At 37.1% G+C, this 60,948-nt stretch overlaps 4 protein-coding genes across 4 annotated transcripts; all 4 read left to right on the top strand.

The window, feature by feature from the left end:
- Positions 1 to 5,523: 5,523 nt before the first annotated feature.
- Positions 5,524 to 16,496, top strand: LOC100704743 (cysteine-rich protein 2). Its single transcript, XM_003458336.5, has 8 exons — positions 5,524 to 5,719; positions 10,164 to 10,258; positions 11,956 to 12,013; positions 12,102 to 12,233; positions 13,039 to 13,107; positions 13,261 to 13,355; positions 14,627 to 14,684; positions 15,274 to 16,496. The coding sequence occupies exons 1-8, from the start codon at positions 5,677 to 5,679 to the stop codon at positions 15,336 to 15,338; spliced, it is 615 nt and encodes a 204-aa protein (XP_003458384.1). The 5' UTR covers positions 5,524 to 5,676; the 3' UTR covers positions 15,339 to 16,496.
- A 1,848-nt stretch (positions 16,497 to 18,344) lies between these two features.
- On the top strand, positions 18,345 to 23,879 carry pnrc1 (proline-rich nuclear receptor coactivator 1). The gene is made up of 2 exons (XM_005463311.4): positions 18,345 to 18,980; positions 21,075 to 23,879. Exons 1-2 carry the CDS (start codon positions 18,651 to 18,653, stop codon positions 21,543 to 21,545), a joined length of 801 nt encoding a protein of 266 aa, XP_005463368.1. The 5' UTR covers positions 18,345 to 18,650; the 3' UTR covers positions 21,546 to 23,879.
- Positions 23,880 to 37,946: 14,067 nt separating this feature from the next.
- Positions 37,947 to 43,879, top strand: LOC102077876 (uncharacterized). The gene is made up of 8 exons (XM_025899304.1): positions 37,947 to 38,093; positions 38,269 to 38,601; positions 38,735 to 38,992; positions 39,123 to 39,227; positions 39,372 to 39,473; positions 40,269 to 40,355; positions 40,441 to 40,466; positions 40,722 to 43,879. Exons 1-8 carry the CDS (start codon positions 38,033 to 38,035, stop codon positions 40,800 to 40,802), a joined length of 1,053 nt encoding a protein of 350 aa, XP_025755089.1. The 5' UTR covers positions 37,947 to 38,032; the 3' UTR covers positions 40,803 to 43,879.
- Positions 43,880 to 48,967: 5,088 nt separating this feature from the next.
- Positions 48,968 to 54,657, top strand: LOC109194833 (uncharacterized). The gene is made up of 8 exons (XM_019345729.2): positions 48,968 to 50,039; positions 50,261 to 50,569; positions 50,717 to 50,983; positions 51,160 to 51,207; positions 51,703 to 51,795; positions 52,722 to 52,805; positions 52,892 to 52,920; positions 53,660 to 54,657. The coding sequence occupies exons 1-8, from the start codon at positions 49,994 to 49,996 to the stop codon at positions 53,723 to 53,725; spliced, it is 942 nt and encodes a 313-aa protein (XP_019201274.1). The 5' UTR covers positions 48,968 to 49,993; the 3' UTR covers positions 53,726 to 54,657.
- Positions 54,658 to 60,948: the final 6,291 nt, after the last annotated feature.

The raw sequence follows: 60,948 nt of genomic DNA, 5'->3' as shown, positions 1-60,948 counted from the left end.
GAGAGATACAGCACACATTATTTTAAAATTTAAACCAAATATGAGACACAAACTGGTGAAAACTTAATTAGTTTGCTGAATATCTCTTTCGTTTTTCACAACAGCAGCATCTGGGAAACAGTCTTTTTTCACTGTTTAGAGATGGTGATGAAGACTCTTTGCAGTGTAAAAATGTGATGATTGCTCAGCATAACTGTGAGAGTATTATATGGATCTTCACTGAGTTTAGAAATAGTACCACTCTTTGGACATAGGCAGCCTGACAAAACTAAATCAGACAGACAGTGTGTTAAAGCAAACTGTGGCCTGGTTATAAAGAAGGTCACACATCAAGATGTTTGTCAGGACAACTACAGACAGTTCATGTCAGGAAGACAACAAGAAACAGACTCCCATGTCCATCTTTCTATTGTTTACATCTTAATGTTGTCACATCAAAATCTGGTATCTGACCAATCACAAACATGACAAGTCTACTTCAAATGTGCAGCTGATAAACTTTAAAATTTGAAAAAGAAAATTAAGAGCTTAAATATATAATACAATCTGAAAACAACACAGCTTCAGCAGAAAAATCAGCAGTGTCACTGTGCATAAGAAAATAAGTACTGTACAGTAGTTTACTCCTAAAAACACTGTATGGCTGCGTTGTCAGTAAAACTAGAAAATACCAGTGGCAAATGTAGCCGATGTGAAGCCAGGAAGGAAATCCATGAAAAATGCAGAGATTTTAAGTCAACAGAATTCTTGGTATTACAGCTCCATCATTAAGACAAGGGGGAATATGAGGAATTACAATTGTTATTGCATAAACTTAATGTTTAGATGTGCATAAGACAGTGTGGTGGTGTTTAAGAGTGTGAGAGTAAAGAATATTTACAATGTAGACTTTATGAAAATTTGATGAAAGGTAAGCACGCACAAATAGGTGTACAGTTTTAGAATGATATATTCATTGCTTGCTCCGTTTGTGTTTTCTTTTCCATGCTGCCTGTTTTTTTGTACATGAACACTGAATGTTCTTGAATAAAAATATCTATTTTGGACTTGTTCCCAGTTTTCTGTGCCCTGCGTCTGGGTCCTCACCCCGGTGAAACTGCTAAAAATACTTCAGAAAATGAAATGAGAGACTCAAAGCCTGCTTCAGAACCTTGTTTGGTTAATATTAAAACACAATTACAGTCAATGAGACTTGATTCGATCATTTAGTTTTACAACACTCCGCAGTTACAGACAGTTCAAGCATTCAAACTGTCATCTTTATAATCACAAAATCTAAATAAGAGCAGAACAACCCAGAGTTCAACCTCAGGGCAGCTCTAGAGGAACAGCTGGACTTCAGCGTCTTGCTCAGGGGAGCAGGGGTGAGAGTTATTTCAGCAGGGTAAAGCATCATTTATCCACATGTCCAAATGTCTCACTCAAATTAAAAGAAAGAGTTTTCCAAATTAAAATCTACTTTTCTTACTGTTAGATCACTGTAGTTACATCTGTTAAAGCAAGGAAGTCAAATATAATTCAATTATTGAGATATTCTCAAAATTAAGAAAGAATCTGATCACAGTTTTCCATCCATTTCCTGTCCTGTTAATGTTTGGGATTTTTTTGTTTGTTTGTTTATTTGTTTTCTAGTGTCATTTATGGTATTCTGGGGTATGTCACACAGGATAGCATCCACTTCTGGAGAGAATTGCTCTGTATATACTTACAAATGCAACATTCAGCACTTGAAATTAAAAATACTTGTGTCTCTCAGTTTATGTTTATAGAACAAACAATATACTGTCCATATACACTATAAAAATCCCAAGAAAATCACATCCAATTTACTTTTTTTTTTTTTTGAAAAATAATGTCTACCTGAATCCTTGGAATGATGGGAAATACAAGATTTTAAGGCAGTTTCACCACTGATCTCAAAGTTGTGGCGCGAGCAAATGACAAATTTCTATGTCAAGCTGACTCGACTTGCATGTCAAAAAGCTCTACTGTAACTGCAATTTGGCCTCGCTCTCTTCATGTCACAGTGTGTGTACTGTGTCAAAAGCTGTGGATGAAGGCGTGTTTCACATTTTGATCACTGATAAAAGGGTGTCACCGGTTTTCATTGGATGCACCTGCAGGTGAAGGAGGAAAGTAATAGGAAACTCCAGATTTTGATTTAACAGCTCCATCATCCTTTTTTTTGTTTGTTTTACAGATCTCGTCAAAGAAGCAGATCCCGTGTGAACTATATTTGTTTCCTCCAGAATATTATCCAGAGTATTTGGATGATCTAGCTTTAAAGTCATGTTGCTGTTGCAGAATGTGTTTTTCATTGTTTCATAGCAACACTTGCACCAGTGGTTACTGTGTGTTGTGTTTATGTTAACAGAGAGCTGCAAAAGTAAATTCAAATAGTGTCCCATGAGAAATAACACAAATGCTCATCTTAAATTTACTTTCCTCCATAAAAGTAACAAAGTGTCACGGACTGGTGATTTAACCCAGTATTCTTGTATAATGACTTTTAGTTTCTTCTTCTGGACCACCTTATATAACAAAAGTGTAGAGTAACACATTATAAAAATCTCTGTTTCCCCATCTTCTATCACTTATTTAAACAAATTGTAGTCCTTTTATTTGTAACGATGTAACAGCAATTAGCTACAAGCTAAATCTTTCTTGTTTTTTTTCTTTCTGTATTCTGCTGTATTATTCTCTTCTTGGTGTTATTTTTGCTAAATTAAATTACCTGAACTGGATTTTGATTTTAATATTTAAACGTTAAGCAAAATCATCATCCTTTAACAGCCAAATGAAGCCACGAGGGCTAAGAGTGGTGCAGAGCTGCCTATTTTTTTTGTTGGCAGGTAGTTGCAGACTATTAGTGTAGTTATATTAATAAAATACTGTTGTTGTTGAGAAATAGAAGTTTATTCTTTGCCCATATTGCACTTGGCAAGTTGAACAACTTGAGCAAGGGTTCAAACAGAGTCAGGAGTCCCACACTTATAAAATAAATTATATCTCCTAAAAACAACCAGGTTGTCCTTGTGTAGCTTTCATACACATGAAATGCAATATGAGAGAGTTTTAGGTTGATCAGAGAAAGAAGCCGCTTCGGAGCTGAGCCTCTGCTTCATCAATGACATATAGTCACTGTGGATATCTGTGCCAAAGATGTCAGACAGACGCAACCCGGAGGTGTTTATTTTAAGATTAGTGCATTCCCAGGCCCTGTATGGCTCAAGACCAAATGTACTAACCACAGACAAAAAAAAAAAAACTGCTACTGTTTCCATCTTTGCTAAGGTTTATGTGTGTTTACACTACTTGTCTGCCAAGGAGACTTAATAAAAAAAGTTTTACTGATACAGTTTTCTGGTTGAATATTCTCTGCTCACTGTCTCCTAACGCTTCATTCATTTTATGTAGGAATTAAAAAACTTTTTTTTTTAAAAGACCAAACAGAACCCTGACTTTCCTCAGCAGTATGCTGCAGTATGATGAAAATATTTATGTAAAGAATGACTTTCATCCAGGTGTAATTCTGGATAATTCTGAACAAAGTGTAAGAGTCGATCATTCTAAAGCTGATGGGAACAGAAAGGGAAGATTCAGGCTGGAAAGGAAGAGCACAAAATAGTGTTGATGATGTGGCAGGGAATTTATTGATGACTGAAATAACGGGTGAATAAGGAACAGGTGAGTGCTGTGTGAGCCAGGTGAGTGGGTTCAGGTGGTGAGTGGCTGGGACTGATGAAGTGTTCACAGGTACAGATGCAAAATAAACACAATGAACAAGTCACAGGCAGAAAGTATATTTGTTTCACAATTTCACCTGGTCTAACAAAACTACTAACATATAATAATATAACTGTAATATATAAATTATACATTTATATATATATAGTAAATATGTTTTTCTGTAAAAATAGTGTGTGTTTCTGTTCTTTGTCCTGTTCTGTTTGTATATGTGCTTTTATTCTGCTGCTGTTACAACCAAATTTCCCCTTATGGGACAATTAAAGGATTATTCTATTCTATTCTATTCTATTTCATTAACAATAAATCATGTAGCAGGACAGTGTATCCACTTGTTTTCAGTTTACAGCTTAATAGTACCATTCTCCAGACTATAATGAAAAAAAATGTAAACATAAACAGTTCAAGTATCAAAAAGCTGGCTCCCTGTTCCATAGTTTGCCTTTCTCTCGCTCTCTCTTCTCTGTTCTCTTTCCACTCACCCTAAACTGGTCCCATTGGGTGGCCGCCCCTCCCTGAGCCTGGTTCAGCTGGAGCTTTCTTCCTGTTAAAAGGGAGTTTTTCTTTCCCACTGTTCCCAAGTTCTTGCTTATACGGGGGTGTTAAGTGACAACTGTTGTGAATTGGCACTACGTAAATTAAAGTGATCTTTTTTGCTGCATTTATTTTAAACAGAATTGAAGGATAGCTATTTCACTTTTTCCTCTAACTGCAAATTATTATTAGCTAAGTTTGAACTCAAAGATGTAACATCAATGTGCAACACCTGGGTTAGTTGATCTTGAGCTAACTTAAATATTGAGACTATTGATAGCACTCTCAAGTGCAGATGGAAAATATTAAGCGCTTGTCAGCAGCTGGTCTGTTTAGTAGAACCAAGAGAAGGAAACAACTACACTGTCACTGACTTACCAAGCATTTAAAGAAATATCATCCTATTACATTTTTTCTGTATTTTTATTATTCCAAACTAACTGTTTACATTTCTGTTTTATTTTTGTTTCTGTTACATAGTGTGCCATATCTTCATAATAATATGTTGTGGCATTTTGAGACATTTAATATTCTAACTTTGCCACTTTGTGAAGACAATTTTCATATCCTGGTGATTTCTCTGAATTTTTTGCCCTTTTCTGCCTAAAATAGTCAAATAATTCAGTGTTAACATTTTATTCTTAAGCCCACCTAAAAGTCGTTTGTCTGTCAACTCCCTGGTATCTCTGGGCCAAGAATGCGGAGTAATATACTTGGGAGCTGCGGAGCATCACTTAACATTCCCTGTGCAGAGCTATGCTGTGTAACCTAACAACCACACAGGGGAAACAAACAGAACTAAAAGGCGACACTGATTAATGCAGAAGAGCTAACTTTGCTGGGATATCGGATTAACCAGATTTCCAAACCAGAGGCTAGCACAGCAATGTATATATGTGCATATGGGTTTTCTGTCTGTTTGATGATCAATACAATAATTCATGGAGTCGACAGTGTGCAATAAAAACTTCTTTTAACGATCTCTTGGTTTTTAAAAGTGTATCTAGACCCTTGGGCTGATGCTGGTACTATATTGAGAAATCTGAGTGGCAGCAGTGCATTCAGATGTTCTCTGAATGATCGATAATGTAAAAAGCAATGTGATAATTTGGCCAGATTAACTTTGGAAAGCCTTTTTGAAAAAGCTTTTACCAAACAGGATATGCAGAGACATAAATGTACATTTTTGTCTGGTGGGTTGCAAACTGCATGATGTCACCCCGAGGGCGGAGTTATACAATTGAAAGAGAAGAAGCAGAGGGTGGATGTGAGGCGCAGTCTCATCACAGTCACCGCCGCCGTCAGCATCATCTGAGGTGTGTCTGCGCCGCCGGAGCTGCAGACAGACAGCAAGGACCAACAGAAAAAGATCCCGTTCCACTCTTTACACCGACCATGGCGTCAAAATGTCCAAAATGCGAGAAAACGGTGTATTTCGGTGAGTGAGCAGCCGCTGCAGAGGCCGCCCAGCATCATGATTCTAACAGATGCGATGACCGCCGGGTGGGAGTGTTATAATCAACCGGGGGGTGGTTTTAATATGAAAGACTGCCAGTGCAGTATTCTTTAAATCGACTCTTACTTACAACCGATAACGTGTTTTCTCGGATACAACAGAATGAGAATGAGCGGATACATCACTGATTTTAGAGCTCTACAGACGATTTACACCCATTGATCAAAATGGGTATTGTTTTGTTATAAATAGGCTTATCGACTCTCCCACACACAGAGACATAACTATTTAAGACACTCATTCATCCTGTTGGATGATTTTATTATGTGTTAGGTGGAAACAATGATTAGAATCATGAATGGTGGATTTTTTAATTCATTTACACATATGAATTATTTATTGGTAGTACATTAAAAATGCATTCACACTAAATCACTCATTATTTTCTTTACCATTTGCACAGAACAAAGAGAATTTTATCTGGAATCCTTTGAGGTTTTTTGTGATGTTATCTTGTGGTCAAACTAACTAATAGAATCTGTCTTTATGTTCATCGATCACATTCTTGCGTCCTTTTTATTGGACCACACATTTACCGTGTTGTCTATCTTTATTGGGGTAATAACAGCTGATCAGTCAAGCCAGTATTAGTCAAACTTATTATATACAAATGTCACAACATAATCTCCACATCAGTGATATTTATATTTACAGTGTGAAAATTTTACTGTTGTGTCACTGAGTCAAAGTACTTTAAAATATACAGTATGGTTATTATTTGTCTTTATACAGTGACATCCTCTGACACTGTATGGGGCATAATTTCATCCACGTAAAGGCATGTAAATGTATTAATTTATCTATTTTAACCTGTCAAATTTGATTTAAAGCTTGAAAGTCTTTTACAGAATATATAAAAATAAGCATGTAACTACATTACAATACAAAACTCTGGGTCCTAAAAGCACTGCTATTGCAGTCCAACAGAATGTCAGAGAAATTCACAGCTGAGTACCACGGACATGTTGCCAGATTGGATGTGAAATCAAAGTGACAGTTTTTCTCTAAAACTGATCCAAAAATTCCCCAGATGGTGAATCTCAGACTCCAACAGACAACTGGTGCATATCGACACAACCCATATCAGGCAGTAATGGGTTCACTATCTTTGGATAAGAATACAGGGAGCCATTAACAGACCTGTAGTCATCAGCCTCAGCTGTGTTATCTGACAGCTTGTGAAAAATCATTTTTATATCTTTTAGAAGCAGGTAGGATGAGTTTAAGCTTGTTAATCCCTGGATACTGGATACTATATTCACTGGATAGTAGACAATACTGTCAAATAGGGTGGGGTATAATGATACTAAGGAGTTAATTTAACATCTATTTTTAGCTCCTTTTTTTCATTTTGGTGCAACGCCATATGGCATGGTAAATAATTGATTGATTTGCCAATTTGTTTTATGGATCAATATTCTTTTTGTTCTTTCCCCTTCCCCATTTCTCTGGAAAACAACAGCAAAACCACACCCTGCAGGCTCAGTCAAACTGCTGCTCTCTCTCTCTTTTGAAACTCTGCAGGAAATTAGAAGCTTTAAAAAAATGAGGTTCTGCAAAAATGTATTCCTCCTAGATGTGGATACTGTTGTTTTGCAGGGGATTTTGTTACAGTAGAGATAGTTTATCCTTTAGGATTTCTGGATGCAAAATTCTCGATAGCCATAAAGAAGATGATGCTCGAGACATGGAGTCTATAATGTGATTTTTATATAATGACCTGAGCTAATGTGATTTCTTCAGTAAATTCAGTTCCTTGAGTAAGAACCCAGAAGAAAACCAATGTTATGCTGTGCAGACTTGTGTCCTTCACCATCCAGGCATAGTTCTGTGCGTCGGTGTGACTTACTGTCAGATATCACACTGACAGGGAGGCCAGGCATTGAGTCTAAACAGGAAGTGTCATGTTGTATCAGTCTCAGGGTATCAGCTGAGATATTTTGGGAGGAGGACAAACAGATAAGCAACTGTCAGTGAATTTCTCGCGCCCTCTGTCCATCCTCCTGTCTTTTAGACAAAAAAGTCTCTGTGACTGAAACTGCGGGTCTTAAAAAGGGGGTTATGTTGTTTTTCATTTGACTGAACAGAGTAATATTTGTTTTTCCTCTTGACTCATACTGTATGTATTTTTCACTTGCAGTCACATAAATAAGTGGGTAGAAAAAAAACAGTTCAGTCATGACCGCTGTAGTCCACAGAAGACAGCTATTTCCATCTATGGTAATTTGGTGGTACAGTGTGGTACAGCTGTGTCCTCCCATAATGCGCATAAATGAAAAGTTGTTGGTGGGAAGAGAAACAGCAAGACCCCCTGTACAGAGCAGAGCAGGTATCAATGACAACAAATAATACCTTAATCAGGAACAGCATGAACAGGAAGAGCTTGGGGTGAAAGTGGGTTGCAAAGTGACTTGCACAGCAGAGTAATCTGAACACACTGTACTCTGTGTTATGTTTGCAGCAGGTGTCAGCAAGTACACTCTATTTTCTATGATTTCCAACTTGTATTTGTGTCTATTATGCTTAAAGGGATTGCATTCATTTCCAATTCAGTATTTTCATTCAAGGGCTCAATCAAAGTGGCTTTGCTGGATTCAAAGTTTAAAATGATTGTTAATTATCTTATTCTTGGCCTCGGTGAAGTCCTTCACTCCATCCTCCATGTGAAACAAGTTGTTTTAGTTCTTTTCTCTTTATGCCCACTTTTTCTGAGTGGTGTTAGACATGTCACACATATATGTGTGAAAGTTACTGCAGTTTATGTTTTGTGTGTATGAGTTTTACCTTTGTTAAACACAGTTTTAATGTTAAAGGACTAGTTGGTTGTCAGTTTGTGGGTTTTTGATATGGTATATATTCACTACTCTGTGGTTTTAAGCATTAAGACTGAAAACAGAGGAAAAACTCCAAAAGTCCTTGCTATCCTAACATTATCCAAAGATTATCCATTATCCAGACAGGAAAGAGATCAGTTGTTTGATCGACCTTGCCAAATTTTAAAAGGGAAGTATTTTTTAAGACTTCACATTTAGATTTACCTTCGGATTAAGGTAACTAAAGTATTTGAAGGGATGGAAGAACAGACAGTAGCTCCATTAAAAAAACATGGAATAAATAAGAAAATGGAAATGTCTGAGTCACTACACTGCCCTTTAGAAAGCAGTGGAAAGAATGTGCTTCAGGCTGATATGAACTCATAAGTGCCCATTAAATGTCGTCTGTCACTTCGACAGTCACTCAGCTGTTATAATTCAGAATACATTAGTGCTTATGTTGTGTATTCAGGTTGTGTCAGAAAATATAATTGCTACTGTACTCCACATGCTGACACATGCCCCCACAAAAGCCTTAATAACAGTGCATATCATTTCTTCTAAAGGTTTCTGGACCCATATGTGAAGGTTGATTTCACAGCGAAAATAGCTACTTTTTGTATCAAAATAACCTTTTTTTGTGGACAAAATGTTTCTTTTTCACATAGAAAAGATGGGAGCTGTTCAAAGCAGCAGCAAAAGGATCCTGCCTGTGGAGGAGTGTTTGCACTAGTGCACAAATAAAGCACAAAAAGAAAGAAAAAAAAACATTTTTCCTTTCTCTGCATTCAGTGGCAGCGCTCTTTTCTAAGCACTAAAGCACTGACCCATAGAGGATGGCTCTTTCTCAACAGTCCCTGCATTTATTTTGTAAAAGTAAAATATGACTCAGACTTCATTGAGTGCACTTATAATCAGATTTTATTAACCTATTCCCTCTGTCAAGAATGCCATGTGATTGGTACTGTATGATTTGTTAGTTTGTTTATTAGTTTTCAGGATTACTCAGAATTTTATACACAGATTTGAATTCAAACTTTACCAGAGTTATAACTGATCCAACTTAAAAGTAAGTAATATTTGTTAGTGGGGGCAGAACTGTAGTGCCGTGGTCAGAGCTTCACACCAAGAAGGTCCTGGGTTTGAATCCAGCCTTCTGAGTAGACTTTGCATATTTCTTTTCCTTTGTGGGTCTTCTGGTTGTAGTGGCTTCTTCCCAAAATTCAAATAATCGAAATTGTTTATAGCATCCCCGCCCACTCACGCACACACACACACACACACACACACACACACACACACACACACACACAAACACTTTCATGACCCTGAATAAGGAGTTAATAAAATATGTTCCCAATGAATTATTGCAAACTAGTCCAGATATCGTTTTTGGAACCAAAGACTTATATATGCATGCTGTGACAAACTTATGACTGCATTAACTTCATTATATTATAAGAAATTCCAGGACTAAGTCCATTTATTTTATGTTTCATAAACCAAAACCATGATATAACATCAAACGATCTTTGTCTCTTCCTGTCCCACAGCGGAGAAGGTGTCATCTTTAGGGAAAGACTGGCACAAGTTCTGTCTAAAATGTGAGCGCTGCAACAAAACTCTGAATCCGGGAGGCCATGCTGAGGTAACAGGATGTGATGAGTGTATATGCTTCGTTTTCCTTATGCAGTTATGATTTGTTTTTGTTTTATGAAGTGCAAATATTTCATGTTCAAAGGTTATGTTGGTAGGCTACATTGCATCAACATAATAAACCGTGACTGCGAACAATAATGTCCCATGCACTCTGAGGCTATAAGCTGTTTGAAATGAACCTGGTTTGGTGGTAAAATACAGACTTTATTAAATCAACCCCAAAAAACCCTTGATCATTTAACCACAGCAGAAAGTAGTTGGATTTTTTGTACAGTTACTGTGCTGTCTTTGAAAACACATATGTACTGTGCAGGAAAGTCAGTACAGTGACTGTACAAGTTTAACCACAGCACAACAAACTGTTTGTACTTTCTGTTGACATTTCATTCTCTGCTTCCAAAAGTCAATAACAGGTTTTAGCTTTCTTAATATGAGTCTCTGTATCTTCAGTGCATCACTCCTCTGAGAAACCTGGAAGTGTCTGTTCCTTACTAAGGAGTTTAACATTGTCTGACATTGTCGTTGCAGGGAAAGCGATCATAAACCAGAAGGCGTAAATCTCAGAGACAACAGTGTTTCACACATCTTAGTGCTTTGATGAGATGGCAGTTTCAACGTGGTTATGTGCATGTAGTGCAGGTTAAATATGAAAATGAGTATGCTTAGTCTAATCATGTTCAAATAAGCTCAAAGATTTGTACTCTGTGTCCCTCTTCAATCATTGTTATAATGCATTTATATTCACATATGACAGCTCATCATCATTCACAATGCATGATGTTCTTCAGTCTGTTCAGAACAAGCTCAGTACAAAATTAGCTGTACATAAAATTAACAGCTCAGCAGCCTGTTATTTAAAACTCATCAGACTAATCAGATTAAACTGTTTGTGGCTCTTGCTGTGTTTTAATTAGATTTTAAGAAGGAAGGGATGTACTGAAAATCACAGATGAGCTGACAATGGTATTCATTGTACGCTGCTAAAATGCATTGATTCAGTCAGTGAGAGCAACTTTATTGTCCATTATCTCTGTATTTTCTCCACAGTGCTTGAGTTTGGCCTTTATTGTGCACATTTGTCTGCTTTCAGAATGGTTTTATTGTTAGTCTTCAGGTTTTTTTTGGTCTTGTCATGTGAACCACTTTGACATGCATATTTGCTTGAAAGGTTCAATTGAGTTTAGCTGAAAAACACATCCTGTGTGAATGTACATTCCTGGGATGACTGAAAAAACTCCACAGAGTATTTATATAAACGACGACAGCGTCTAGATGACAAAGAGCATTACTTTTACTGAATCAAAGAGGCTTATTTTATGTCTAAAAAGAATCATACATGGAAAGTGAGATAAGGGTTTTTGTTACTATAAAAATAAATGGTTAGACGAACTCAAATGCCTTCAAATGCGGTCCAAGTTTGGAGGATTATGTGAATCCACACAGACTGAAAACAACAGTTTATATAACTGCCGTTTTTTTTCCCCCTCTGGTTCATAATATTAACAGTTACAGGTAAAGCTTCAGTCCATTTGTATCTGCTTGGCATTTTTTTTTTTATTTGTATTTAAGGTCAACTGGAATCACAATTTCCCTGAGGGGACCTCCCCAAGGGATTAATAAAGTTCTATTCTATTCTATGTGTTAAGTAATGGAGGTTTCCTCTGTCTTCCCCTTTACACTGTGCAGCATGATGGAAAGCCTTATTGCCACAAGCCGTGCTACGCCACCCTCTTTGGACCAAAAGGTGGGGTTTCCCCTGATGTGGAAATACAGACGACGTATACAGATTGATAAAACTTAGATTTCTGAATTCTACCATTTGTTGTTTTTAGGTGTAAACATCGGTGGAGCTGGATCCTACGTGTACGACAATCCTGTCAACGAAGCCCCTGCAGCCGTTTCCTTGGAAACAAACGCCAAACCAGAGGAGGAGAAAAAAGCCCCCGCACGGGGACCAGTGAAGGGTGAGAAATATGTGGAGCAGAAATAGAAAAACTGTCATATGGAAGGAGGAGAAACTCAGTGCCTCTGTGACAGGATACAGTTTAATTTAGGTTCGGAACAGCAAACTAAAGAACAACAAAAAAAAAGGAATAAATGAGCCCCAGATATGTTTTAGGGAAAGTGACAATTAATGGAGAAAACTAAGGACAAAAATGTGAAGAATCAAAACTAAAAGACTAAAGTAAAAATATCAATTAGTGCCTTGATCCTACAGCAAAGTAATGCATTTACGGGCACTGACATGAATTCATTTGTCTGTTTTCATTTTCTTATTATGTATTTATTTAATTTTACATCTTTTTAAGGGTCTTTATTATTATTATTATGTCATTTTTAAACATTCTATGTTTTCGTGTCTATTTTCCCAGACATATTTATTTCTGAAGCTATTTTTTTTTTGTTTAGATTTTCTACACGCATGTGTCTTTAATTATATTTTTAATGGTTTGTTCAGAAAGTGGTGCAGTCCATGTTCCTGTTGGTACAAAGGTGCTGATCTCACCACTGCAGATTGATCATTACATCTCAAACTAGAGAACTGAAGCAATCTCTAATGCTGCAAAAAGACTGGCAGGATTAAATTACCTTACTTCATACTTATAATTATTTAAAACAATATTGTTTTCAGTTAGCTTCTAGGCTTCTGGCTTTTCAGTACAACTAAAATAATGTAAACCACAAATTCTATCTAATGGCGTTTATTTAAATCACTAAATATCTTATGTAATTCAATTTTTTTGGTTTAATTCATTGTAACTTTTGCAGCTGCAAGCTTCTCATCTTTCTCTGGAGGCCCCAACATCTGTCCCAGATGCAACAAGACCGTGTATTTTGGTGAGCAGAATGCTGTTTCATATTTAAATTCTGCCACAAACATGTATTTGTCCTACATTTCTACATAAGCATTGGAAACTGTCTGTTTTAGTCCTCTGCTCGGTGTAATGACTGTCTCTACCATGGCCCGTGTTTGTGTTTGTGTCCGTGCAGCTGAGAAGGTGTCATCTCTCGGGAAGAACTGGCACCGGCCTTGTCTGCGCTGTGAGAGATGCAATAAGACTCTGGCACCGGGCAGCCATGCAGAGGTGAGAGATGAGTCAGTTTGCAAAGCTTGAAATCAGAGTATTAGTAAAAATGTTAGTGTTTTTGATTAGATACACAGACAGTTACTGTAGTCATATTCAAAATTTATTAGTTTAATCAAGAAAGATCTCAGGGTGTGAAATCGTTGAACACAATTTTAATTTCCACAGAGATACACAACATCTTCGTCCTTTCTCTGTCAAATACAGTCATGTATTTGTATTTTCTTTACTGACTTAGATCATGTCACAAGATAGAAAAAGACACATTATCACAGGCTCCAGCTACACATGATGATGAATCTCTGATCTCCATTTTTCAATTTATTATTATGTTTAGTGAGTTTCTCTTTTTTTCAGGTTGTTTTTATGGCTACAGATTATTTTAATCGTACTAACTTAACATCAGTGCTAGTGATGGCATTTTGCTGTTTTAAAATGCACACTATGAGACTGTAATTATACTTGTGTAGCTGTGGGTCTAGTCAGGGTGTCATCATGGGTGAAAGACAGAGTCAGTAGATGTTCTACAGGGAGATTTTGTCACAAATACACATATAGTATTTGAGTCACATAAGAAAAATGTTTTTAGTTAATTCAGCCAAGGAATCAATAAACTTCTAACATGGTGAGACATCAGTGTCTGTCTGTTCACCAACAGTTCACAAGAATCACTACTCCTCCTGCCATATTAATCATATTTTAATCCAGTTTAAACAAAATGATCACCTAATGGCTTTACACTCAAATCATTCTGAAGGTTAAGATCACATTTGTCGTTTTATAAGCAGTAAACGTGACTCGTGATGGCTCATGAACGAGATGAGCCACTACATCACTGACCTCTTCATGTAATCATCTTTACTTTGTATAGCTGTAGTTCAAATGATTTCAGCTAAAGTAAAGGTGAGGTATAACATCTCTGTGGCCACATCCCCATCCAGTTCTTGTGCCCCAGACATGAGTTAAAAATAAGCTGAGCCTGTCTAGTGTTAAAATTTAATCCAGCCATCACATGATGAGATGCTGCTGAGGTGTAAAATGTGCTTGTCGCTGAATTTGATTAATGTCAGTTAACAGAAGCTGTTTATATTTAGCATATTGTGTTCTGGGGTTTTCAGCTGGTAGAAACAAAGAGAAACCAGATAAATGTTGTAGTTCTTTCTATCTCATGTACACTCAATGTTGCTGAGAGTTAAGGTAGAATGAAACACTGAGTGAAAACATTTTCAAATATGGAAGAATTGAGAGGAATGGTTTTCTCTGTGTTTCAGCATGATGGACAGCCTTACTGCCACAAACCATGCTATGCTGTACTGTTTGGACCAAAAGGTATGTAATCTGAGTATGGGAGGGGGGGAGTGAGCTGCAGGGAAGGCTGGTGCCAGAGACTGTTTTTTAAAACAATGACTCAAACCACTGTGTCCCACAAAAATCTGTAAAATATGTTAATTTAGTGACATAAATACATCTGAGGCAGCTGTATTAGTCAACTTTCAGGGTAGAAATAAATACTCTGTGTTTTATGACCTAGAAGGATCAGATTCAATATGAGCTATAATACCAATTTCGATGTCAATGTGAAATGTATATGAAGAGAGAAAAAAACTGTGTGGGGATTTAAAAAGTCTAGTAAATACTATAATTGACGTGGACAGCTAGTTAGTCTTTATTATTTAGTCTACAAGGCTGGAAAACTTTGGAAAATCTTAAGTTGTGTCTGTGTTATCATACTCCAGCTCCATGTTATTATAGCAAAGAAGGATACAATTATATGGAGTCAATGTTTGTATTTTTCAGGAACCAATCCCAAAACCTTTGCAAAGTGAGCCATAACTAGCCAAATGGTTATTTTGCGTTAATGTATGTTTTTTGAGTGAACAGACCCTTTAAATTTAAACATCTGGTCCACCCCTCTCAGGCGTAAACACCGGAGGTGTCGGCAGCTACATCTACGACGATCCTGAAGCTGAAGCGCAGTCTTGAGCCCTGAAGCTGCCTCCAGCCCGCAGACAGAGAAACGCCTCCAGGACCCTCTGTGTCTCTATGATTTGCCTTCAGTGGTCATTGTGACAAATGATATGTACTACACTCACAGGGATGGAAACTTAGATGTTTATGTTGTATTTGTATATTGTTTATATATCTATTTTTTGTACCGAAACGGGCCTTTAATATGTCCTCCCATGTGAACTTCAGATTTGCCTTTGAGTTTCTTGGTTCTCTTTGCCAAATAATTATTAGCCTGTTACTATAGTGAATGAAAGCTCCTGTGTTCTTTTCACTCTGGATTAGTAGATTTTTGACTTTTGTGCACTTAAAACATATACTGTATAAAAACAAACAAACAAACAAAAAAAGTACCAGCCCTCCAGTTTATAGTCAGTGTTTTTTGAACAAGTTTGTCTTGGTTCTATAAATACAAATGATAGCGTAGTGAAGATACACATTTTACAAAGGAGTGCATTTTAATGAATGCCATTAAGGTGATTTTGAGGGTTGCTGCAAACAAGAAATGATCTGCTGTTCTTCACATTTTATACAGTAAAAGTGTGTGATAGCAAACCTGAGTTCATTGTCACTGTGTTTCTGTTCCCCTCAAACATGGTGGTTGGGGCCTGTGTGAGTTTCAGATTTTATGGAAACCCACACAGCCCACAGTGGGAAGCCAACTGCGGGCCCCTGTACTGGCATGAGAGGCAGGACAGATGGGCACCAGAGGGGCAACACATAGTGTGGGCTGCCCACACTAAGCAGAAAGGGGTCCACAGTACTGGTATGCAGTGTACTCACAGTATGCCCACGCTTTAGGTCTGGGCTGCCATACTGGGGACCATCCTTGGCCTCACAGTGTAAGGCCCACCTGTGCTCCATGGTACATTACCACCATCAAATGGTATGAAGTGTGAAAAAAAACACTACTTTCTGCTGCTCTCTTATTCCACCACATATTTCATTTTTACATGGATGTCCTTCTTGTCACAAACCCCAAGCGTTTTATATCTTTTTCCAGTCTCAAATGGACATTTGGTTTATCAGGTAAATGTTTGAACTACAACACCATGGAGGTTTTCAATCAGTCACCTCCTTTGAGCTTCATTTTTCTGACAGTGTAATAAAACATGTGGTTCCATCTCCTCCACAGTCACATCTCCCTGTATGGCGTTTCTTTAATTATTATTAATGACCTAGCAAACATGTCTGCACAGCGCCACACTGGGCAGGTGTGGGTGAACTGTTTGCTGGATACACACAGAGTCTATTACAAAACAGCAACCTTACTAAAAATGTTATAGTTAGTCATGTCAAAGGGGAAACATGATTTAATTGGTTAGCCTTTTATTCTATAAAGTGTTAAAAAGAATTTCAACCAAAATTTGAATTAAGTGTCTTCATGTTGCTTGTTATGTGTGACCAACAGCCAGAAATGACATAAGAAATGTAAGATAAAAACGTGAAAAAGCTTCAAATCCTTGCAGTGCAATCACTGTAACCAACATTTTTTCGTCTTAGCTGATTATTTGAGAACTAAAATTTTAGCTTTTACAATTAAAAAGACCAATCATAACCTGCTTACAAGCAAAGAACACGTTCATGCTGGAAAAATATTTGCAGTACCATGAATTGAAATGCATGTATTCTGTGGTTATTGTGTAGTCATTTATCTCTCTTGCGTTAGACTTCTTGTTGAGGTCATGGGTATATGGAGTATATGGGAAGAGATGTACTTAAATTGTTTATTTTGTTTATTTTATTGTTTATTTAATACATAAGCAGACTTCAGTCAATAATGTTCAACTGTGTCCATTTAGATAATCCTAGGTGCACGCTACATGGCGTTCCACAAGGATGTCAAACATTTGTTTTTAGGTGTTATTAGCTGCAGCAGGAATCCCCCATAAACCACACATATGTATATCTGTCTAAATATAATCTTACAAGTAAAATAAATGACTTTAAAAAATATACAATAAAAATATATCAAGGGTAGCCTAACAGGAAATAAGAATAGAGCACTCAAAGTTCCTCTTGAAAGCTCACAGGGGTTGTTTTGCTCACTCTTGAAAGCGGCTCCGGCTAAGAAAAGCGGGTGCACATGCGGATGCAGTTCATTTCTTTACCACAAGACGTCACTGACGGACCATTAAAGGTCATTAAAAGCTTATTCGTTTTATGTATTTTTTTTTTCATTGTGAAATATTTAAAAGCTTATCTGTAATTGACAGGGGTTATATAAATTAATAAGTGTCTTTATCCATAGTATTTCAAACACAGTGATACAGAGAAAACTTTAATGAGATCGGAGACTTCTTATTAATCAGAGAAATTAATGTTTGATGTCTAAATTTCAGGAAGAATTATTACGAAACTTCAAGCCAGAGCTGTCCCCCAGGAACATCAGAGCAGGGTGCAGGTTTCTACAGGTTTTAGTCTGTCACATTACAACAACAAACAGCCTACTAACTGCATTGGCAACATAAGCCCTGCCTACTGCAGCTGAAATTATTTATTTTGCTTTTCTTATATTACATTAATGCTCCGCCTTTGAAAGATATAACCAAATAAAAAAAGAGGAACGTCACTGGCAGGATGCGGTCTGACACGCCCCTTACTGGAAACACGGACCCCGGAAGAGGCAAAACATCAAGTTCAACAGACAAATACCGGAAGTTAAGGAGACTTTCTGCAAAATATACCAATCTCTGCACTGCATGCTACCTTATGTTATGATTTCTACAGTTCTGACTTTTCTTCCAAGTGTTATTAAATGCTGATACTGAATTATTTCATTAAGATTGTATTTTATATGGGTTACAAATGTTATTAGATTTTTTGATTAAAATATAAATTTAATCATTTCATTATTAATAATCTAATAATTTTGGGTGGGGGTCTGAATCATTGGTCTGAATGCCCTACTGTAGTTTGACGGGTGCACTGTTAGTCGTGTTATTTTGAAAGGTTCTACCGGAAGTGACGTAATTTATTTTGGGTAACTTAAGCTCTCTGACACTTCTGCTTTGAGAGGCTCATTTTGTACGACGCGCCATCCATGGTTTAGCGGCAGCAAAACTGAAAAAAAAAACTCTTAAGTTTCCACACAGGAGCTTCCGTTGAGATACTTTAACGTTAAAGCCGTTAAGTATTTGTTTTCTGTGTGAAGGCAGCTCGAAAAAAGGAAAGCGAATTATCCACTTAGCTAATTGGTAGCTAACTGTTAGCCTGTGACGTTGTTAGCTGAAACAACAGCCGCGGAGGAATTAGACAGCCTGTTTATGTTTTCGCCACTTCAGAGACATGTTGGACGGATCCACCGCTTACGGCGATGAAGCCAATATCGGCAACGTCGAAAATAACAACCCGATATCGCTGATTTCCAGCAGCGATGTGACGAACAAAACGAAGCAGGTTCTGCTGAAGAAAGGCGGAAGGAAGCTGCGGAACGCAGTGCCGCTGCATCACCACAAACCCCCGAGAAACTGCCCCAACAGCCGCTTGTCGGACCACCACCACAACAACAACACCCTGACGGCCTCGACTGGTCACAGACCCACAGCTCAGGGCGGAACCGAGCCCGGAGAGACCGTGCTCACCCTCCATCCCCTCAAACATGGAGTCAGGAAAGAGGTACAGATTATTATCTGCTGCACTGCAGCCCTGCAAGGGCTTGGTGCTGAACTGCTAAGTAAACCTGTATCAGGTTGAGCAAAGGCCATTAAAACCACAAATGGGAAACACTATGATCCACAAAGTGTATGATCATATCGGTTGCCTTAAGAAAGTACAAAACGTCTAATAAGCTTTAACAAATAGATTTTGTTTTAAGGTTTGTTACAAGTGTGCATATGCATTGCTTTCTCTCTGTGGCATACTGTTAAATTTGGAAAAGTTGGTTCTTCATTATATTTTATAATCCAAACATTTAATGAAAATTCAGTGTCAGCAGCCATGTGTACATTAAAGTATTTGTGAAAAAAATGTTCATGCAGACTCATGCAAAAGTACACGTAAAGATACCCATACAAAACTAATTGGGGTGAAACCCAGTTGTTTTGCCTGAGGCGTTTGTAACTGACGCAGTTACCACTCTTTCTCCTGAAGGTGACGTGAGTCGAGTCTTTGTTTCTCTTTCGCCCCGCTGATTAACCGAGGAAAAAATGTTCCAAATTACGCATGGATCGCAGTCTTGTCTGTCAGATAAATGCAGAAGGGAGAGTCCACAAAACAGACAATGAAAACATGTTTTTGGTATAGAAAGTGTATTACAGACGGACGTGTTGGCGTTATTATAAATGTGCAATGTTGTTCCTGCTTATTAAAAATATTTGGTGCCTGCCTAAGAAGCTTTGTTTGGGCCTCCACCAAAGGAAAATCACCTGGACTGTATTAACAACAGTTTCAATCATATTTTTCTTCAAACTGGATCTTTCATTTTACTCAAGCTTAATTGTTTCTGTTACTTATAGTAACACAAACTATCAGAGTGGACCAATTGTGGTTAAATGGCTTGTTCTGAGTCAGGAGAAACCCTGCATGTTTGAGAATATCAGAAAACAGGGTTTTCCCTCCCTCCAAGCTTATCAGGTTATTGCGAAATAATGACATCATCTGAATGGCAGCGGGTCTTCTTTTCTTTTTCTTTTTTTCATTAACTCACTTTCTACACTGTGGTTATACTCTGATAATGAAATTTGCCCCCCCCCCAAAAAAAATCAGGAGTCGGTAACAGTCAACAACTGGATTTTTACGCAAAACATTGGTGTCAGTGAATTTGTTCCTTTAGACATTGCCATGCCTGCGTAAACAGGTGTGAATTTGGATATGCACAGAAGATAATAAGAAATGAAATTGAGTAAGAGGGAGGTTTGAAGCGTCGGCGGAGTAAGTCAGTTTCTCCAAAAGTGAAACCTAAACTACAGGCTGTGTGTTTGTCTCAGCAGCTGTGAGAGAAAAACTCTTCAAGCAGAAAAGTTATAATTGTACACACAGATGAGTCCAAATGACTCATAATGTTGATGTGTAAATACCGGTGGTAGAAATAAGCAACTTTTTGACAACAGCTTTACCACATAAACCTAAAAGATGATAATGTGTGACTGTTTTTTATGCATTATTTTGTTTTCAAAGCCAAATGCTTCCACATTTTATGATTATAGCGTTCAATAATTGATTAAATGTTATTTAAATGAAATTATCATTTTGGCTCCAAAGGCTGATTGGGGGGGGGGAGGACAAAAGTGATTAAATGGTTAGCCATGTTGCCCTTATTTCCTTTTCATCACCTCTCCTCTTGTTTTTGTTTAGCTTGAGCCAAGATGGCAAAAGAACCTTTAAAACCCAAGATTTTATCTAAAGGACATAAAAGTACTAAGTTCCTGCTCTTAAAGCTGCATCTATGCTGATATTTTGAGCTTCCACCTATGCATTTAACCCACATCTTCACAAGCAACATGACTCTGGAAATGTTTGTTTGTAAGATCAAAAACATCCCCTACTGTGCTCTCTACACTATAATTAATAAGACGGCCACAGTGACATCACGATGACATCAGTTAACCACAGTGTTAACATTTTGGTCACTGAGATGTGTATGTGTGTTTTGGAGTAATAAATGACCATATTTAGACAAGAGGGTGAAGTGTCAAGAAGCAGACGTCTGCCCTTTAGTTTAAATTTCAATGAATATTAATCCAGTTTTATTAAAAACTTTGTGTTTTGCAGCTGCTGAAATTCAAAGGTGGCAGATTGGAGCGAGGGGCTGCACAACCAGGGGGTCAAGCTAACCGGAACCTGCCTAAGCATGATCAGACCAACCATAATGTGAACACCAGGAGCCACAAACCCAAGCAGAGCCAAACACCTGGTGCTGTTCACCCCACAAGGAAGAAAGATAACAGCACACCGAATAAACCCACCTCCGTCCATCAGGCTCAAGAGCAGAAAAAGCCCCTCCACCCCTCCAACAATGTAAAGATTGTGAATGCACCGCCTGCTGAAGCTGCACCTGAATACCTCAAAGATGGTGAGAAGGTCTATGCTGGAGCTAAGTTCAGTGAGCCACCCTCACCCAGTGTCTTACCGAAACCGCCCAGCCACTGGGTCGGCGAAGATGAGCCTGTTAAGAGCAACCAAAGCCGGGAGCAAATGACTGTTCATTTGAAGTCACTGCTGAAGGTTCAGGATGCATCATGACCACAATTTGGAGTTTCAAATCGGAGCTGACCTACAGTGTCTGATATGTGATTAACCTTTAATACCCAAAATTGGAAAATTAAAATGGAAAGTTAAATGTAGTTTGGCCCTTTTAACACACTGCAATACAATGTAGGGAGTTTTATTCACTGTAGTACAATTTCCCATTAACCAACATGCTGCCTGCATTTGTGAACATTTTTGCACACGTTGTGTTGTTGCTGGAAATCTGACTGACATGCTGTGTATGTCAGATGTTTATCAGATACTTCCTGACTTCTGGTAAGCTGATGAATGACTGAAAGGTTTTTTGTTTTTGTTACCCAGTTAGTGAGATTGTGCAAAAGTGGTCTGAAGTCGCCTCCAGCAGCAAAACAATCAGTGTCCGATGTTTACGTCATGCAAAGTGATGACGGCACTTTCTTTGTGAACACTTTGGAAATGGCAGCCATGTGTTTTGACTTTTTAAAGCACTTGTGTAAATGTACATAATCTATTGTAAACACACATTTGTGTATATTTTTCTTGTTATTTTAACTGAGATTCTAGTTTTGTTACTGAGGTTTTTCTAGAAAAGAGAAAAAAAATAGTCCCCCTGCAAACTGAGGCACTTTGTTACAGCTTCATCAGCATGAGGCACGGTGGATGTAAGAGACTGTTTTCAGTGTAAATCAGGAAGGGCAGGACACCTTGTTTTGATGTTCCAAAGCTTGACCAGCCACTTTGATGAATTCACCAGCCAGCTTAGAGCACAGGAGAGGACTTCCACGTTCTGGCTGTGTACCTTTCAAAAGGCTTGGAAAGTGGACTAATCAAAAATGGGTCAGGGGGCATGACCTTAAGTTACAGCTGCTAGCTGAAGTTCTTTCCCTTCCTTCAACACGGGTCCAGCTGGTGGAGAGTCGAGAGTCAAATCAGGGACTGTGAAGCTGACGGGGCTGTTGACGCCTCAGTGAACGCAAGATAATGACGAAGATGTGAAAAGTCGCACAAACCAGCTGCTGCAGAAAGCTAGTATCCTGCATCCACACCAAGTGCTTTTTCTTTTCTTTTTCATTTATTGCACTGACGTAAAAAGTGTGTACACTTTAAGTTTGCTTTTTCTTTGTGTCCACCGAGCACTTAGCCTTTTTTTTTGTTTTCTTCTTAATTTTTGTTTTTTTATCCCCACACCAGAAAAGTAATGTTTACAAAATGGTATCTCAAGTACGTCTACACATTAATGTTTCAGGGACTTCATGGCAGTAAAATTAAAATAACATTTTTTTTTTGACAATCAGGGATGTAAAATGTTGTTATAATGAATCAGTAACTCAGCTGTCCTCATTTTTGTATGAAATGCCAGGATAAGAGTGAGTTGATTAAATAATTTGTTTTGAATTCATGATATTGAAAAAAATCCCCAAACATTTGTTTCTTCTACCTCCTGAAATCTTCTAAAGACCTTTTATTGTCTCTCTTTTGAATTTGTAAATTGGATGTTGAGCTACTATCAGACATTTTATCCATGGATGAATTGGTCATTCCTGCAGCCTCAGTCACTGGGAATGATTGATTTGTACTATTATGTGGTAATAGAGGCAGGTAAACATGCAGTAAGTGAGGATGTCTAAATGAGGAGAGAACAGAGTCACAGCAATGTTTGTGTGCTACGTGTTATTTGCTGAATAGGAAAAAAAAAAAAAGAACAAAGTAAGTTGAAAAGAGATTTATTTTTAGAGTTTAGCTTTTTCAGTGAAAACAAGGACAAAAAGGAGAAATCGCTGTTGTACACACACATCACAATGTTTCCACACTTTAACTTTTTACAGATGTGTAAGGCTCACTTGGACATAGTCAAGTATTTTTTTTTTTTTTTCTTTTTGTCTGACTTGTTTTTTTTTTTCCTAAAGGGGACTTGATTTTCACTCACATGCTCATGCCATGTACCTCTTACCTGTATTTGTGTTTCTTACACACATGATTGTTTACCAGGAGTGAAGTATGTGTTAAAGTTAATACAGGTCATCTTATGATTATGTACCATAAGTTTTCTTTATACCGTAAGTTTTTTTTTTTTCTTTCTCACTTTTTTTACTTAAATATTTTTCATGGATGCAAGCAGTTGCTGGATCTTTTTTCTTGACCTCTGTGACGTCGCTTGAATGGAAAATTGTATTAACGTAGCAAAAAAACTGCCCATTTTATTGCAGTGTTTTAAAATCATTTCATTCCATTTATAAGAATAAGCTTAAAAATGCATTTCCATGCCACAATTTGAGAATAAAAGACGTTTATTTTATAAAGTCTTTCATATCAAAATTCAAAATGCAATTAAAAAATTGGTAACCCCTACTATGTATTGTTTGAGTATTCATTACTGGTGGAGTTATTTTTGTGGAAATGGGACATAAGGAAAATTGCATGACTATTGCGGCAACTCTCACCAGAATAAGGAACTATCACATCATCATGACATCATTACTCATTTAACCATGAATGGTTTATCATATTCACATAAATATATTTATTTATTTGAGTAGAATAAACTGATGGAGTTAAAGTAGTTATAGTATTATATGGCCTGAAAAGTACTAAGTTCCTGCTGTTAAAGCTGCATATGTGCTGATAATTTGAGCTTCCACCCATGCATTTAACCTCTTATCTCCACAAGGAGCCTAACTGTGAAAAAGTTTTTAAGGTCAAAAATATCTCCTGGTGTGGTCCCTACGCTATATTTGATAAGAGATGGCCACCGTGACAGCGCAATGACATCAGTTAACCACAGTGTTAACATTTTAGTCACTGAGATGGGTGTGTGGTTTTTGGAGTAATGAACGACCATATTTAGACAAGAGGGTGAAGTGTAAACTTACCAGCCAAGGCTGCAAAGAAGCACATTTCTGCCCTTTAGTTCATATTTCAATGAGTATTAATCCAGCAATAGAACAAAAGACACTGACTGACGGTGTTACCATAATACATTACAGTGTGACCTGAAAATTAAAAAGTCTACACATATGACCAGGAGCAGTGAGAATCTGCAGATCATACTTCATTTCTTTTATGAATTCAGAAGGATACTGGGATGTGTGCTGGTGAAAACATATACAAAATCTCAAATTTTGCCCATTTTACCAAAAAATCCTTCCAGATATTCCTACATCCAGACTCATTTAAGAAGTTAACAATTTTTAAGGTAGACCACATACTACCACTAGTAAACCCTTCTTAAATCCTCAGTCCCATGACTAACTGTAGGTGAGTAATATTAAGTAATATTAATATTAAATCTGATGCGTCTTTCAGGGATTTAAATGCACTCATCCTGCTGATGTGATTCAAACTTGATCAAATAGCTGAAGTTTACTAGTTATTTTGTAAAGATTTCTATTCTAATGAAGGAAAAAACAATCCTAAAATAATTAAACAGAGCTTGTGTTATCATTGTATTGCATTGTGATTTTACTTGGACTATGTAGACATTTGCAAATATGAAAACTGAATTCATATAAGTTTTAATGTTTTAATAATTTAAAATAATAATAAATGCAATTTTTTATTAATGTATTTATTTATTTATCTAAAGAGTTTAGCCAAAAAGAAAGAACGAAACGTCAGTAAGCACTTTTACTATTCATTGGGACCAAAAGTGATGCAAATATGCAATTTTTTGTTTTGACTTGTCTTTGCACCTTTATTTATCTATGTATTTTTTATTCTACAGCGGTTACTCCAATTACACTCTGAGTTGGAGAGGACGCCACTTTGCTCTGTGAAAATCTGATAAGCTACAAGTTCTTCTTTGGAACTTGAAAATGGAGGTGATTAAACTTGGTGTGGTGCGTGGTGTAGATTGCTAAAGATAAACCAGACAGACTGTTCTTTTCTCTTTTTTTTTGGTTTTTTGGTAAGTGCAACTATAATCTGATGTACCAATAATCAGCACCATGGACAGCAACTGCAGTCAGAGGGCATAGGAGCGGACACCTTTATCTCAGCTTGTCATTGATACAAACTCACATCATATTCTTCAACTAGGCTACCACAAACCTGAAACAGATTTAGCCTTTCTAAAGTGTAAGACACCTGTAACTTTATAAGCATGGAACGAAAGAGAAAAGCCCATTAAGCACAGATTCTGTCATGCTAGTATCAATCTGATACCACTACCAAAATCAATACAATCGATATCTGGAAATATCTACCCTATATAACCCTAACACATGTGATAGGGTTATATACCCTATATAATTATTTTATCCCTAAAGTGTTATTACTAAAGCCATAAACTAGTTTTTTGTTTTTAAATTAAAGTATCTACATTATTTGGGGTCTGAGGCACTGTATCTGGTAGAGGATCTGAGTAATACTGAGAATACTTGCCTTACTTGCCAAATCGTCAGCCAGTTCATCAGTGTCTTAACCATTGTGTTTTCTGTGTTTGTGTGATGATTATTAGAGCTTTCTCACCACATTCTCACCAAAAATACTTCCCCTTTAATTCTAAGAAAGGTTGCCAAAGAGCTGTAATGAGGAACAAAAAAAGGTTTCTTTCTCATAGCAGTGAATAACCAACTGTCTGCTCTTATGTGCCTGCTCTTATGTGCTTCCTTTTTTCTAATATATCCAACTTTATTTATAAATATACTGTACATTAAAGAAAAATACAATTTTAGTCACACATTCAACTTCCCCACTCATGTTTATCTGGTGATTCCTTGGTGAGGGAATATAAAATTAAATATAAGCATTTAAATTAGCAAAAACATGAAAAAAAAAAAAACTAAAATCCCTGAGGTGACAATGAGGAAGTGACTCACTAATTACAAATTACAAAAACTACAAATAGTCTTTAAGAGAAATCAGTTCAGAGAAGCTGCGAGTGGAGAGTGGTGGAACAATGGTTAAACCTAGATGGAATAAAATATCGTCATGTCTGATCCTGATGTTTCAGGTTGCAGGTAAGGACTCAGAACTCAACTTTAATAGCAATAAAATATACCTTTAGCAATAATATATTCATTTAGTTATTATGGCAACTAAACAGGCTCTGTTGTTTTAATTGAGTATGAGATACATTGATAAACCTCTGTTGCATCTAAAATCATATTTACTCGGATGGTTTAAAAAAAAAGATCTGATTTGTAATAGGTGTGTTTTAAATTTCTCTTCCATTTTCTCAATAGTATCTGGAAATGCAATATCCATTGTAAAGAGAGTTGGGGATGATGTCATTCTGCCTTGTCCGTGTGTGACTGATGACCTGAATAAATGTGACAAGACTACATGGACCTTTTCTTCAAAAGATCAACCAGCAGTAGATCTGATCACACTTGGGAAGATTGGTGACGAAGCCAAAACTAAATCAGACAGATTGAGTGTTACAGCGAACTGTTCTCTGCTTATAGAGAAGCTCACAGTTGAGGATATTGGTCGTTACCGCTACAAACATTGCACATCAGCAGTAAAACTAACTCAAGATTTTGATCTTTCAGTTGTCTCCAGTGAGTATTTACTTCAAACTATTCTCTACTCAGATTCCCTTTTCATGAGAACAGAAATTGAAACATAACAATAATCACGGTTACATTAAGATTATCTGTTGAATGGATTCTCTTTCTTATGGATTATTTCTTTAATAGTGACAAAATATAAGGAGAGTGATATGATACCATTATTGATATTACTTATCAATTCAATTATTTATTGTTTCTATTATCAGTACTCATTAGGCTCTCACTTTAAAAGTGAACGCCATCGCTAAACAGAATTTGTGCAAATGAATTACATGCTGTGTGGCCAAATGTTTGTGCATGTTGGAGACATTTTCAATCTTTGTTGTGATCAGTGCTGGTAAATGGTAAATGGCCTGTATTTATATAGCGCCTTTATGGTCCCTAAGGACCCCAAGGCGCTTTACATACCCAGTCATTCACCCATTCACACACACATTCACACACTGGTGATGGCAAGCTACGTTGTAGCCACAGCCACCCTGGGGTGCACTGACAGAGGCTGGGGTTGTTACTCAAAAAACTAATTATTACAAATATTACACAGAGCACTTCTCTTAAAAGTAATGCAGTACGTCACTTAAAATTAATTAATTACACAACTCGTTACTCAGTAAAATGTGCTGAAATGCACTGTCACATAATCTAAACCTATAGGTTACAGTCCCACACACCAACAGAAAAGCCTATCCTAAAAAGGATACACATATGATCTTTCTTTTAGCATTTAGGTACAAACAAAGAACCGAAAGCATAAAGCAAAGATGAAAACCAGAACAAAGCGATCGTCACAGTGATTCTACTGTAGAAACATGAGCAGGTAGAAACAGAGCCAGCAGCCTGACTCTTCATCACTGCTGTTGTTATCTGTTGAAGTTCAGGGTCTGTCAGACACTCAGCTTTAAAGTGGACATGACACACTTCATGTATAAACACTAATTTAGACCATGGGCACTGTCTGTGAAGCTGGATTTATGAAATAAGTGCTTAAAGTTAAAATGATAAAAAACATGTTTAGCGCCATCTTCTGTCAGTACAAAATATCGATAAGCAAAATCGATAGGCAAGCAGACTATAATTCCAAGGAGTTGTAATTCTTAGTGTAATTCTCTGAAGTAAAGAACACCTTTTCATTATTGTAGTTCCTAAATTTAGTATAATAACGAACTGTTTTGACCTTGAAAAAAAGATAAAGGAAGAACATAAATAAAACCTGAATAGTTTGATGAGAAGCACAAAATAATAAAAATCATTTTATCGATATATTACACATTATCTCTTCCCAGACTTGAGATGGTCAACAAATAAATTCATATCACAGTTATCTAAAAGAAAAAAAAAGTAAGAGATAGTCAACAAAGGCAACGATTTTCAGATTGTTGAAAAACATTCTCAAAAGGTAAAAAATATGTTAGTTTTTATTAAAATAAAGTCCAGCAGAATTGCTAGCTGGAAGTAAACAATATAAAGGTTTTATTCTCTTTGCAGGTTCATCTTCTTTGAGGTCCATTATCGTCCTTGTAGGTTTAGCAGCACTTATAACAGCTGTGGTAATGGTCAACATATGGGCCAGAACCAAAGGTATGTTTAATAATGAGATGTTTTAATAAATTTGAATTCTTAATAATAATCAAAATAGAATTTAATTCCTTTGTTTCTCTTTTTTTAGGGAACAAAACACAGATGGTTCAAGCAACAGTACGTAGAAAAATCAGTAATTCAGTATTCACATATGTGGATGATCTATGTTTGATCTATGTTTGATGTTCATCTACAGTAAATGTGACCAAGTCTGTGAGTGAAGGTCATGACTGGAGATTAGACCACCTTGATAACACACACTTAAAAGTTTGGGTTTTTTTTTTTTTAAGTGGATGGATGCAATTGTTAAGGTGGAACCAATAGCTGCTGTAGCAGGCTACACCATTTGCACACTGACGGGAGAACAAAATATAGAAAAAAAAAATCTAAAGAGCACAAGTACAAGAGAAACTCCGGAACATCAAGGAGTTAAGACTGTGGGAGAGATCAGAGACTCTCCCACACACACATGCACACAAACACACACACACACAGCCACATGACAAGCTAACATAAGAAATTAAACTTTAATTAAATCAAAATTAAAGGGTTATAACACAAATCATAGACAATTAGAAAGACCAATCTGATCATTTTTATTTATTTATTGACTTATTGACCTATTTATTTTTCATAGGTGTCCTATTATAAGGATAAAGATGAAGTTGCAATTCACTATGAAACCACTGGGGACTCTGCTGTTTCTGTCTGACTTCACTGAGCAACACCATGGAAAATATCATCACACAGCTATACCATCCAGAACTGTTATACCCTCTACAAAATGTCTTAGTGAAACAACCTGATCAGCTATCTTTTTCTGTCTTGTGATACAAAATACAGCCTCTTTACTGCACAAGGGTGAAATCATGGACCATTGTCAGTTATTGAATTTTACACAAAAAATGAACTGTGAATAATGCTATTATGTAAGCTGGAAATAAAATGTACAAATATTCAGTTGTAGTGTTTTTTTCCCCCTTTTTAGTCCCCCCCCCCCCCCCCCCCCCCTTTTCCCCCTTTTCTTTTAAAGGCAAAGGTGAAGAACAAATGTAATATATATATATATATATATATATATATATATATATATTATATATATATATATATATAAAGAGAGAGCATTTATTATATTATATAAAATTATATTATAATTTTATATAATATATAAAATTATAATAGGTGACCTCAGCCACTAGGTGACCTCAGTGTGTAAGGATGTACCCAGTCTCTTGTTTAACACAAAAGCATAACATTGGCCATGTACAGAACAAAGTAAAACATTTTTTCTTGTTTTTTTTTTTCTTTTATAAATTTATAGTTTGGTTTACGGCTTCAACATCCCAAAGTCAGTCACTGGGTTAACTGGTCATATCAAGGTGGTTATCAACTCAATGAATGAACCACGGGTTTCCCAGTGCTGATATGAAATAGGCAGCCCTGGCAGCATATGACCAGTCGCAAACTGCACAGGGAGTGATGCTGCATTTTTAATGAAGATGATTACACTAGTAATTTGCAAGTAGTATTACAAATATAATGTTCGAAAAAAAAATCAGACGCTAAACACATGAGAGACGCTAAAAAAATCACAGCTGCAGCCAAAGCAGAAGTGTGTGAGTGTAAGTAACAGAATAGTAATAGTTTGTAGGACGGTTTTCCTCTTATTCTGTCACAGCGGGACGGAACGGACTCACGCGCAGGCCCCAAGTCTCGAAAACACAAGAGTCTTTTTCACAGTTCACCAGGTGATCTATTTACAAAAGTGAGGGGAAGGCCAGACTCCGGGGGTCCACACACGAAAGGGAAAGACGTTGAAAGTCCACGCACACACTCCGTCCACTCCACACGCTCCTCTTCACACTCCACAGAAAGCACACTCGATCACTTCAGAAAACACAGGGGTGGGTCCAGGGGATCTGTACACAGAGACACAAAGGGATTACAATGGAAGGTCACTGAGAAACACTCTAGAGTTAACTGAGCTGGAGTTACACTGACGAGGGTCGGCAACGGTCCAGTGATGAGAGACACAGAGCTGCCATCCTATAAAGGAGCTGGAACACTCGTGATGAGCCACAGGTGTGTGGGTCAGGGGCAGGAGCCCACAGGTGAGCTCCGCCCAGGCCGAGGGAGGAGGGAAAGAGAGGAAGGGAGAGAGCAGGAACAAAAATGAAAACAAAAACATGTAGCCATGCTGAGCCGACCGGGTAGGCACAGGGACCCTGACATATTCTTTCAGCTGCATCCATTATAATTTTAGATGCTCTGAAAGCAAGAAAAGAATGTCCGCGGCGCGGACATTGGCAAAAAAATAATAATAATTTTTTTTGCTCGTATTCATGCTTCCCCGACGGCAGCCAGCGCATATTGGGAATGTCATAGGCATCAATCGGTTTTCTATCGCCCATTTGCTGGGAGTAAGGGCGCCCTCGTTTGTGATGTGCGCCTGCTGCTTGCAGCACAGAGAGGAGAGGCCGGGGCGGCGGGGGATTCTCTGGCTTTCTGGAGCAGCATCTAATAACCAACTCGCAAAATAAAAGAAAATAAAAACAAAACAACAAACACGAAAACACCAGACATCATGATACAGACTTATAATTTGCACCGATGTTTTTTCGAAATTCTATACGCGAAAAGTGAGCGCGAGAGCCCTCGGTGCGCCTGCTTGCTGCTGAAGTCAAAGTAAACTTTATTGCTATATACAGTCCAGTATATAGAGAGACGACGAGGCTCCAGTTACAGCAGTGCAAGTAAACAAACAATAAATATAAGAAGAGTAAGAAAATAAATATACACTTTAGGACTAGGGGTAAAGGGATCAATGACAATTTAAAATTTATAATATACAGTTTGATGATTTAAAGTCTCACACACAACGCGTCGAAAGGGGAGGGGGGCCTGCTTCTTCCAAATAGAGCACATTGCATTCATAATAATGTAAATCCAAGCCCATTATGTATTCATGATTTGAATCCTGGGTTGTGCAAAATCCCAGAAATAAACCCTAGACAAAGTGAATCTGTGAACTAAGGTGTAGGTCTGTTAGGTTATGTTGTGGTGATCCTCGGGTTGGGGGATTTGTGTTCATACTGGAGTGCAAAATTAAAACCAATGGAAGATGGACAAGAAAAGTTCAAAGCCATCAGGTGCTCAGTTTAGAAAAAAGAGAAAAGAAGAGGAGGAGAAATGAGCAAAAGATACAGGTAAGCAGATGTGTCATTGATGGCAGGTCATCCTGAAACAATCAGAATCAGAATACTTTATTAATCCCTAAGGAAATTATGTGGGTTACATTTGGCCCAAGAAGAAATTCTAAAAATAGTAACAGTAACAGACTAAACTCCAAACAACACAATATGTTACAGATTTTACACATTTAAGAAATAGCACTAATATATACAGATCACTCAGTTCTAAATATCAAGGATTAACAGAGGTGATTATAAATAAATATCAAGAAAATTGACAAGTATATTACAGAATAGAAAAGAGTGTGTGTAAAAAGGATGTAACCATTGCAGTGTCCTGTGTCGGTCAGTGGTGCTTTTTGGTAATCTCAGTTTCTCACTGAACGCTCCTGTGACTAGCCAGCATGTCATGGAGTGGGTGGGAGGTATTATCCAACATTGTCCTTATCTTGGACAACATCTGCCTCTCACACACCACCAGTGGCTGTTTGGTAGCAGTTTGCACACTATGCATACTCTCTCTCTCCCTCTCTCCATATGTGTGTGTGTGTGTGTGTGGTGGGGGGGGGGGGGGGGTGGGGTGGGGGGGGGGGGCACAGGGAGTGTTCACCCAGGGCACAAAACAGGCTAGGACCGCCACTGCATATTTGTATTTGTTGACCTTGTATGAAATTTCCATATAGAAAAGGTCAGTATCTGAATTGTTGTTATCAGATTGTTAAACACCACCAAGGCTGAAGATTAACATGTACACTTAAACATTAATTTGTTAGAACATATTAAAATGATAAAGCTGTCATATTAAGAAGTTGAGAAGCTGAGCTACTCAGCCAAATTTTTCTTCTAGCTTCAAATAGGGAAAACTTTATTAATATATTAACACTTTTCCAGGCATACTGACCATGGCAATTTTATTTATATAGCACATTTCATTATACTTAAACTCAATGTGCATAAGGCAGAAGATAAAAAAGGGTTAAGATTTGCATGTTGATAATGTCTTAAATGTCATGGTGTTTAAAGTCTAAGCACATTTTTATAGCCTTTTTTACACTGCTGTATTGTGTTTTTTCCGTTACAGACACCACTGATTTGTCTGCAGCAGCTTTGTCTTTCACCCTATATTATGTATTTAACCCCCTCAAATTTCCTTAAAAGTTTTATTTTTCTGTCTTTAAAATTAGTCCCTCTTCTGTCAGCAGACTTGACCATGAAAAACTGATACTGCTCCCCATGTAAAAAGGCAGCAAAACAAAGTAAGTGACATTAAAATGAAGAAGTGAAAATTCATGATGAAGATGTAACATCACTCCTCCAAGGAAATACAAACATAAATAGTTTGCATCTGAGGAACTATTCAGTGAGTTGTGCAGAAAGTCTTAAAGACAGAGCAGTTCTGATACTGTTTGAGATTGAAGATAAGATATAAGAGAGACAGAGACACATGTTGAAACAGGTGGGATGGAAAGAGATTGAAGTACCCCCAACTTACCGCTCTGAGAGAGGGCAAAAGGTCTTAACATCCAGTCTTTTATGTTTACAGTGATACTATTCAATTTACAATTCAATTTTATTGATATAGATCCAGATCACAACAACAGTTGCCTCGATCTCTGTTTATTACTTTTGCACCTTATCTACATGTGCTTTTGCTAATAGTAAATTGTCAATCATACATCCATCTGTCTATCCGTTTTCTTCTACTTATCCAGGGCCACATGGGCAGCTGTCTGAGTAGACTTCCCTCTCTCTATCCACCTACTTCAGGTTACCTGGGGGAACACCGAGGGTTTCCCAGGCTGCCAGCGTGTCCTGAGTCTGGCCCAGAGCTTTTTCGCCCAGGAGGAACTCTTTTAGCATTGTTCTCAGATGCCCAAACCAACTCAACTGGCTCCTTTCGATGTGGAGGAGTAGTGGCTCTACTCTGAGTCCCTCCTGCATGGCTGAGTTCCCCTCTCTCTTCTCTAAGGGAGAGGCCAGCCACCCTTTGGAAAAAGCTCATTTCTGCTGCTTGTATCTGGCATCTGGTTCTTTCAGCCACTACCCAAAGCTCATAACCATAGGTTAAGGTAGTGACTTAGATTAACTGGTAAATCAAGACCTTTGCTTTTACACTCGCATTTTTACAGGTCTTATTTCATTACGATGGACCGGTACAGCGTCCACCTCACTGCAGCCGCAGCATCTGTCCATCTGTCATTTTCCCCTCTTCCCTCTCCCCTGACTTCGAACAAGACCCTGAATACTTAAACTCCTCCACTTGGGGCATCAACTCATCCCTGACAAGGAGTGGGCACTCCACTCTTTTCCAGCGGAGGACCATGGCCTCAGACTTGGAGTTGCTGACTCTCATTTCTGCTGCATCACACCTTGACTGCGAACTGCTCCAGTATGAGCTGGAGGCCACCACATGATGAAGCCAACAGAAACACATAATCTGCAAAAAGCAGAGACGAGATTCTGAGATCACCAAAGTGGAAGTCTTGTGCCACTTGGCTCCACCTAGAAATTCTGTCCATAAAAATAATAAATAGAATGGATGACAAAGGGCAGCACTGGCGGAGTCCTAGACCCCCCAGGAATGGGCTGACTGACAGCCGGCAATGCAAACCAAGGTCTTGCGACAGTTGTATAAGGACCGTACTGCTTGTAGCAACATGCCAGGAATCCCATACTCCTGAAGCACTTCCCACAGAACACTCCGGGGAACATAGTTGAATACCTTCTCCAAGTCCACAAAACACATTTAGACTGATTGAGCAAACTCCCATGCTCCCACAAAAATCCTCGAGAGGGTAAAGTGCTGGTCCATTCCTCCTGTATCTGAGTTTCGACTACTAGACAGACTCTCGTTTCCAGAACATTTCCCAGAGAAATACAGATGTTTTTCTTCTATGTTTTTCTTTACTTGTGTCCCCCCTTTCACTACAGGCCCTTTGTCTTTCAGGCCATAGACATTAAACATACACATTTTCAGGCCATACACATACATTGTGGCACATCAAATAAAATTATTGGCATCTCTTTATTATTAATTTGCTGTTTTACCTGGTGGGAACATTATGTCACACTGGAAAAAAAAACTAATTAACTTAAATATTAGAAAAAGCATACAGACAAACAGATTAATCCAAAGAGAAGAATTCATGTGCTCAGTAATATTAAGAACACATGCTTGTCTGCCTTCAGCCAGTTTACCAGTGTGTTCACCTTTTTGGTTTTGGGTGTTTTTGTGGTTATTATTAGAGCTACTTTTGTAGCCACATTCTAAATACTTCCCTTTTAGTTCTTAGAAAAACTGCTAAAGAGCTGCAACAAGGAGCAAGACACTTTAACTTTAACCTTTTAACTTTCAACTTTTATGTACTTCCTGTTTTCTAATATACATTCATTTCGTGATTCATATAGGGAAAATAAAATTGACTTAAATGTGAGTATTTACATCAGCAAATAATCTTTAAGAGGAAGCAGCTCAGATGACCTGAGAGTTGAGAGTGTTGGTTCAATTAAGATGGGACAAAATATCATCATGTCCGATCCTGATGTTTCAGGTTGTAGGTAGGGATACAGAGCATATTTCTGAAAGCAGTGAAATATACTTTAACAATAATATATTCATTTGCAATTATGACAACTAAGTATGTTCTGTTGCTTTTTAGTGAGTATACATTTACATTTTTCTGTGGCATATAAAATGATCTTTACTCTGAAGGTTTAAAAATCTTTTAGTACTATGTGTTTTTCCTCTTCCATTTTCTCAACAGTATCTCGAAATAGAATGTCCATTTTAAAGTGAGTTGTGAGATGATGTCTTCTGCCTTTGTCTGAATATAATAGATAACCAGAATAAATATGACAAGGCTTTTCTGACCCCATATTCCACCTCTCTGTGCTCTCTTGTCATTCCCCTCGCCCCCAACTCTCTGTGGCTGGTTCTGCTGCAAGTTTCCCCCTGTAAAAAGGGGGTTTCCTTCCCACTATCCCCAAGTGTTTGGTCATAGGGGATTGTGGGATTGTTGGGGTTTCTTACAACCTTACAAATCAAAGTGCCATGAGGGGAATTGGTGTCACTATTAAATGAACTAAATTGAATTCACATGCACCTTCATAAGAAGTAAACCACCTTTTAAACCACCTTTTAAACAACCTTTTTTCAGGGTTAAACTGCTCCAGCTCAACTTTGAGTAAGAGACTATGCTGGCAATGTGAACCAAGCTCTTGCAAAGGTTGTACAAGGACCGTATAGCTTGTAGCAACAAGCCAGACACTCCATACTCGTGGAGCATGTCCCACAGAACACGATCGAATGCCTTCTGTAAGTCGAGAAAAACACTGACTCAGACTGACTGAGCAAACTCCCATGGAACCAGAAGAATCCTCAAGAGGGTAAAGACCTGGTCTAGGGTCCTGCAACTGGGGGGAAATCCACAGTATTCCTCCTCTATCCGAGTTTCGACAGCTAGACAGAACCGTTCCCAGGGAAATATAGACGTTCCCATATAGACGTTCTCCTTCTTTTTTTCTTCTTTACTTGTATTGCCCCTTCCACCCACCAGAGGCCTTTTGTCTTTCAGGCCATACACAGTTACATGTGGGCAGTATGCTATCTATAGGATGACAGGCATGACAAACACATGTCCATATACATGTCCATATACCTTTTTATCTTATTGTATATTTTATTCTATTTTATTCTACTGTATATAGCATTTTATTTTATTCTATTCTGTACAGTTGTGTACTGTATTTATTCTTATTTTATTTTATTCTAATTTTTGCTTCATAACTTTTGCACTGTCCACTTCCTGCTGTGACAAAACAAATTTCCCACATGTGGGACTAATAAAGGTTATCTTATCTTATCTTATCTTATCTTATCTTAGTTCATGTTATTACTTGGTAGTCTTGCTGATTTGTTTTTGCGAACAGTTAGATTGCGAGTTTCTAAAAATTGTGGTGTTTTCCAGCTATCTTTCAAAGAAACGGGTTTTGGTTCACAACTTCCTGTTTTCGCCCTTAAAATCACAAGCCTTCCCTTTTTAGGATACACAGTTTGGTCACACACACTTAATAAAAAAATAAATAATGTAGTAATTAATTAATGTGGATATTATTAAAGAAAAATGACATACTAAATGCTGAATACAAGCTAAAGTCAGAAATAAACACAAGCAATATAATGTAAATTAAAATGTATTGCATTGGAAGATGTTCAGAGCTCTGCTGCTGTTGTTGCCAATTTTTGGTAAATCCTGGGTTTATATAATTGATGAATATGTTTGTGAATACCGAAGTTTTTTTTGTTGTTGTTGTTTTTTTTAACTGACTCCCCTCAGGGTGGCCTTGTTTGTGTTCGTCTCCTTAGTTATGTTGTGGCTTTTCAGCCGGGTCACAACAACAACAATAAAAAGTTAATCATTTAAAAACATTTCATTTGGAGAGTACATATGCTGTTCTGAACAATTCTGAGAAGACTTGCTATTAAGACTGTAACAATTATCATTTCATCAGCTTATCAACGTATTAGAATCTTTTAAAAGAAAAGAAAAATCTGTTAAAAGTTTTTTAAATTTTTTTTTTTTTTAATGTTTCTCTCTGTTGCTCTTGTTACCATTTTCATCAAAAATACTTCCCCTCTGCTTCTCAGGAAAAAAAACTGTAAAATGAGGAACAGGACCATAAAAAAGTCTTACTTCTGCAGCTCTATATGTTCCTACTTAGACAGACAGTCAGACTGAGTTTGACTGTTCACTTCCCTGTTTTTATGTGCTGTTTGTTTTAGAATCCAAATTTTAAAATAAATAAATACATTTTAAAAAGCTACATTGTTCCATAAATTTAACTTCTTCACACATTTGCTTCTTTTAAGGTGCCAAAAACATCACAAATGCACTGTATGATAGCTATTGAGTCTTGATATGATCTTTCACTTGTTTATAATATCTTCATGAATTTAAGAGAGATGACATGAAAAACTGATATATCTCCACATATATAAGGTTTACATCAACATAAGTAAGTAAGTGAAGTTATAATAAGGAAGTGGCAAGGTTTGATGAGGAAGTGACATCACCTACTTAAGGAAGTACAAATATAAATGATCTGCATCCTAGTAAACTGTTCTGTGTGGTGATTGTTGCAGACTACAGACAGACAGACCAGTTCTGATACTCTGACATTTGAACTCGGGAACTAGGTTTAACTGAGACAGAGAGGCACAATGGCTGAAGATGGATGGATTCTAATGTCCTTCTGTCTAATGCTAATGATTCCAACTGCAGGTGAGAAAACAGAAAATACTTTCATTGCAAGGAAACATAGTTGTAATAATAATGCAATATCCATTAACCCAGTTTTAGAGCAAATAAGATAACTATGACTGTTTTCTTGGACTCTATGTTTCATTCATCTTCACTGTGACTTCAAAATTTGTTTTTATCTTTATTTTTTTTACAGATTTCTGTTACGCTGTCCCAACAACTGAAATATACATTTTAAAGAGACTTGGAGAAGATGCTACTCTGCCTTGTCTAAACATGAATGCCATTCAGGAAAACTGTAGCAGTATTAAGTGGATGTCCTTTGGTAGGCAAGTATTAGAGATCTCGCCCGAGGCGACAGGTGAAAAAGGCCAAAAGTATTCAGACAGACTGAGTATAACAGCCAACTGTTCTCTGGTTGTAAAGAAGGTCACAGTTGAGGATGCTGGTCATTATTACTGTCAGCAATACAAATCAGAAAATCAAGGTCCTGTGGTTCAGACTGTGGTTGACCTGTCTGTTGTTAACAGTGAGTATGCTAGTAAAAGAAAAAAAATCAGCTCAAATTGTGTTTTTAAGGCTAAAAATGGAAACAATAATCATTAGAAGACTCTTGAAGATAATTTGTCTAGTTTGTGTCATCTGATCTTTTTCTTCTTCAGTTACTGAGCAGAAGTATCCTGATGGGACTGTATCAGGGATGGAATGCTCTGTGGTGACAAATGGAATGGGGTGCCATTACTCACTGACGTGGGAGAGGGATCATAATGTGAATCAACTATTAGTGGGAGTGGATTGCTATGCTTCTGTTCATTTTATGGACTCTGCTTACTCATCAAAGAATAACACAATGAAGTGCAAAGCAGTGAATCGTGTCACAGGAGAAGAGCATCTGTTTACCTTCAGTCCCCAGCCTTCAGGTGAGAAATGGTGATCATTATAGGCTATTAATGGGATTTAACTTAAAACAAAGGCAGGATTTAAAAAAAACAAAACATGACATATAACTGAGCAAACTGTTGCTGTTGGTTTTTTTTTTCATTTATTCAGAAGACACAAAAACAGAACCAACTAAATCAGCAAGTTCAACTGAAGGCACCACAGAACCAATTAAATTGTCAACAGCAGTCACTGATGCTTCAGACGATAAAACAGGTGAGACTATTGAAATCCTGAAAGAAATTTGTGTATTCAGTGTGATAACTACAACAAACTAAACAACTATTTTAACTGTATTTTTAATACTGATGAAAATCATGAACTTGAGCACTTTTGGTTCATTTTATTTTATTTTTCTAGGTGAGACAAAATCAACAACAAAGAAACCAACCAGAAACACAGAAAACAGCACAGAATCATTCAGAGCCATATCAAACCCAATAACACATGCAGATGTGAAAGGTAGTTACTCAATAATCGATCTGTATTTTATGTATCTGTAATGTATTTTTATCTTTCATTTTACATAATAGATAATAGATAGTTATTTTGTGCATAGTGATTGCTTGTCTTTGTGAAACAAAGAAACAGATAATGAAAGTGATCTATGAGCACCTTGTTGTGATTTGGTGTTATATAAATAAATTGAATTATTAACTTGCTTTCAAAAACGCATGTAGTTACACATATGCAACCATTTTACACTATAAAGAATATTACAAAAAAAGAATAAATCATACTTCATGCAGCCCTGGTGAGCATATGGTGAGAGAAGGCAAAGCAAATCTATACATTATCCTTTATGTTCTGACCCATGTTTGATGCTGAACTTGTTCTGCAACTTATTAGAGGGAATGAAGTAAAATAGCTGTAAGGTGTTGGTAGTAAATATGCTAATAGAAAATCAGTGTAAACAAGCAACAATGAATAAATGAAAACACCGATAAGGAAAGACTTCATCTCAGGCTTGTGTGAGAATCAGAGCTTTGAACACTAAAATTAAGATTTTACTATTTAAAAATTAGCTGCTTCTAAACTATATACATATAAGACTGAGATTGGTGATGTAAGACTTAAGTGATTTAAGGAGTAATATTTACAGTAGAGACATGCAAATTCAAATTTAAATGACAAGGATATGTGCAAATACCAATAAAAACACATACCATCAACAGTTGTACATGTATTCTATTGTCTGTTTGAAGACACAGCAGACAAAAGCAGTGCATTATTTTAATGATTTGATTTTCTTTGCAGGTTCGGGGAGGTTCATTATTGTCTCTGTGGTCTCTGCAGCTCTTCTAATAACTGTTGTGACACTTGTGATATGGATTAGAACTAAAGGTTCTGATAAAACATTTTTTTTTTTACTAATTTTACATTTTAACTGTTAGCTTAAACTGAAACTGACTTTCTTCTTTCTTTTAAGGGAAGAAACGTCAGATGGAGTATGTAGTAAGTACAAAACTCGATAAACAATTATTTAACATTTAAAGCAGTGGTTCTTTCTTTCCTTTATTTTATATTTTAGTATTAACTCTGGGTGATATGTGCAATCTCAGAATATTTTGGATTTCTGTTATTCAGCAGAGGTTAAAATATAGAAAAAAATGACTGATGTACTCTTCATTAACCCTCAATCAAGGTGGATTTATTTATTCATTTATTTTTAACTCAGGTTCTCATAAGTAATGTGTCATTTCTTCACAGATCCACCAAAATGAAAATGAAGATGATGCAGCAATGAACTATGAAAATCCCAGAGACTCTTTTTCTGTCAGACTCTACTGACAAGGAACATCGACTCACTAGACAAAAGTCATATTAGTTGTGTTATTAGTATAATGTTATGGGGATATTTTCTATCTATAAAACGAATCATAAATACCACATGATTTTTTATGATTAACATTTGTTTCACTGTGTTAAAAGAAATCTCTGTGTAAGTCTATTTTAGTAATCATGTGCATGTAAAATCTGACATGGAACACGCAGACATGAAATGCACGCCAGACAGGGGAGAAGGGATTGAAGACAAGGAGAGGAATACGGAAACAGGTAAAGGGGATAAAACACAGACACCACTAAGAGGGCAAGGGACAGCGAGAGGGGAACACGAGGGTGATGGAGAGAGCCATGACGGGCTGGGGAAACATGGATAATAAACATGATAGGCGGGGGGAACATAGAATGAAACACAAGGAGGGAAACAGGACACACAGACGCCCACAAACACACACAAACACAGACACACAGAGAGAGACACAGAGGACAAAGACACAAGGGGGAATCTAATAATCAAGGAACTAAACAGAGAGAAATATATATAAGAAACTCAAAACACACTAAGACTACTAAAGAACCTAAACCACAGTACAAAATTTCACTAAAACACAAGAACTCAAAAACACTGGGTCAAAATGACCCAGAAACATCACAAAATCAGCTTATTGTTGTGTTCCTGATGTTTAACTGGCCATTATTAGTGCATCAAACATCCCACGCTCTGCTGCTGCTGTTGCCACAAAAACACACTTCCTCTTAAGTTCTCAGAAAAAACTTACTTCTGGTTTACAGGGAGGAACAAGTTGAGTCTTAGGTCATGTAACTATCTCATCTGTGGCTGTTTAACTAAATCACTTGTTAGACATCAAAGTCAAGTTGTTATTGATAATGAATTTCAATGTGACTACTTTGAAATTCTTAAAGATATATTATTGTAAATTGAGTCTTTAGGACACACACTGTGTTAATTCTCACAGTGGATTTGTAACAGCAAGGCGTAGCAAGGTGTTTGGCACCATGGAAAGAAGAAGATGATTGAGGAAGTTGAATGTGTGAAGACACAAGGTTAAAATAAATGTTAGCAGTAATGCAGCTCGTCTTTATTTTAATATACTTTATATCAGAAAACAGACAGCAAGTTAAACCAGTTCAGTGGTGCTACACTTCCAATCTCTCCATGCATGTCTGCCAAAAACTATTCAGACAGAGTGAGTGTCACAGCAAACTGTTCTCTGGTTATAAAGAAGGTCACACTCGAAGATGCTGATCTCCATTACTGTCTACAACACATATCAGGAAAAGAAGGAGATGATAGTATGGTTCAGCGGACCGTGGTTGATCTGTCTGTTGTTCACATTTAAGCTTAAAATACTCATTTTAAGCATAAATTGCCCTTTTTAAAACAAATAAACTGAAACATAAGAAGATAAATGAGGACAGATAATCTGTTTCATGTTGTGTTATATTTGATCACTTTTTCAGTGGCTGAGCTTAAGAACAATGATACAGTGGAGCTGATTTGCTCCGTGGTGTCAAACAGAATGTGGTGTCCTTACACAGTGAGGTGGCTGCTGAATTTTACTGAAGCTGGACCAATAACTGAAACAACCTCTGGTTGCTCCACAACTGTATTTACTGAACTCTCAATTTAATCACCTGACAAGGGATGACCCATTGAAGTGTGAACTAATGGATAGCATGGCAGGAAAAGTACAGCTGTCATTCAAGGATGGGGTGAAATTAGCTATTTGACATTATTAAACTAAACTTAAATTGTTGAAGTAAATGAATTTAAAGAGAGCAGTAAACTGTGTAATTTAGCATCCAAGATGTTGTTAATGCTTTTTATCCTTTTCATCTCTTTGAGGTGCATTATTGTCTCTTTGGGATTGGCTGCACTTTTAATAAGTGTTGTGGCAGTCAACATATGGACAAGAATTAAGGTCAATTCAATATTGAGAAATTCAGCTTATTTAGAATGCTTAGTATTAACAAAAAAAAAAAAAAAAAAAAGCAGCCCAAAACTTAATGGTAATATTCTCTCATTTTAGGAAGCAAAACCTACATGGATAAAACCACAGTGAGTATAAAAATAAAAAATTATATATTTGTTATTGATACTGGGTTATACATAAGATTTATTGGACTCCTGAGAACCTGCACTTGAGAGTTTGCTTTGGGGAAGTGGATGATTGACAAAGACAGCAGAAAATGGTGCAACAGAGGCAAGTAAAATTGCAAGAAACAACATAAGAAACTAACCTTCAAATTAAAACAGGAAATACTTACTAAAAAAGAGAACACAATCGCTTAACACACTGCTAAACACTTAAAAACCTAAATGAACTATGGGTTATAACTATAGAAACTAAAAATTATTACAAAGACTATGACAATTTATTTGTCCTAAATAAGAATATCATTAGTTATATATGTAATTTCCCTAGAGATTAATAAAGTATGCTGATTCTTATTCTGATGTATATATCGCCCCTCCCACAGGTGCATTATTGTTAAAGATTGTTAAAGACGAAGGTAATGTTGCAGTAAACTATGAAAATGTTGGTGACTCTGCTGTTTCTATCAGACTCTTCTGATCATCAGTACAGCATAAAACAGCTAACTGCTGTTATGAAAATAACTCCTACTTCTCCAAGTTTTCCAGTACTGCATCTATACCTGTTGTTTACGTCTACTCATTTTCTCTTAACTATTCAAACTGTTTTATCTTTTTAATTATATCTTTCCTCACAATTTGTGTCAGCATTTTCTGCCCAATTATTAACTGTTTCTGATATACATACAAAGACTCTTTCTGTGGATTTGGCTTGTTCTTCCTGCTCCCCTCACAACATATTACTGTGACATGTTGTCATATTTTAAAGTCTCAAAGATGCAAATATAAATTCTTCATTGCTTTGTAGTGCAGTTTTCTTTTTTTTCTTTGTTAGTTTCATCTCTGAATTACATTGATTAAGGCTAGGAACAAGATTTTGAAAATGTATTCAAACACTGACATTAATGACAACAAAGGAGCAGAATAATGCATTGAAAACAGGCTACAGTCAGGCAGGAGCACCTACTTTAGGTTACGGGTGTACTTTAGGTTACGGGTGTAACCTAAAGATGGGCAGTAATCCAATTACTTTTTTCAAGTAATGAGTAAAGTAAGCAATTACTATTGCAAAAAAATAATTACATTACTGTTACTTTCCCGTAAGCACGCTGCTTTACTGCGTTACTAAACCACGATTTTGTGAGAGTGTCTCATGACAATGAGGTATGAGTGTGCGACGTCTGTGGTAGCAGCAGACGTGTGTAGATCAGCAATGGATAATATGGAGTGCGGGAGAGAGTACGACCATGCAGTGTTTAAAGCTTGGAAGTACTGACATTACTTTAAGTTTGACTCCGTAAAAAGTGGCAAAAACATTAGCATCCGCTGTACACTCTGTGTGGGAAGAAAACTTTTTTCTACAGCGAAAAATTAAACTTCAAATGTGAGCAAGCACTGAGCATGCTGCCACGGGAATGTGAAATTCACAGAGAAACCCCCAGATCCTCCCACTGACATGACCGCTGAGGCACTGGGCAAACCTCCACCGACCCCACTCCTGCTAAACAGGTGAAAATAGACTTAAGAGCGACAGGACTTAGTGCCGCTGAATCTTTGATTTTATTTATTTTATGCTGTGTTTTACTTGCATCTATTTGAAAGAATGAGTGTAAACACAAACAGTTATTTTATTTTATATGCTGGAATGTGCAGAAAATAGGTTTAAATGTTAAACAAATTTCTTCAAGTCAAAGACTGTTTCATATAATTTCATTTTTGCTTGATGCAATGTGCCTCGCCTCTGTCAGTGCGCCCCAGGGTGGCTGTGGCTACAATTTAGCTTACCATCACCAGTGTGTGAATGTGTGTGTGAATGGGTGGATGACTGGTTGTGTAAAGCGCTTTGGGGTCCTTAGGGACTAGTAAAGCGCTATACAAATACAGGCCATTTACCATTTACCATAAAGTAAAAAGATTAAAACTAATAAATCACATTTTAAAAATACTTTTTCCATTTGTTTGAATTTGATTTGATGGGTTATGCAGAAAAAAAGTAGAATTGGGCTGAAAGGTATACTGCTTTATTATGTATTCAGGTTGTGTATCATGTTTTTTTAAGTACCTAAGTAATAAAGTAACTAATTACTTTTGAAAATAAGTAATCAGTAATTAGTAACTAATTACTATTTTCAATTAACTTGACCAACACTGAATGTAATTATCATTTGGATATTATCAAGAAAGGTGGGCTATAGAGAGACTGGAGTCCCCCGGCTTACATTACCTGTCATTACATCTGAGAGAGCCTAAAAAGCCATAACATCCAGTCTTAATACAGCATTAAAAGAGAGTCTATGTGCTTTTAGCAATAGTAAATCATATTTATTCTCAATCAAAGGTATAAATCAAAATACAAGTTTGACCAATATGTTAAATAAGAAATTTAGGGAAAAGTTCAAATGTCTAGATTTTGTTTGTGTATGATGTTGAATAAGAGATTTGGTGTTAGGTGTTATGACTGTTGAACATGACATGAAGTATATTCATATGTGGCTGAATCTTCACATTTAATGGAAATTTTGTGATGAATAACATAGAAAAGAAGAAAATGTAATTAAGTGATTTTAAAGTTTAAACTTTGCCTTAAATCGTGTATGTGAAAAAGTCCAATGTCTAGATAGGAGGAGAGAGGGGGAAAGCAAACGGGCACTTGGCAGAGTACAAAAAAAGAGCAACCAATTCTTGGTTCTTCCCTTCGTCATCAGCTAGACTAGCGGTTCAGAAGTTTGCAGTTGGAAGTCCCAGCAGAGACATCACTTCTCCCAGTGATAACAACAATATCAGTATTAGCTCAGAGTAGGTTAATTACACAAGTATAATTGATGTGACTAGATTATTATTTTGTGATTATCATTATTATTATTTTGCTTTGCTCCTGCTAAATGGCTAAAATAAAATTTCCTTCAATTAAAGTCTAAATTGTGGACAATTACTTAATGAAACAGTAAAGGTAAAAGTCCGAGTATCAACCAGTCTTGGTGTAAATAGCTCTTACCCCGCCTTGAAATTAACCCAGTTAAGTGCTCCAATCTACAGGGGAGCTGCTATTAACGGATGTGGCTGATGGATGATTGGACTGCGGGGCTGCTAATATCCCCGTTTTTGTTTGTTTGTTTCTTCTTCACGAGAAAGAAGAACTGCAGACAAACAAACATTTATTTTAACCTACAGTCTCCACCTCCCTCCCTCTTCTGGAACTAAAAGGATTCAAAACACACACAAATTAAGAACCAAAGTATTAATATGAAACAAAAAACATTTAAAGTCCCAAATTCAAAAGGACCATGACACTTTCTATGCCTCAACCTTTGACTTTATTATTTTCGCTATGAGTAACATAAGGGAGTGACACAGGAAATAATTGCAGCATCTCTTTTCAAGAAGCACTATTTTAGACACTGTGACATTTATTAGTGTGAGAAAATGTTTTCATTAATGAGTCACTAGAGTGACAAACAAATAGAACAGGGGTATTCAGCTACAATTTAAAGAGGTCCAGTTGGAGAAAAATTGATAAGTAATTTGACAAATAATTCCAAAATTACTTTTGATCACGCAACATAGAGCTGAACGTGTATGTTGCTGCTGCTGACAGTTCTCACCACTGAAAATTGAGCATGTTCAAATGAAGTAGTTAACTTCAGAAAAATTAAATAAATCTTGAATTTCCCCTTTTCTGTTTCGCATCCTGAATGAACCGTCTCAACCAACTTTACAGATAATAAATTTCCAGACAGCTTAGCAGTTGTGAACAGTTTTAGAGGCTCACTTTCTTCCCCTCTTTTAATATGGAGAGACATTTGCAGCAAAGGGGTTGCAAATGGGTAAATTTGGGTTTGAAAGAGAAAATGATTGGATTCATGGAGCTGAACTTAATAAATTGTCTGTAAATCATCAGTATTTTTTCAGGTTTGGATGTACAGTTTTACATTTATAATGTCATTTATATGACATTACAGAAATTACAGAGACTCTGTTGCTGTTATTGATTGTTTACTATTAAACTAATGGCTGTTATTTCATAATAAACACATCCGAAAGATCAATAATATTCTTTAACAACTGCTACAGCAAAAACTGATGTTAACCAAAGATGAACAATAAAATGCACGAGTGACATCACAAATTAACCTCTTTATTGCTGCTCTTGCATTATTAAAAAGCCATTTGTTATTACATAAAAAACAATAATTATAATAATATAATTACAAAGAAAAAATATAACTCTAAAGATCACAGGAAATGAACTCTGTTTTGGAATCTGTCACAATCCAAAGAATTGGTGAAGCATGATAGTTGAATTTAGCTGGATGAAAATGTTTTCGCTAAACAGGTAATATTATAAATGCTGTTTGCTACAAATTCAGGATCTGAATAATCCATCTATCCATGCTCTACCGCTTATCCTTTTCAGGGTCGTGGGGGGAGGGGTCTCCCAGCTGTCTCCTATTCAGATAACTAATATTTGTTTTATTTGTTCTTAGCAACATCCGCTGAACACTGTGATGGAAATGGAGTTGCCTGTTTTTTTCTCTAGTTATAGTAATAGAACAGCAATAACACTGTTTGAATATGGGAAGATTCATGAAAATATCAAAAGTCAATCAGACACACTGAGTGTTACTGCAGACTATTTTCTGGTTACAAATACAAATTCTGGTTATAAAGAATTCCACAGCTGAAGATTTTGGTCATCACAAGTGATGTTTTCAGCTCAACTTTCCCAATAGAAGAACATAAATATAATGATCACAACTATCTTTAGTTTTTAATCAGGAAAATCAGGAACATAAGGACAACTTCTCAAGACTTGCTTTCATACTACAGTATTTCAGAAGCATGAAGCTCTTCCTCTTGCTCTGTCTTTCCCCAAGTGACAAAATCATGTAGTGGCCTGACACTAGCGAAACAGAAAATCAAGCTAATGTTGTTATAGAGCCACAAGAGGCCACTGTTTATTTTTCATTTACTACTAGATGTCAGTTTTGAATTCTTTTAACAAACGTTTTTATGACCATAAATTCACCTGAGTAGTAATATTTAAACCCAGACCTATGACTTTTACTGGAACCTCTTTAGTTTTTGGTTCAAAATAATATTAAAACCATATCATAAGCATTTTTTTATCCCTGTTGGACAGTGCACTTAGAAGCCATGTGTAAAATTGTATGCATGTTAATAGTCCAGATATTGATTTTAAAGACATTAAGAGTGAAATATAAACCAAGATTTAGCTTTGACCGTTGTGACTGGTTGTAGTTTGTGGCTCAGCTGCAAGGGAGGGGTGGAGCAAGGGGTTCAGAGTGTGGTTTCAGGTGAAGGCTAACCACAACAGCTGATTTCCATTGTATAAGAGAGCTGTGTACTGCAATGAAGAGAGGTAGCTGGAAAGCTGCACAAGCAGAAACGTGAAAGTACACTGTAAAATAAGCATTCACAAAGCTGTGTGCTGTGGGTCCTTTATGTCACAGCTGTATTTTATTTACGCAAATCTCCATTCATCTTATTCACCTAGAAAACAAATAGCAAGCATTTTCTCACAGCTGAAAATTTTGTAACAGAACAGAAAGAGAGCTTTACTTAGATTACATTTTCATGAACAGGGAAGTTAAAGAAACCTGGGTAGATTTTTCTTCTAAAAAGAATAGTTTTTCTCTTTTTCAGGAAACATCCCACAGTGGATTGAAAAGACTAAGTTTGGAAGAAACCCCCCCGTGGGTTTTTCAGGCCCCTTCTGGGGTGTGATCTTGGGTCTTTGGGCCAAGGCCTCGGTCCGCTCTGGTGTAGCCAGAGCTGCAGCTCACACACTGTCTTGGTCGGCTGCTGCCTCATGTATCATGTATTAGTACTGTGTGCTACTCAAGAACATTCAATACTTATTATTTATGTTACCTATTCTTATATTTTTTGTTGCTCTGATTTCCCTGATGTGTTGTTCTTTGATTATATTTTTCAGCAGTTGGTAAAACTGATTTTCAGTGTCCTTTCTCTCTCTGTTTCTCTTTTTCTTTCTTTTCCTCTATTTTTCTTTCACTCTCCTTCTGTTAACTTTCTTCCCAAACCTCTCTTTCCTTTTTATTTCTCTCTACAGATTGATTAATGGTAATTGTTTTCTTTCTTTTTAACCCAATTAAGATGAACATTAAAAGCTTTTAAGCCTTTACAAAGAAAGAAAAGCTCTACTTGGCTGCCTTACACTGCTCTGCCCTGTGTAACGAAAGCAAAATTAGAAGTATTAGACCCAGAGTTCCTTTTAGGTGGCATTGTATTCAAGACAGAGAGAATTATGCCACTTGACCTGTTTCTTTGTGTGTTCTTTGGTCTTACCTGCTTATTCAGCCACTTACAGAAATTGATAGCATCAATAGCAAAATTAGTGGAATTTAAAGAAACCACCGTAAAAACATCCATGGGCTCCTCTCCCATAAGGGTCCAGTCAAATTAAAAAAAACATGTCTGAGCCAATCACATACAAGGAACAACAGAGAAGAATCCCCATTTAACAAAATTGGACTGGCATTAGACTTTACAATAAACCTCATAAAATCCCACTTGAATCCCCATTTATAGCAAACATTGACTTCACAGTATACCTCGTGCATGCTTCATAGCAAATGAATCTGTAGGCCTGACCTTTTGAATGTACTTATCATTCCCTCATGTCACAAAAGCAATTAAAGCGATACTTAATGACATGAACCTGGTAAAACTAGCAGAATTGTAGTCCATATTATATCATTTGTTTAATCAACAAGCACTGAAAAAATGACAAAAACAGCCAATTTTTGAAGTCTTATGACTGCTCAAAGCAAAAAGATACACTTACATGACACATTTTCTAATCGAAACACAGACACAGATAAGGAAGTGCTACTGGCTGTCTTCCTTCCTTTCTATCTATCGTGTCTTCGAAGTGTTATCAGTGTGGGTGTGGTATGATAGGAAAATGTTGTGTGCAAATGTGACTTATGACTTAAATTACTTTACTACATATATTAGGACACTGTATGTATGTATGTATGTATGTATCTAAAAAGCTTAAAGTAACAGAAGAAACAGAAGAAAGAGACAGTGGGGAACAATGATTACAGTCTTTGTGTTTTGGATACCAGCGCTTTGGTTTACAGGTAAGGATGCATTTAAAAGACATAACAGAAATATACAGAAAGTCCTACCTTCAAATGTTACTTCATAACATGAAGACAGACGTGTTTGTTTCATCAGGCTTGGAACAGATGAGAACCAAACTTTTCCTTTTCTTTCTTTTTTTGCAAACTTTCCTACATCTGAAAAAATATCTACAGTAATATGTAACAGTAATGCATGTGTTTCTCTTTCATATCTGCAGGAACACAGGGTGGAGTGAGTCTTTGGCCCTTAGCTGTCAGAGATGGAGATAAAGTCAGTTTGCCTTGTCCATTGATGTGTAGCATCTGGAGCTTTACTGGTTTAAATGGTGCAGCAAAACAAGAGCTTATTAATCAATTGACCATTAAAGGAAAAGTTACGTCAGACAGACTGAGTGTGGACACAGACTGTTCTCTGGTTATACACAAGGTAACAGTTGAGAATGCTGGTTGGTACAGGTGCACAGTGCCTGACAAAACAGGGAGAACTCCTGGTTCTGCTCTTTCCATTGATCTTACTGTTGTTGTCAGTGAGTATTTACACTTTTTAATATATTTGAGTTCAAATTGTTGTCAGAGTTCATTCCAGTGAAATAAATATTTTATAATGTATAAATATGTAAAGTTATGATTACAAAGTTAACCATTGTCTTTTTCTTGCTATTCATTTTCACCAGTCACTGAACAGAAATATGGAGGTAATGTGACTTTAAACTGTTCTGTGTCGACTCCTACAAAGTGTGATCAAGACAGAGTGAAGTGGATCCACAACAGCATGGATGTCAATAGAGATAGCTCATATGTAAAAATATCACAGTCTTTGTGCTCTGCTACTGTCACCATTATGAATTTTACCTATAGTAACATATCACCTTATGACTTTATGTGTGGAGTAAGAATGCATACCAAAGTGGAGGTTTTTGCCTTCAGCCCTCACTCATCAAGTAAGTAACTAAGACAGAGTTTTATGAATTTTAAATTCATTTTAAACTAATGTGACTAATAACTACCTAAAGTATTTATTCATTTTCATTTTCTGAAGCTTTATTGTCTGTATGTTCTGTTAGAAAACATGCAGTTTCCAAGTGAACAGTTTGCTGAATTTTGTTCTTTTGCTTAGGTGAAGATACAAATTCAACAACAACGTCTAAAAACAACACAAATACAGGTATAACCACAATACAGTCTGACATGAAGGATCGTTTTAGCTTTCAGGTTTGCATCAGTCAATTAGTAAACAAGTGATGGCACGCTGACAGTTTTTTATTAAGCAGTTGATTAAGCTGTGTTTTGTTGTTCAGTTGAGGATGCAGAAACAAGAAAATTTCATCATCATTAACACCAAATTAAGGAAGTGATTTGGTTAAACATAATAAAGAACTGCTGCAAAAGTTACAGTGTGAAATCAATAACTTTAGATTATATTTACACATTAGAGAATTTGTATTTATTCACTTGCCAAAAATGTGACAGAAGAATCTGATGCATTTGATTAGAGAATTTGCCGACACATAGATAGGTCACAGTTGACGATGCTCGTGTTTACGCCTGCATTTCAAATTCTATTTTTAGAATTTTTTTAATTTCAAATTTATGAATATATTACAATAATTATTGTTAGAAAATTGATTATTGGCATTCTCTTGCAATTCTTTTTTACAAGTCACTGAAAAGAAACCTGGAGATAATAAGACCTCTATCTTGACTCCTGAAAACTGTGAACACGCAAAAGTGAAGTGGATCCAGAACAGCACAGGTATCAATAGAGATAACTCATGTATGAAAACATAACAGTCTTTGTGCTCTGCTACAGTGGCCATGAGTCTTATCTAAAGCAACATATCAAGTTATGTCTTTATGTGTGCTGTTACAATATATGATAACTTCAGCCCTTGTTCAACAGATAAGTAACCAAGAGATAAATAACTTTGAAATAACATTTGAAAACAACATAAATACAGTTATGACCTATTAAATCCGGTTCTTTAGATTCTTTACGGCAAAAAAAGGACATGGCTCAAAAGTGGTCTTTTACTTCAAAAATGATCTTTATTTTACATATTCCGGAATATGGAGACCCGAGCACAACAAACACAACCTCAGGTCTCAAGAACAAACAGGAAGCCTAGTTATATTTATATACTCCATCTTGACGTCACACACACTTTATGTTTCGATCAAACACTCTGTTTAGTTTCACTTTGGCCTGCAAAAGCATGTGGTTTCCTGTCAGTCCTGTCGGCACAAACTGTACTAAGAGTTGGGCCTCTATTATATAAACCAATATAATCAGCGTATTAGCATTTAAGATTATATATTCAAACTCAACAGACCACATCAGCCTGACATGAAAGATGGCCCTAGGTTTATGGTATGTATTGTTTTATTATCAAACAAGTGAATGTGCAGCAAAAACAGTGAAACCAAAAATTAGATTTTTTTTTTTTTTGGTATTTTAATAGTTGTACTTAATGTTATTACATTATAACAGGCAGGATGCGCTCATATTGAGCAGCTGGATTAATTTAGTTAATTTGGTGGATTTATGTATAATTATTAACAACAAATTAAGGATGTGTTTAATTTAAAGAAAACACATACATGTAAAAGTTGCAGAGTGAAACCAAACTTCAGATTGCATTAATATTAAAATGTACTTTCATGTTTTCTTTCTTTTTCCAGTCTGGTGCAGGCTCATTATTGTGGTTGTGAGTTTGGCAGCACTCATAGCGGTTGTTGTGATCATCAACATATTGACAATAGCTGGTGAGAATATTTACATGTAAACAAAAAGGTGGACAAATCTGAATTCTGTTTTGGAAACTGAACTTGAATCTTTTGTGTGTTTTCAGTTCCAAAGGCAAAAATGGATGGAAACATGGTGAGTCTGTTAAAAAGAACACAAAGTCAGCTGTGAATGATACATTTGTAAATGAACCCTTCCTCATACACAAATCTTATAGCCAGCTCTATCATGATGAAATCTCTGGAATGATTACCTCCTCATAAACAGGCAGCAATCAGGATCAAAACACTAACCTGTGACAAATATGAACAAAGTTCAGTTAAGGACTCTTCTGTAGTTTCAGTACAAACAGGCTTCTCATCCTTTCTTATGTGATGTGTGCTGCTGTTGTAGTTTAAATACTCATGAGAAATAATGCCAAATGAACTGAATACTCATGAAACTGAAAATCACACATGATTTAAATCCTTGTTAAGTTTTGAGTTTTGGAGAAATGTCTGACCTGCTGAACAGGAAAATCAAAAACTGACTTCCATCCATGGACATGATTTTGTAAAAAACAAAAACCATCACACCAAAGCTACAGACAATTACTCCCCATTAATTTCATGCTTAATTTTTTTCATTGTTTGTGTTCTTTTGAGCTTGATTGCATTTGTTATTCTTAGTTTTGGAATTAATTGTGCACCAAATGAACATAATGTCATGTTCTGGGTATCATAGTGCAATTTCTTAAGTATGATTACCTTGTGCTAAATGAAGGGTAATTAATGCCTAAAGATTAGAGTGGTTATATTGTTACTGGAAAATGTGATGATCTCAACCAATGCAGAATATCATTATTATTATTATTATCATTATTATTATTTCACAGGTGTATAATGAGGAAGATGATGGAGCGGCAAAGCGTGAAAATGTCCAGCCTTCTGAAGAGGTCTGAACAACATCAGGGTGCTATATTTTTGCACAACTAAAAAAAAAAAAAAAACCTTTTCACTCAGTGTAAATTTGGGCAACATTTAAGTGAACACAATCCTATAATTCTATTTTACTAAATATTTCATTTCTCTTTTTTTGGTCAAGAGAAGAACAAAAAGAAAAAACTAAACAAAAACAACTGGGTGTCGCTCAATCTGTAGGTGTTCATGGAAGAGAATAATGGCACAAAATCAAAACATTATGACCAATACATGACAAAACAATTCAGGCTGAGGTACTTTTATTACTCGATTTGGAAAAGTAATAAAATGTGGCTATTTAAATATGCAAGAGGCATTAATAGTTGCCTGAGTCTGAGTCTTAAGGCCTATTAAAATATTTCAAGGAGGCCCAGTGGATCTTTCAGGCCAGCAGCCTGGCCTTTTGCTGTCTATGTGTTTTTTGTTTTTTGTTTTTTTGCCTCTGTAGCACTCTAAGGCACAGCCTACTTCTTTAAAATGCAGTTGTACAGAATACATTTTCATATTCTCTAAAGCAGTTGTGCAAAGAAAATTATCTGTGCAATGACAAATGTCAGAATAGAAATGGCCATGCAGAATATATCTTATGTCCTCACCTGTCTTAAACTTGACATCAAATATATCAATAATAAATATTTTTTTATATTTTTAAATTTCATATTTTATTCTTTATGCCAATTTCCTGAAACACTCCTGTAAGCACTTACATATAAAGGTTAATATAATTTAGACCTGAGTAAAGGAATTTTTCAGAAACTTTTTTTATTTTTATTTCTTTTTATGACCGTAAGAATTAATTTAAACTGAATTAAGGGCAGGTTTTGTTGTAAGTCATGTGCTTTAATGAGCTTTGAGTCATTTGAGATATTTATAATATTTGAGCATAATGCAGATAAAGAAATGCTTAAGAACTCTGTTTTGGTTTTGTATCTTATGTTCTATCAGTCAGGCTTCCGATTTCATTTCTTAAATTCTTGTGTCATTTGAATACAGCCACTCACCTTTTCACCTCTCACTTTTTAAAAACCATTTTAGAGTTTTTTAGAGTTTAATAAATGATAATGATTAAATACAGTAGTGGTGTATTTACACTCAGGGAGTGAAAGGAAAGATATGGAAAGGAAAATCTGTAAGTTTGAATCAAATGTTACTCAAACTGTAGCACCGTACTGTAGTGAAGTGGGAGTCTCGATGGTATTGAAAATGGTGGCATGTTAGTGATTACAAACATGTCAGTCATTAGTTTTCTCTGCCAGCTTAGTTCTAGACACCCTCTCAGGTAATAAAAGCAAGACATGAATTCCCTCCAGCAGTGAAAGCGCTCCATCCACCAATAAAACCTGCCCTCAGCAATTCCCAGGAGTGGCCTCTACATACATACATACATACATCTATAGATAAATCACTGTCCAGCTCTGACACATGCCTGCCCTTACTGGAAATTCTCCACAAAGACTCTGCGTGAGTCAGTGGAGTTCAGCCCAGCAGCAGGTGGAAGCACTCGCTGCAGAAAATGTGGACCTCAGAGAGAGTCGTGTAAATTCCCTCACACAGGCTCTTGGAAGAAACTGTTACTGAGGGATGAGGGGCAGCTTGTTGTTTTCAGGCGTTTTGGAGAAGGCAGAAGAAGACCCAGAAACAAAGATGAGAGAGTTCATCCAGTCTTACCTGAAACTCCTGTTATAAAACAACAGCTTCCATAGTGCCTTTTATGTTGCATATTGAATTTTAATATCCAAATATTTGATGGTGTTTACATGATAACTGCAATACTAAAATAAAAATGGGAAATTAATGTTTTATGTCACGTCATATTATTCAGTATCTGGAAAAACATTTCTAATTTAGATCAACATGAATCTTTTATCCATCACATTCTTATCTAACATGCTGCAGTCGTTTAATGTTTGGGGGGGGGGGGGGATTTTTTTTTTCAACATTTTTGATTAACTGACTTTGTGGGGGAACTGTCAACGCGGGAAGTTCCTGTTGTCAAGTTCAAATTTGTATTTGTCACGTACACAGTCCTACAAGTACAACATGATCAAGATCAAGAGTGCTGCTACACCCAAGCCAACAAGAATAAACTTCCACCATCCTGGAGACAACAAAAACTTAATAACATTTCTGTCTGTAGCTTTCTTTTATGTTAAAAGTCCAGCAGGGTCAGGCTGCAGATATGGCTGTGGCAAAAAGAAAACAGTGGAAGTACACACATCAGGGACAGGAGGAGAAAAATAAGAACTCTACTTGAACTGGGCTCTTAACAGGGAAACCAGTAAACAAACACCTCAGAACAAAAAAAGCACATGAATATTCACATCTACACCATGTAAAAGGACGTGACATGCAGTGGTTGTAGGGTGTAGGGCAGTGGTTCTCAAACTTTTCACAATCAGTACCACCTCATAAAATATATGGCTCTTGAAGTACCACCCTTATGACCAATGTTCCCTCTAAGCTGCGCACGTGCGCAATTGCGCACTGCTGGCACGGTCTCTGCGCACAGAAAATCTGCGTTGCGCACAAAAAAAATCTAACCTGAATTGAAATTAAAATTAAAACTTTAACAATTCTGTTTTGCAGTGTTAGTCAGTAAGTGACTGGCTGCTCCTGTATGGGATTAGAACGATGCCACCTTATCCTGTAGTCCAGCCAATGATGCGATTCACATTTGTATACACGCAGCCAATCAACGTCGCTGACAGGCTATGACAGCGTCCTTATGTGCCGACACCGGTGTTTTAGCTAGCAAAGCGGCGTGGCTGATGTGGAGTGAAGCCACATTAATGACAACGTGTACAACCATTAGAGATGTGAGCAGGACAGACGGAACAATTGACGGAAAAAGTGTGGACTTTATACCAGTTTTTAAATTGTGTTGATAGGCCACGTAAAACCAGAGTTATGATAAAAATATCTGCAATGTTTGGTTTTCTTCCTGAATACTGTCGTTGTTTATATTTACTGCGGGAAGAAACGGTAAAAACGGCGTTTTATAAGGAAAACGCTCGAAAGCGCTCTCCGCCTGTGAGCAAAGACAAAACCAAAAAACCCCACCCTTTCCTATTGGTCGAAAAAAGTACCATGTCGACAAATCAAAAAATGATATGGCAACGTGGCATCTAGTTGTTAAGAAACGGGGGGAAGTTTTAGGAGTGACGATAGTGTTCTGAGATGTGAGAGATTTGCGACGTTTAGCGCAAATCTTGTGTAGTTAGTGTGTAGTGTAGTCAATAGTTTTGTTGTGTGTGTCAGAACAATGAGGCGGCTGCTGAATGTTACAGGTGTTACAGGAGTGATACATCTCCTGTTGTCAGGCCTGCAGGTATCAGGCTGTTGTTCTCCTTTATCTCATAGTGGACAGAAATTATTTTTTGGAGTGGCACAAATAATTTGTGTGGCATCAGATTTGATGCAGAACAGCTGAATGTTCTGTAAATAGTTTGAAATGGTTATTTAAAAATGCCTTGGCTGCATTAAAAAAAATAAATAGCTGCAAAAAATTTTGTTGTTTGCCAAACTGAGTTACTTTTTTGAAGTAGTAACTATATAATTAATTGCCCAACATTGGTCATTAACTCTCCCAGACCACAGACTCATACTCATAATACAAGTCAGAGCTTTATAAAAAAAAAAAAAAGAAAAGAAAGTAAGTTGTGTTTTCAAAATTGGAGTTCAAGTTATTTTTACTTCCAATAGTGTTAACATACTACACAGGTCATGAACAGGATTTTTTTAATTTTCATTGTAAGTGGGCTAAAGCAGTTAATTAAAAGTAGTCTAACATAAATGTAAATGCTGAAATTTGATTATTTTAATAAACCATGTAACTTGGATGGATTAGATGCTGGTGTGACCACAGTGCACACGTCTGATGTCGCTCACAGTGGTCCAAGGGATCGCTCAGGGAGTTTGTGTGTTCGCTCAGACACGTGAAAAATTAGAGGGAACATTGCTTATGACCAACATTAAAGTACAGTAATATAGGCCTATTTAACACCACATACAGTTTACACAAGTCAGTTTTATTTCTTATATGAATGTTATTTATTTTAACTGTCATAAACAGGATCATGTCATGGTCCTGGGTAGGTGACCCAGTGTTTTTGAGTTTTGTACTTTGGTTTTTGGTTTCTTTCTCACGGTGTCTATCTTCTTAGTCTTTTAGTATTTCTTGAGTTCTAGTTCTAGGTTTTGTTATGTGTGTCCCCTGTGTTCTGTGCTTCCTGTTTTACTTTGAAGGTCTGTGTCCCTTGTCTTGTCTTCTCAATTAGAATCAGCTGTGCCTCCCTCCTGTTTTGCATTCCTCGTTCCCCTCCGTATGTATATATAGTGTGTGTTTACGTATGCTCGTTGTCAGTCCATCTGTTTTACCTCCCTGTGTCACTCCGTGTCTCACCCTGGTGTCATCCTACTTGTTTTCCTGTGAGCTTAGATGTCACTTAGATGTGAGCTTAGTCTAGGTTTGTCTTAGTTTTTGTCCTTGCCACCTCGGTTGCTGTCTGTATTTTCATCACATGTCAATAAAGCTCCCTCATCACATCTCAGCCAGTGCCAGTGTTTGGGTTTGTTGTTTTTCACTCCACACGACCTGTGCCGGCAAACCGTGACAGTGGCAAGATAATAATAACTGCACTGCATTAAAACATTCACAGCAGGTGGAATATCCAATCTTTAAGTGATGACCTGATGAAACCTGCTTCCGGGTCCAAACTACTCTACATTTATTAAGGCTGTTGTGTTTTTAACATGTTTTAATGCTTTGTATCTTGTTCTATTTAATCTGAACAAGCCCCTAAAAAAGGTGAGTGATCACTGTCGGTCTCTCTCGGTTTTTATCATCACTATTTATTTTAAAGCTTTTAAAACCTACAGCCCAGCCCAAGCAGCAGTATATTAACTACTAACCTTATATTGCAGTTGTTCTCCTCACTGAAGTTTGGTCCGTTAAAAGCATTCTGCCATGCCATTACATTTGTCCCTAACTATCGGGAACCCTCACAGTAACTTTTATCAAGTGGAAAAAAGTTAGCGTTCATCCTCCAGCTTCACTGTTTATATTATGCTAACCATAGCACATCATTATATACCAGCTAGCCCACCTTCAGTAACCCTACAAACACCACTGCTGTTTTGTTTTCTGTCTTCATTTATGTTGGAAGTGATAGCAGAGCTGTACGTTTTAATTTTTGCTGTGGCGGTTAAGCTGCTGGATTTTTGGCTTCACGACCTACCTACATGGTTCGTGCACGTCAAAGCTCAGTTTGCTCTTCATGGCGTTTCAGTCAACGACACGAAATCACGAAATACCATCATGTGGTGGCCTCACTGGATCCGCTGTCCACCCGCCGTGTGATGACCCTCCTCCGCATCACCGCACCCAAGGGAAATACACTGCTCTGGTGCGAGGTGGCTTCGCCAACTAGCCGCTGCTGGCTGTGATGGATTACCGCTCACTCACAGAAGAAGCGGATTGCATTCTCCTGGCTACCAGGAGCTTCGGCATCCAGGCGGTAGTTCCCGACTCACCAATGGTATCTCCTGTGCCCCCACCGATTCTCCTGGGGGCCTCCAACTCATCGATGGTGGCTGGAATTGCAGAACGGCGGCGCTGCGGAAAAGGCCTGTGTTTTTGCCATCAGCATGACAGCGCCGTGCCGCCTTTGCAGTTTTAAGGCCCAGGGAAACGAGCCCGACAGCACTCTGTAGCGACCACGACCGCTGGCGATAATGAAAGGCTGTCTTTCATAGAGGACTCATGCTCGGGGAGACATTTTCTGGTCGACTCCGGCTCCCAGAAGAGCCTCGGGAACTCTTGTATTGTCTTTGCATACCTCCACAATGGTATATTGTTTAATCTTAAAAAAAACTGGAGATTTCCCACGTACCACCAGAGAGAGCCCAAGTACCACTAGTGGTTCGCGTACCACAGTTTGAGAACCACTGGTGTAGGGTAAGGAGTGACCCAGTGGAGACAGCAGCCATCTTATCCTGCAACCGTTTCCAGCGCTGAACAGACTCTGCACCGTGTGGTAGCAAGCATCGAAGGCATTTGGGATGGGGGGATAGTGGGGGAGTCCATCTCTGAGTCAGTGTACATGCATATATGTACATGTGTAGGTGTGTCATGTGTTCAACTTGAGAGAGAGTATCCTTTCACTCGGTTAAGGAAAAGTCAACAATCCTCCATCCGACGAGGTGACCTTGAAGGATAAGAGCAGAGAGTCAAAACACAGTCCCGTAATCAGGGAGAATTTATTGTTTTGGAGCCGCATGAGTGAAGAAGATGGTTGTTTGGGTTAGTGCAAACAACTGCCCTCCAATCTCGCAATTGGTCTCATGTCCGTCACTGGTCACCCGGTCTATCAATTTCTATTGCAGAGCCGTGAGCTTCTCCAAGATCTTATCCATACTGCGTTCAATAAACACAATCATACTCACAGCGTACTCACAGCCCCGCCCATCATCAATCATGTCGACCAGCTTGGGGGGGTTTTGAACGGCTGTAGCCGCTTTCTCACTATGATAACAACTGCCCCCTGCTGGCTGAAACAATGTACCTTCAAACTCTTAGCACTGTTAACATATTGCCATCTATCAGCAGCAGGAACTGAACACTTCAACATTTTTGTCAGAAACTGAGATAAAGTCACTTTGTCTTACAAAAATGTAAAAGATGATTAGGAAAAATGTAACAAAACTAACACCCCCTTCAGTAGTTCTAACACAGCAACAGTAACACTGCTTGAATTTGGGAAGATTCACAAACACAAAAAAACCAGACAGAGTGTCTGAGACAGAGAAGGTCTGTACAATAATGTACACACATTAGTGTGTGTGACTAATGTGTGCAAATAGGAAAGCTAAATCTAGCTTACAGGCAGAAATAAAGAGCAAGCTCAAAGACTTATCTACAAACACGATGGATGAAAGAGTAAAATATTTTGCCAGGGTTGATTAATAGGCCTCATTGAGCAGTGTGCAATTGTGTGCAGTGGATTTTGAGGTATATTTCCTGTCTTTGCTTCAGGAGTGATGTGTCTATCGTTTCACAATTTTAAACTGGTAGTACAAACATCTAAATCATAGTTAGTTGCTACAGAGCAGAATCTACATTCTGGAATGACATTCACAATGGCAGTCAACTGAAATTCATATATTTTGCATATATTCATATATATACATATTTTATACTTTTTTA

This window comes from Oreochromis niloticus, linkage group LG15 (assembly GCF_001858045.2).
Source record: "Oreochromis niloticus isolate F11D_XX linkage group LG15, O_niloticus_UMD_NMBU, whole genome shotgun sequence".
In the NCBI taxonomy this organism is placed as follows: Eukaryota; Metazoa; Chordata; class Actinopteri; order Cichliformes; family Cichlidae; genus Oreochromis; species Oreochromis niloticus.
The sequence above is the reverse complement of the archived record's forward strand: the minus strand, read 5'-3'. Positions and strand labels throughout refer to the sequence as shown.

Coding starts and splice junctions, on each gene's coding strand:
- LOC109194833 (XM_019345729.2), top strand. CDS start 49,994: ATGATTACAGTCTTTGTGTTTTGGATACCAGCGCTTTGGTTTACAG. Junction 50,040..50,260: donor ACCAGCGCTTTGGTTTACAG/GTAAGGATGCAT, acceptor TCATATCTGCAG/GAACACAGGGTGGAGTGAGT. Junction 52,806..52,891: donor CAACATATTGACAATAGCTG/GTGAGAATATTT, acceptor GTGTGTTTTCAG/TTCCAAAGGCAAAAATGGAT.
- LOC100704743 (XM_003458336.5), top strand. CDS start 5,677: ATGGCGTCAAAATGTCCAAAATGCGAGAAAACGGTGTATTTCG. Junction 12,234..13,038: donor CGCACGGGGACCAGTGAAGG/GTGAGAAATATG, acceptor TAACTTTTGCAG/CTGCAAGCTTCTCATCTTTC. Junction 14,685..15,273: donor TGTACTGTTTGGACCAAAAG/GTATGTAATCTG, acceptor CACCCCTCTCAG/GCGTAAACACCGGAGGTGTC.
- LOC102077876 (XM_025899304.1), top strand. CDS start 38,033: ATGGCTGAAGATGGATGGATTCTAATGTCCTTCTGTCTAATGCTAATG. Junction 38,094..38,268: donor GCTAATGATTCCAACTGCAG/GTGAGAAAACAG, acceptor TTTTTTTTACAG/ATTTCTGTTACGCTGTCCCA. Junction 39,474..40,268: donor AACACATGCAGATGTGAAAG/GTAGTTACTCAA, acceptor TTTTCTTTGCAG/GTTCGGGGAGGTTCATTATT.
- pnrc1 (XM_005463311.4), top strand. CDS start 18,651: ATGTTGGACGGATCCACCGCTTACGGCGATGAAGCCAATATCGGCAAC. Junction 18,981..21,074: donor AACATGGAGTCAGGAAAGAG/GTACAGATTATT, acceptor TGTGTTTTGCAG/CTGCTGAAATTCAAAGGTGG.